At 37.9% G+C, this 72,089-nt stretch overlaps 2 protein-coding genes across 2 annotated transcripts; both read right to left on the reverse strand.

Annotated features, from left to right (window-relative positions):
• Positions 1–4,393: 4,393 nt before the first annotated feature.
• On the reverse strand, positions 4,394–48,241 carry LOC139712589 (ras-related protein Rab-22A-like). The gene is made up of 6 exons (XM_071624398.1): positions 47,941–48,241; positions 20,351–20,430; positions 16,232–16,313; positions 13,806–13,877; positions 6,703–6,919; positions 4,394–5,092 (listed from the first exon to the last, which is right to left on the reverse strand). The coding sequence occupies exons 1-6, from the start codon at positions 47,974–47,976 to the stop codon at positions 4,995–4,997; spliced, it is 585 nt and encodes a 194-aa protein (XP_071480499.1). The 5' UTR covers positions 47,977–48,241; the 3' UTR covers positions 4,394–4,994.
• Positions 48,242–54,227: 5,986 nt separating this feature from the next.
• LOC139712591 (ras-related protein Rab-22A-like) lies at positions 54,228–63,057 on the reverse strand. The gene is made up of 6 exons (XM_071624401.1): positions 62,940–63,057; positions 60,492–60,571; positions 59,782–59,863; positions 57,153–57,224; positions 56,144–56,363; positions 54,228–54,406 (listed from the first exon to the last, which is right to left on the reverse strand). Exons 1-6 carry the CDS (start codon positions 62,973–62,975, stop codon positions 54,288–54,290), a joined length of 609 nt encoding a protein of 202 aa, XP_071480502.1. The 5' UTR covers positions 62,976–63,057; the 3' UTR covers positions 54,228–54,287.
• Positions 63,058–72,089: the final 9,032 nt, after the last annotated feature.

Consider the following 72,089-nt stretch of genomic DNA (forward strand, 5'->3'; position numbering starts at 1 on the left):
AGTTGATTCCCTATTTGCCCAGACCTGCCTACAATGCGAGTCACTAGTTACACAGACATAACTCTGTAGCATGTCAAAGATCAGGATTTACTTTCCTGCATAGCGCCCTCTTTGTCAGTCTGGTCCAAGTTATCAAGTTTTAGTACACACATCATAAGGGCACCTGAACACATTGCCGATTGTGAGTTGTATGCCCTGTAATAGATATAGGTTTCCCATGTTGGTTAATGTCCTGTTAATACACATTTATAATAAAAATATATAAATCTTGTGAAATATATATTCAACAACTAACTTCAGAATGGAAGACATCATACAGAAGCAATGGCAAAATTCTAAAAAAGAATTCCACAATTACCTACGAAAGAGAAGTGAGAAAGTTAACACTCCTGTAAAGTATTGAATTAAATACTGTATATACACATCATATCAAACAAAGGCATTAACAAAGCCAGTATAGCCAACATGTCATCTACAGCAGAGCATCATAAACCTGACCATTCTAATTTTTTATAATGACTGAATTACAGGCAAATACACTGATTGACCATACATAATGTGCAGCTCATCCAATACACCCGCCATATTAACAGATTGTTAAAAGCTTTTAAGCCAGCAAAAGCTCATAATTTTGTAATTTTATTGAAGCGAGTTGCATTGACAAGGGCAAAGCAAACTCTGGAATACATGCATGATACACTTCATGCTCAAAATGGACTTTAGAGCACACTTCAAATTTTAAATTTAATCCTACATCATATCCTGAATGTGGTAAGGGGTGGAGGTATAATCATGTTGAAGAAAATAAAAGCAAAAATCAATTATGATGCAAAAAAACAACAACAACTAGCTGCCACTAGCTAAAAATCATCTCAATCAGTCAGGTTCCGCAGTTGCTATTGCGCCAACATTGCGCAAAACATCTCAATGATGATCTCTAAACACCATGTCCTCATACATATACATGGCCAACAAAAACAAGAAAATGTGATGCAAATAAACACAAAACACTACTATGTGTGGTACAAAATTTGATCAGTATAAAGAAAGCGACAACAACAATAACAAAATAAGTACACTACAACAAGTTTTGACCACACTTTCTTAAACAAAAGATTTTACAAAGGCACTGTCCAGTCAACAAATCAGCATATAATTCTTGAGAAAATAAACTGTACAGACTATTGACAGGAAATAATCTGATGTATGAACATGATCTATCAATGCTAATAGTACCACCTACATATACAGAGAAATTATAAAACAAATAATCCTTCATCGCCACGAACTTGATGGTCCAATCGGGTTTCAAACATAACTTAGAACATACTTTGCAAAATGGTTTAGTTGAATACAATTGTACACATCAAACACGACATATGAGCCATCCCTATCACACACCCTTACATGTTTATCACATCAAGTACTGTAAAAGTGGAAATTTTCGCGGTGTTCAAATTTTCGCGCATTTCACGCAACCAGAAACTAGCGCGAAAATAAAAGCACATGAATATTTTTGCTTGCCATATGTGCCTGTGCGTGATGTCTTGACTCCGCGGAATTAAAAACACGCGAAACTCTTCCGACCCGGCCAAGCGCGAAAAATTAGTTACGCGAAAATATCCACTTTTACAGTACCATTCCCCTCCCCCTACAATATGAAAAAAAAAGAAGAAAGAAATAAAAACAAACACCTGGGCCCCATTTCATCAAAGATGTGAGGATGGCAACTCTTGCTGGAATGGCAACTCCCCATACACATTGTAGTAACAGCCAGTCAGGTAGCTGGATTCTTGTCATTACCATGACAATTGCCATTCCAGCAAGAGTTGCTATCATAATAAAATTATCAACTTTTTATAAAATGGGGACCGGACCATCTCACAGCGTAACAGTGGCAGTATGCAGTGACCAGCAGAGCACTGTCGCACACCTCATTAAATACACTTCCATTAAATTTGAGGAAAGAAAACTGTATTGTTTCCCACTTGAATTGCAGCAAAGTATAACTGTATGAAAAATAAGAAAAAGGCTAGACAAACCCTCTGTTTCATATTTCTGAATGTCAATTGGTTATTCTTTTTATTTCATTGTTTGTCATGATTATTATACTGCTACAGTGTACATGTATAATAAAAAAATCCACTGTATTTACCCCAAACTATTATTCATGGAATGATGGTCTCTATGGGCTTCCTTCTTTTTTTCTTTTTTTTTCTTTTTTTTTTTTTTGGGGGGGGGGGAGTTTTTGTTTTTGTTTTTGTTTTTGCAAATTATAACCACAAACCCACAATACATGTAGTTTTCAGATATGAAGAGCAACATGACGGGATGAGAAAGAAAGCAACGAAAACAACAAAAAAGAAACAGACATCATAGAAAAAAAATGCAAAAACTTACGGCATCTCTCTAGAACAGACTTACAATAACGAAAAAGAAATTGTAGATTTTATTTCTTTAGAGGAAACAAAATTCAATGTGGACCTGAGTACAAGTCTACACTGAAGGTAAGGTGTTGATTACAAAAAGCTTAGAAGAAAACAAAAAATAATGAAGGAACGAGAACACAGTCTAAAATCAAGGGGAGGAAACTGGCAGTGAATTACTGCAGGGCAATCGTCCGATCATGCCAACCAGTCAACATCTCGAGGATAAGAAATGAAGAAATCATTGGGGGCAGGGGAGACTGGACATATCTTCCAAGGGTATTATCTACCTTCAGTCTTTCTGTGAAAACAGATGACAAGGCACAGCATGTGATGTCTCACTGTACAAGGTGTGCATCAGGCACTCAAATGAATACACACACAAATGGTCCCTGAACGTGAAGCAGGAACAATAAGTACATGTAAGTCCACACAATTTCATAAAAACGATGAAAAAAGATAATAATTTACGTGTACCAGCGGAACTGCCAAGGTCACAAGAATTGGATTTATCTAGAGAGAAAATTTAAAAGAGGTAATGCCTCTGGTGACACTTCATGGTTGAGGCATACAGTATGTACATTTGATAAAATACATGATTGTACCATAACAATCTGCTAGGTCAAGAACAACAGTGTTACAACAGCCTGATTCAGTCTAAGTTGTAGGTATGGCATCTTTTTATATTCTAAGTGGAAGATTTTGATTCTTCATTCAATTGACCCAACCACTGGGACTGAACACTCTTTTCACTAATACCACTCTGAGTATCAAACTGAAAAAGAAGATCTTAACAATAAGAACTGAATATACATTCATCCATATAATCTGCTTTCCTTCCTGTCCCTGAAAACAGTCCATAATAAAAATGTGATGGTAAATAAATTTAAACCGGAAAAATCTTACTTCTCCTATATTGCCTGCACCCCCCCCCCCCAAAAAAAAGACCTCCCCTTTTCTGTACCTTCCACTACAAAAAAAAATAATAATAATAAAAATAGTAATTATGTATCATAATATTCCACTCCTACCCTTTAATCAATGGCTCTGACAACAACAATGACGAAAGAAGATAGCTTGTTTTGTCAAACTTTTTTTTTTTTATGAGGCACACGATCATTAAAGAGCAATGTACAAGATAAAATACATACATGTTAGATAAATTGATATAAAGATCATCTGGTACTATGTACATGGCACTGCAGACGTTATCTACCAGGGACTACTATACACCACTCCACTCCGTTGGTCACCGCTATGTGTAAGCTGCACCTAGTGGCAGATTCATGTCCGAAATTGGATATATGAGCAGAAATTATGCATACACATGATAATATCATGTCATCTCCTGTTTGTGTAAGATTACACTTTTTCAAGGCGCTACGATAGTTTGGAACAACACTAGAATGTATGTCAGGTCCCATAAGTATCTGCAGGGAAGCTACATAATGCACCAGATTTCCAGTTAAGTTGAAATGTCTGTCTTTGTTTAACCCGTTGAGGACGGTTTGATTTTCCTACAACACGCATTTCCCATAGACACCTGCCTGAGTATATTCGGGACTCGTCCTCAACAGGTTAATAAACTGTTTTCTGTGGAATTTATACAAAATACACCCTCCCCTCAAATGCACTGGATAAAGTCATCCACATTACATTTTTTTTTCTTCTTTCTGCAATTATATTAGTGCACACACTTAAAGAAAAGAAAGGAGATTCATTTTTTTCTTTGGATGACATAGTCATGATTTTTTAGGTTCATTGTATCATGATTCCCTTCTGGCAATTTGGAAGATTACATGATTACGGTGGTGCGATTTATACTTAGAATATCGCCTTCAATCCCTGAATCCTGAAATACTTAGGATTTGACATTGTCAATACTGTTCATGTGCTGAATGACTCATATTGACAGCTAACCTCCATGCATTTGCGATGGGCATTTAAATTTCGTATTACCACCACATGTTCGAGCCATATAATTGATGCTGTCTCGCTCCACTGTGGTAGCATAAGCGTGATGGTTTGGCAGATATGCAGCCTTCTCTGAATCCCCAAGTACCGGTGGTTACTTCAGCCTGCAGTTTGCATCCATATCAGGGCGTGTCCACATTAATGAGTCTCTCTCTCTTTCTGTACCCTCAATCGTTTCTATCCATCCATGCACGAATTAACACGTCACAGGTATCAGCGAGATATCGCCAAGGAATTTGCTGTTTCACTTTTGATGATGAGGACCACAGGATATCTCGGCGTCCACTCCAACAGTGCTGCCATCTTGCTGGCTCTCGACCTATTTTGGAGCTCCGCCTACTGCACTGTCTCATCTAACAACCACTGCAGCCTCTATCCCCCCCACAAGAACTCTGATGTCTCGATGGGAAGGAATCACCATAGCTGTTCTTGGAGGATCTCCGCTAATCGCCACGCAGAGTTGCTGCGATGAAGGCAACATTACAACTTGGAAGCCATCACTGGTGCATAGGGGTGACCAAGAGAGCATTCTCTTTACGAGAGAAACAAAAATGAAAAGTTGATTGGACGATCTCTGGTGACCTTTGGCAGGGGTCAGCAACATCGACCTTTCTTTTTCCTTTCTTTCTGGTTTCTAAGGTTGATGGTGTCACCGTAGCTTGGTACAAGAACCTCTGGTGGAAGCTTTTTACCTGGAGAATGGTGAACAAGCACACAGAGATAATGAAAAGAATATAGCGACACAGTTCAGAGTTATCTCGCAAATGGATGGAGTTTTAGTGGCTGAAATAGAATGTGAACCTGAGATATATCATGATCAATACTCTGTTTAGAGTCCCCTGTACCCGGAGAACCTCTGGTGGAACCTCTGGAGGACATGCCAGACGTACGAGCAGTAAAACTGAGGTAACCCAGTGGGGGGTAAGAGAAATGCCATTCAGAGTTCCTGGTTGCCTAACATGACGTTGGCATTCGCTTCTATGGTAACCAAAGGTTGTGCATTTCTCTTCGAGAGAGAGAGGTGGGCAATTTCAGTGTGCACATTATTCCTGTCATGGACAACACCTATCATCACGTGCATTCCATGTTTACCCCATGATTGTTAAGAGCTCCCTTCTCGGCAGCAAACATGGCACAACCTCCAGAGGGTTACCTAACACTTGCACTAGGCCAACTAGCAGGACATTTACCTCAGACTCACTACTCATTCTTTGTGACATGTCCATGTAGAGTCCCAGATGTCTGAGGTAAACACAGTACAACCTCCAGAGGTTGTGCTGTGTTTCAAGGGACTATAAACAGGGTACTAGGTTGACAAGAGCTCAACTGGCTATGTGCTGTAGTTCACCTAATTTTTGAGATTATGTACATGTTTAAAGTTTATTCAAATTCAGTTCTATCACTGAAAACCCAAGTTTGATCACTGCTGCCATCTCAACTTTTGCTGCACAACTTCCTCATCTAAAATAAAAGTTGAAATAACAGCAGTAACTGTCTGTGGTCTGGTACAAAGTCTGTCAAGATATTGGGCTAGCAAAATTGATTTTAGTGTATCGAAAGGATGGAATAGACAGGATACAACCTTTGTTCTATTCCCTCTCTAGTATTTCTATCTTTCTCTCTGTTTTTTATTTTGTTTGTTTTTATTGTTTGTTTGTTTTTTCCTCTATTGCCTTCTTTCTCAGGGGCCAGAGGGTTCACATTGGCCTCCTTTACTTCCTGTATTAATGTGAGAAATATTATCAGCACCAAGAGGCATTTCACTTCCTGAAGGGAAAGCATGAGGAGCAGAAGGACATCTAGAAAGTCTAAATGAAGAGTCCTGCACATCAGCGTCCTTCTGCTGCTCACATGCGACACAAAACATATGCCACTGGGCAAAAAGGCACAGGCAATCATCGTTTCAGACAACACCACCATTGTTTGATCTAGAGCTGATCAATCTATATCAATAATAATGATGTACAGTTATACTTTTACTTTTATAATTATTACAGCCATTATAGATATATCATTATTATTCATTATAGTTATCATTACTATTTCATTATCATCATTATCATTTTGCTGTCATTGTTATTGCTATATTTTCAATATTGTAAACACTATCATTACCCATATAATCATCATGGTCATTTCTGAAGATAGGAAATGGCCATGCATCAGAATAGATCATTAAGTATTCTGTGTATGAAATCAGACTGACTTTACCAGAGGCAATCCTACTCTTGTGATGAGGGCTTGTAGCCTACTCTCACCATTCCAAAAAAGTTGAACTAGCATAGATGGCCTATACACTCACTGATTTCTATGAATAACTCCTTGATGTTTGCCGCCGTCTTGGCGCTGGTCTCTGTGAACACCGCCCCCACCTCCTCGGCGTACTCTGCGGCTATCCTCGTCGGGATCTCCCGCAAGTCATCCAGATCGCACTTGTTCCCTGCTATCGAGACGACGATATTCTCGGGCCCATGCTGGCGCAGTTCACGGATCCAATCCCGCACCTTGCTGAAGGAAGTCTGGAAGTATCAAGGAGAAACAACAAATTGGCATCTGTGGAAGCACTCTAGTGACTAAAATAATGACTCTTGCGACACTTCGTTGCATAGGCATAAAAACACCACTACCAACAATAATCTCCTTCACCCTTGGTATGCCTATGCACTGCAGTCATAGTTTGCCAAGATATACAAATTGGCATTCTATTAATTGCCTGAAAAGTTGGCTGTAAGGCAGAAGAAATCATCTGAGTAAAACAATGTAACAGCCTATATTAACACGTCAAGGACTGGCTGATTTTGCTATGACACACCCGCCCGAGTATACTCTGGAGTACTGTAAAAGTGGATATTTTCGCGTGACTAATATTTCGCGCTCGGCTGCAGAAGAAGAGTTTCACGTGCATTTAATTTCATGGAATCAAGACAGTACGTACTGAAACATATGACAAGCACAATTATTCGCATGCTCTTATTTTCACACTAGTTTCTGTTTGTGCAAAATGCGTGACAATTTCAACACAGCGATAATTTCCACTTTTACAATAGTCTTTGATATGTTAAAGATAATATAAAGTTTTGGTACCTCAAAAGTTTCCCTGAATTTCCTTGTCTTAGTTTGTGTTTCAGGTTAAAGTACCTTTCATATAACTAACACTGTGAGAATTACTCGCCCCAGAGTGCTCTCATGTCTTAGTAATCATGCAATAATGGTTTCGTATCAGAGCCGCTGCCGTACTGCGTCGATAATTGCATAACTGCGACCAGCAGCGTGCAGCTCCATACGCATAGCTAAATGGGGCTTCGCATTGTAGCTTACAGGATCATGACAGATTTAGTATCGCGGGTAAATATCAACTTAAAATCCACAAATTTCTTCAATTTGAAGACTTACCAGTAAGTTGAAGTATTGAAAACAGGCTTCGGGCAATGTTTGGTTTTGCCAATAGTCCCTTTCTGTTCGAATTGATGACTGAATGTGACTCGGTCGAGAGGACCTTGGGAGAGCTACACTGAATTGACGGCCAGCGCATGCGCACACAAACATCTTATCCGTTCACAGATTTGAAATTTGTTCGCATGTGATGTGTGCGTATGTGCTGGCCATAGTAATCAGTGTATGTAGCTCTCCCAAGGTCCTCTCGACCTAGTCACATTCAGTCATCAATTCGAACAAAAGGGGACTATTGGTAGAACCAAACGTTGCCCGAAGCCTGTTTTCAATACTTCAACTTAATTGGTAAGTCTTCAAATTGAAGAATTTTTTGGATCTTAAGTTGATATTTACCCGCGATACTAAATCTGTCATGATCCTGAATGCTACAATGCGAAGCCCCATTACGCTATGCGTATGGGGCTGCTGATCGCAGTTAATTGCATGATTACTAAGAAATGAGAGCACTTTGGGGCGAGTAAGTCTCACAGTGTTAGTTATATGAAAGGTACTTTAACCTGAAACACGGAAATTCAGGGAAACTTTTGAGATACCAAAACTTTTTATTATCTTTAACCCATTGAGGACGGCCTGATTTTGCTACAACACGCATTTCTCTAAGACACTTGCCTGAGTATACTCAGGACTCATCCTCAACGAGTTAAGGCTATTGTGGCATTTTTGACAGAGAATGGGAGGATTATTTGCTCCCCAGTCAAAGATATATGAAGCTCTGTAATAATGGTATTAAACCAATAGATGACTACACCAATGTACATGTATAAAATCAGAGAACAAAGTAAACTATTAAAGGGTTCAAAGGATTAGAAAAAATGAATTATTTCGTTGAGTATTAAAATGACACAGCAAGTTTACTTTAAACACAGTATGATGTACATAGTACCAGTAGACATTCAAGTGATACAGGGATAAAGCTGAGTCTAAAATCTATGCATTAGTTTGGAATCTACCAAATTTGTGTATAATTCTTTTTGTTTTATTCCTCCTGTAGACATAATTTCTGTTTCATAATTCATTTACTCGTTAATCATGCATTAATGATCTGTTACATTTTAATTTCTTGATAATGGCACCATTAAACTCTTCTAGAGATCAAAAATATTCTAACGCACAACACACTTCACCAGAACAATGATCCGCTACCAACTTCATCTCACTATGAGAAATATAATAAATATAAAGGGAAGCATCAATTCACCGGCCCAAACATAAAAAATAAATAAAAACATGAAAAACAATCACACTTTGAGCTGACAAACTCCAATGTCTTCCTTATTTAAACAACAGATGACTTTCATTTTACAAAACAAGACATCCTTCCACTGTGCTTCATCACCATGACACACTTCTCTGACTAGATTCCAGCGGCAAACTGTGATTGCGACACCCTTTCCTTCGTCGCACTTGTACTTGTGCCGTCTGTCTTGAGTGACAAGTTGTGCATGAAGACACAATCTTTTTCAACTCGTATGTTTTCGCTGGCAGGGGAAGGAAAGCTGGCACGGGCGAATCACCACAGACCAAGCACACAAAAACCAAATTACTGCCAAAACTATCGAGCGCAATTTGATACTTCCTTCCGGGCGAGTGTTACACGCTCAGCCCTTCATTACATGCCTGTCAGTCTATAAAGCCATGCCTCCGTATGGGTGATTTCCTAGCTTCTATGCGTGTAAGCTGATATTACTCAATCTGCAGTAGGTCAGGGTTTCTTGCTTTTTAAATACTAAATTTTCATTATTGTAATTGCATATTGCTGTTTAAACACTTCGCTTTCATTTATTAAATACGGAGCTTTAGATTTATGACACGGACGCTTAAGACGACGATTGTATTGGTGTTCTCCTCTCTCCCTTCGTCGTGTTGCAAATTACTGTAAACGTGGAAATTTTCGCGGTACATTAATTTTCGCGGATTTCGCGCTACGCTCGGCTAGCGCGAATTCAAAAACGCGCGAATATATCTTCACAATTTTCTACGCACATTTTGAACGGGATGAATTGTGTGCGCTTCATCGATGATACTGCTACGTAGCACAATGTACAGGCATGTTTACGCTACTAGTACTGTGCGAAGAGACGATACCCTAGATTGCTGTGTACTGTAGCATGCATGTGTGCACCGCACGCATCGATGCTACAGTCCCCCGTGACTACGGTACTAGAGTCACAGCTGTACTACGTATTTGAGTGCTTGTACTCGCAGTCGAGCCGCTCGCTACGTCGCTTGTCGTAGCAAGCTATGTAGCAGAGGCTTTGGATGAAAGCAGTTAATGTGTACTACAGTAAAGTAACCTGCTGCGGAGCGCGAATTTAAGAACCCGCGAATACGTTTTCGAGCCGCTCAGCGCGAAAAATTAATCGCGCGAAAATATTGACGTTTACAGTAGCTTTAGATTATGCGAGGACACAACCTTTCAAGAGTAAAATGGCACCCCCATATGATCAGTGCGTCAAATAGCTCTCTACGTTGTAAACTGAGTGGAGCCAAAAATAACCCAGAATGTGCAGTGAAAACTCAGACGACACAAGATTGATTTTGCGCATGCGCAGGACCGTTTGTTGTTTTCCTCTGAGCATTAGCATCGTAAAAAATCTATAAAAGCTCCGTAATATCTGGTGGCACAATTTATGATCATTTGTTTCTTTACCACCTATATTCATAATGGCTAATTGATACCGTGGCATCAAGGATTAATACCGACTTACATCAGCAGCTTCCAGTACATTTATAAATTCACTATATATCTATTGTTTTGTTTTACTTTACATCGTAACATGTTCTCTCTCTTTTGTGGTTTTTGTGGTTTTGTGGTTTTTCTTGTTTGTTTGTCTGTTGTTGGTTGACCGCCACTCTATTCATTATTATTATGGATGGATACCACTCGTCATGAAGCAGTCCACTTTTTTGGCTAACGGCCAAAACCCGAAAGTATGCGCTCAGCACAGACATACAGTACCTGGTCAATCTTTTTACATCTAAAAAAACAGAAAGAAAGAAATGCATTGTTTGCAAGGAGGCTGAAACTATAGCAGGATTCATAAGTACGTGAGTTAGTGGGATACAAATCTCAAGATTTGCATCGCAATAGAAATCTCAAGATTTTTGCCCGCGTGGACACAAAAATCCCACCAATTATCACGATGCAAATCCCAAGAAATCTTGCACTTATTTCTGAATTATCCCAATAATTTGCCCTGTGGTGATTGCGTGAACGCTGGACCAAATAATCTCCAGATTTTATATCCCATCATTCAAAGCACACATCACAACAGTGTGCACACCACACGACTGTGACATGCAAAGACAAAGGGCGAAGAGAAGTGCACACAGCAAAGCGCACTGAGCCAATTAGCGGGATATTTCTCTGTCGCTGTGAACTTCTGAAAAAAAATCTTGATATTTGGATCGCGATAGTATCCCACTAATTCTGTCCAAGTGAATGTGGCTATTTTGTCAAAACTCACAACAAATTTTGCCCCAATGATCCACTATTAATGAAGAAAGAAAAAAAAATATTCTGGGAATTAGTCTTCATCACTATTGATTTTTCATGAATAGCTGTGGAAATATCCTTTCTGTAAGAGGAAGCCATGCATATCATTTGTTGTACAACAAACAATGCATCTATTGTATGATATGTGTGCAGAACTTGTATATTCAGCAGAACGTCTCACTGAAATCTCTCATTCAATGTGAATCAAAAGCACCAAGTGTTTTGCTTTCTTTTCTTCATAATTTTGAGGGGCTTCCTGTAGAAAACTCTTTTAATTTGAAAGCTGTGAAGACAATGTATTAATGTTCTATGTAATCTAAAAACAGATAAGACAGGCATTCAATCAGTTTGGGGATTGAATTTCAGAGGCTTTTAACATTTTTTTTTTTTTTTTTTTTTTTTTGGGGGGGGGGGGGGGGGGGTAAGTATAAGTTCTAACTTTCCGAGCACTTCCTCTCTGTTCAACACACTTTCAAAATTTGACAGACCTTGGGTGACTCAGTGTATCAAACAATGACATGGACCTACTCTAGCCCTGTCTCACTGCCACCGGAAAGATTTACTATGTAGAGTGATTTTGACAATGTACAGAATTGCACGCAGGTATAATAGAACAATACAACATTATCACCACACACTCAATTACTGTATAAACATATCAAAACCTTGAAAGCGTACACTGGCTGTTTGAGATACAATACAACTTGTAACTCAATATTGGTACTTAAGGCTTTAAGATATATTCAAACAGAAAGAAAACTATATAAAGAACTGAACACGAATTGTAAATGACAGGAATATAGTAACAAACAGACCAACAGACATACACTTGTGAATAGACTCAAGAACATAGAGAAAGAGTTCAGACAGGGAGCTGTGTTTGTAAATCACTACTCATGAAAGAGGAGGAGTTATCTTGACTGACGATCACCTTTTGGCTGGTGCAGACTGCAGCCCCCTTGGCTATCATGTGATAATTTGGTCACGGTTGATTATAAATAGTAACGTTGAATCATGCAGCAGTAAGTATGTGTTATAGGATGCACATGTCTGGATTGTGTTCAACGTACACTTGGGGCTTCTCTTAACAAACCTGCACACATTCAACTTTGGAAAAAAAGCACTAAATTCATTTCTCCTATGGCTTTAAACTCTCTGCATCCCATTATATGAAAGAGGCCCCAGTGCACTACGATTCTCAGGTTGCAATGCCTCAATGAAGAAATTAAAACTTGCTCTTATTTTAAAAGATTTATTTTTTCATTTCTGTAATATTTACTTTGCACATATGATAGGACTAGCACCATACCTAACAAGCTCTTAATAAAGGTAGACATCAGCATGTACACGTGTAATACCTGCTATTTTAGTGCCCACTAATCACTTTCTTTTCATTGACAATTGTTTTCCTGAGATCATGATTTATTTGGGGCTGATGTAATCTTAAATTGTAGTACACTACGCAATGGGTTTATGCATGAACATTTGCGCCGTTGTACCTTCATAGCTGAAAAAAATGCTGTTATGAAAGGAATATGACACCCAAAAGGATGTCTTGATCCACTGTCTCAGCAAGTTCTTTCCCATGGAACTACACTGTAGACTTCTTGGGGAAGTGCTTTAAAACACGGTTGAAGTTGCTTCGTAGTTTACAGGTTCTACTTGCAAGGGAGGCTCTGAAAAATTATAACTGGATGCTTGAACGAGGCTAACAATATGGCATGCATTACATTCAGTTTCAGTGACCTTCCTCGGTTAATTTTTCAAGCACTTGGGTAGCAATTCCAGAACTCAAGGGATAGCTGCGAAAAGTGGGGGGGGGGGGGGTTGATTCAAATCCCCCCCCCCAGCCTTTTTAGGGTTAAAGGACAAGTTCACCTTCATAAACATAAGGATTGAGAGAATGTAGCAATATCAGTAGACCACATCATTGAAAGTTTGAGGGAAATCGGACAATCCGTTCAAAAATTATGAATTTTTGAAGTTTTTGTGCAGTAACCGCTGGATTAGAAGACTACTGCAGTCTGTGAATAACTTAGATGTCACATGCGTACAACAATATAAGGAAAATATAAAGAGAATTTCACAAAATGTCATGTTTTGAAAAAAGTACACATTCCCCCGACTCGTTACCGACAAATGTTATGGGTAATATTATTCCCCCTGCCTTTAGGAAGAGGCAAGTCAAGTGCTCTTTTATTGTGCGAAAAAAAAGAAAATATGTTGAATTTTCTTTACATTTTCTTTATATTGTTGTACGCATATGACTCACAAGCTGTAGCAGTCTCCTCATCCAGCGGTTCCAACACAAAAATTTTAAAAATTCATAACTTTTGCATCGATTGTCCAATTTTCCTCAAACTTTCACTGATGTGTAATACTAATATTGCTGCATTCTCTCAATCCTTATGTTTATGAAGGTGAACTTGTCCTTTAAGTCTTTTGATTTGTCTCACCTGACTTGTGATGTCATAGACAACAATGGCAGCAGCAGCCCCTCTGTAATACATTGGCGCCAGTCCTCGGTACTATCCAGTGAAGGTCAGTTGAAGTTCACAAGAATTGACGGAAATCAAAAATAAACATAAAACAAGATGAAAAATGAGAAACAAAATGTCACCAGTTTAAACTAGAAATGTCGCTACAGCGACTGGTTATACCCCCGTCAAACAACATTTCATAAGCATTGGTCAAAACAACATTTGATAAGCTTTGGTCAAAAAACTGAGGAAGTAGTTAAATCCGCAAGATCTTTCCTTGATCTTCTGCCATTAATATGCCGTTACCATGGCAACGTACTTTCGGGTACTGTCGAGAAATGCGTCTTGCACATCTACAACCAAAGGCACACGTCTGTACCAAGTTTCATGGAAATTGGGCAAAAACTGAGGAAGTAGTTTGCAACACAAAATTTTCCATCATTTTGGCTCATAATATGTGAGCTGTTACCATGGCAACATACTTTTTGTCACTGTCAAGAAATGTGTCATGCTGACCTATATCCTAAGACAAACATTCAATATGAATTCCACGAGAATTGGAAGAACACTGATGAAGCAGTTTTGCCATGAAGCATTTTGCCCTCTATTTTACCAATAACATGCCGTTACCATGGCAACGCACTTTTTGCCACTGCGGAAATATGTGTCTTGCACATTAACATATTCAGATGAACATCTGTACCTAATTTCATAAAAATTGATCAAAAACTGTGGGAGGAGTTCGCGACGCAAGATTTGTACCCATTTTTGCCCATAATATGCCGTTACCATGGCAACGTACTTTTGGGTACTGTCAAAAAATACGTCTTGCACATCTACAACCCAAGGCACACATCTGTGCCAAGTTTTATGGGAATCGGTTGAAAACTGAGGAAGTAGTTCGCGACGCAAGATTTGCAACGGACCGACCGCCCGACCGACCGCCCGACCGACCGCCCGACCGCCCGACCGCCCGACCGACCGCCCGACCGACCGTCCGCTGATTCCTATATACCCCCTTCAAACTTCGTTTGGCGGGGGTATAATGAGACCAGCACATGATTTCCTGCCTCTGCTAAATACAATGTAGACAGTATGTGAAAATCTAACTAATAATTTATGCAGGATTTTGTACCATATTAAAAGTAAGCACTAATGCCTTAAATGTAAACATCAATATTTTGTCAAAAAGAAAGCACTGTGGGAAACCCAAGTTTTCATCACAATTTTAAAGGCAATGAATTTGAAGTTTTGATTTCCAGGATCACTTTTGACTGTGCATCACTAAACAAACAAAAAGTCTAATGCCCTGATTTTACATTAGGACTCAAAACACATGAAATGGGTCAACCTGGTCAATGGTGAGATTTTCATTTTTTTCTAAGAGAGCAATTCTTCTTCTACTAAAGTTTGGGATCATAAACCTAATAGGAAATTGTGGTTTAAGCAGTTTTTTAGAACACATTTCTTAAAGAATACTGAGATTAGGTATGTCTTAGAGTTCCCGTTGCATTTGCTAAAAACCTTTTTTTAATACACACTCTTCACTTTCAACTCTAATCACTTTTGAAAAAATGATGCTACTGCTTTGCAAATTGGTATTAGTCATGGATAGAATGTGTTAAACAGAGCATGCTCAATTTCAGCTTAATCTGATAATCTCTTCACTGTTGTTGCTACGGAGTAATGTACATCCTGTGTTTTGTCCCATTCATTGGACAGTGCATTGCTTGGTGAGATTAAGCGCCTGAATAGACTCTATACATGTACTTCACAGTCTCTTTTCTCAGTATACACACTTGCAAAGGGTTTTTCCAGAGAAGATAATTAGATTTTGCTTGTCATTTCCATTCATTAGTGTCGAGATGCTCAAATAGCTGTGATTAACAGGAATGAAAAAATAACATGATATAATGCCCTATCTATCAAGATGTAAGATTCTACGAATGTATTAAAGTGGTACAGTTTCAAGAGGATGTCCATGCTGTATTTTGATGCAATGGTGATACACTTGGATTTAAACATAAACATTTGGAACTTTCCAATTACACTTGTAACATGACTCAAGTTTCAGTTACTGTTTCACGCACTGTTGAATGACACGTACAAGTAGATTAAGTAGTAGTTAAAATTCTAGTGGACAGCTTTGTGTAGTATTCATTGGATTTGGCCCATATCCAGGCAATTCCCCCCAGAGGGCAATCCCCCCCTTGGCTAAATACTGGTTAGTGGTAAGGTTAGAGTAAAGATAAGGGTTAGATTTAGGGTTAGGAGTTTGGGTTAGGATTAGGGTTAGGTTCAGGATTAGGATTAGGTTCAGGACTAGGATTAGGATAAGGGCCAGGGGAAGGGTCCGGGTTATTGCCCCAGGGGTAATTGCCCTAGACCCTATTTGGCCTTACCTTTTCCTGGCCGGCTGTGTCCCATATTTGAAATTTGTACATCTTCTCATCAACAGCTAACGTCTTGGACATAAAAGAAGCACTGTGAAGCAAAAATAACAAATAACAAGAATACACTGTATATTGTAAACAGACAAACTGACATGGTTTTGCCAGCAATTCAAGCCCTGGTTATAAATATACAGGGCAGCCAACCTCTGTGCATTAACTTGTACCATGCTGAATTCTGAAATGCCCAAAGACTCAATACACAGGCCACCAGGTTCCCACACGGAATGGATTATAAGTTTACAAACAAACTGTACTGATGCATAGTATGCATTTTGAATGCAATACCGTTAATCACCTCTACTACAAAATGGGGGAAAATGAGTATTAAAGGGAAGGTAAACCCAAAGAACAATGTGGATTGAGTGAAAGCAGCAACATTAGTAGAACACATCAGCGAAAGTTTGAGGAAAATCGGACAATCGATGCAAAAGTTATGAATTTTTAAAGTTTTGGTGTTGGAACCACTGGGTGAGGAGACTACTAGAGGATATGACGTATGAGTGGACAACAATACAAAGAAAATATAAAGGAAATTCAACAAAAATTCACTTTTCTAGAATCATGAAAGAGCAATGGACCAACCGCTTTCAGAAAGCAGGGGGAATAATTGCTACCCTTAACATATGTCGATATCAAGTTGATGGAATTTGTAATTTTCATGAAAAATGGATTTTTGCAGAATTTTCTTTATATTTTCTTGGTATTGTTGTCCACTCATACGTCATAACCTCTAGTAGTCTCCTCACCCAGCGGTTCCAACATCAAAACTTTAAAAATTCATAACTTTTGCATCGATTGTCCGATTTTCTTCAAACTTTCACTGATGTGTTCTACTAATGTTGCTGCTTTCACTCAATCCACATTTCTCTTGGGGTTTATCTTCCCTTTAACTTTCAGAGAAAATCATACTTTGCACAAAAAGAAATATAATTTCTCACTTTAATGACGAAGAGACATACAAATATCAGAAAAACATGCATTTGTACAAATGCATGTTAAAGAGAATGATATAGACCTGGATCAGTCTGCCTCAGTGACATGTACAGTGAAATGGAGCAGCATTAAGACAGCAGTGGGGACATTAGAAAAAATGACAGTGAAAAGAAATATTCAAAAGCTACCATGACTTATGGATACAGTTTTCCACTGAAAACAATCATATTTTTCATTTATAAATTCAACACATTTTCACAACTCTGTTTAGTATAAGCAAGAACAACTAAATATAAAGGAAATTAATGGTTGACAAGTTTCACCTTTTGAAAGTTTTCTCTTTTTAAACAAAATGCATTATCATTAATTTTACACCTCGAATGATTTGGTTTCAATAATGCCATACAGACTTCTAACACAAAGAGTGTATTGAGATATACTTTTATCACACAATGACTGGAAGATGATCTAACCTATTGAATGAACATCTAAGAGCCACCGACAGGAACTGCTGATATTGCCACTTGGTAAATATTGTCATTTAAAATTCAGTCATCCATGAAATATCTCACAAAGGATGATACATTCTATTGTTATCAAATACAATGCATATCTAATGAAGGTGAACTCATATAGCTGTAAAGATAAATACATGTATTATAACATTCCAGTTCTTAATAGGTTATGACCAGTTTCATGTCAAGAATGTACAGTTTGCAGCTTCATCAACACTTCGCACGACTGACACATAAGCATGGAATGGGTGATCTGTGGGTCATGTACAGTGTACTTTGTATTACTAATACTATGGACCCTTCTGGTAGGGTCCATGGTATTACTAATCACTTCAAGTCTAGAGGCTGACATATCAAACTGTAAAATGCAAATGGCACCCACACCACTGATGATTAAGTGTTAGCCATTACTCCCTGGAAACGCTGCCAATAAACAGGCACGGGTCAACTCCCGGACGGACATTGGACATTCATCGTAATGAGTCTAAGTCAGATGTACTACAAGTGTGGGGAGACACTTGTTAACAAGTTCTAGCATTAAAGCTGACAATATACATTATTGAAATTTAAAGCTTGTTCCCCCACCCCAACTCAATCCTACCCTTACCACTCTCTGACCCCGTTTACAGTGCGGGGCTGGGCCGAGCCGCGGCCGAGCCCAGCCTCAATTGCAAGGCCGGGCCCCGCAATTTTGTCCGTTTACACTGCCGGGCTCGGCCGCGCTTTTGATTGAAACCTTTCAATATTTTGTCGTAGTGGCGCTCTGCTTGTAAACAAATGCAATTTGGTATTGTCTGGTTTTCAGACCCTTTGCCAAATGAATTCCGTGGCGACGAAGTCGCCGTTCGGGCAAAGGCCTTTGCCGAAGGAAAGAATCCTTTGCAGGACAAAACCACCTTAAACAATACTAGTTTTCGACGTTGAGGGGGTTAATATCCTGAATAGCGAAAGATACAGGCAGAGGGTTTGGAAGCCAGACTAAAATTGGCCGCGCAATTGGCCGCGCATTTGGCCCAGTTTGCGTTTACACCAAGAAAAGGCCGGGCTCGGCCGCGGCTCGGCCGCGGCCGAGACCACCTCCAGAGCGAGGCCAAATGCGAGGCCAATTTTGGCCTCGCATTTGGCCTTTTGCGCGTTTACACTGAAGCGGGGCTGGGCACGGCCGCGGCCGAGCCGCGGCCGAGCCTCGCACTGTAAACGGGGTCTCTTTTTCTGTGACAACTCTTGTTCTATTTCATGCTCAAAAATCTTCTTCAAACAATGAATGTCCTTTCAATGAATTAAAATTACAAAGTATGCCCATTATTTGACAAAGTTTGCAAAATGGCGTTTAAGTCCAATCATCTTTTTACCATGCATCAGGTCTTAAGGTGAACATCAACAGCATACATTCTTGTAATACACACATTGCTTATTTATCAAATTCTTGCTCTTTTGAAAGAGCAATGAATTTATCTAAACTTGCTTCAGAGGGAAGCTCAATATCAGCAAACCTCAAATGGATGAATTAAATGTTAGATTATGTCAGATGCTGCATGCTGCTCACAGCGGAAGTCGTTGGATCGGCAAAGCTGTTTCACATGTCAAAGTAGCATGGCAATAAAAGAGGAGAGTTTATTGGCATGCGGTTCCTGCGAGAATTCCTGTAAATAATGTCGGGACCATTAATGCCACTGAGCTAATTTTACTATCTGAGTGTAATTCAGTAAAATCACTTCAAGAAATAAGTGTGTGTATGTGTGTGTGTGTGTATCTTATACATGGCATACACATGAGACAAGTAAAGAGCCATAAAATTCAAAAAGCTAACTTTACATTCTGTGTCATGAAGTGCAACTTTACAGACTATTACATTTGGTACTGTGCTCAAGTCGGCTTTTATGAACAGAATGAAATTAGACAGCCACCATATTAACGGTGTCATAAAAAAAAAAAGAAGCTTAGTTATGGGGTGTTAGAGTAACATTATGATTTTACGAAGCACTGGGATTGGTCGCAGGTATAGGAAAACTTTAGAGGAGGTGACATCACAATCTATTGTACCAGCTCTCCCGCTGGTTTTCTACGCAAAAGTTTAATCATCATGTTTATGGTGAAGAATTTTACAACTATGACTTGTTCTCGTATTGGTCATTATAGTGAGGTTATCCTGGAAGACTTTAAAATAATTTGATACAAGGGATGAACCATTCTTATTGATTTCATATCAACAAAGGAAATTAAATGGAGCTTTATTTTAACAGGCCAATATGGGTGACTTGTGAGGTGATAACATCATCATGGTTGCCAATTTGCATAGTAGGTACAGTAGTTGTGACTGATATCACCATTTTGCAAGAAACAGATGAAACAGGAGAAAATTCCATGACTTTCCCTACTGCAGGTCCCATTTTAAAGGAAATCTCTTCCATACTGTTCATATCTGCATTTACTCTCTCTATCAAAGTCATCTTGAAAATGACGAAGAACTTTGCACTCTGAGTGCTGCATAGGGAAAATAGTTGGCACAATGCACCAAGTTCTTCCTCTAAGTTTAGGCATCGATCAATCTCCATCTTTCAACCACAAAGACACTGAAGGTTGGATATCTCTGTGCTGACTTCAAGTTGTTGGCACTTACCCAATTGTTGGCGGAATAGATTCATAGTAGGTATCGCTGACAAATCTCTGGACTATACTGGACTTGCCAACACCGGAGTCCTGTCGGTTAGAAAGACATAATTATATCATAAAATCTGCTTATAACAACAGACAAGAACAAAACAAAAAAGGAAAAACTACATCAAGAAAAGTCCCAACTTATAAACTGGAGACTCCCACTGTCTGGAGCATGATACGGATATTGAATATCAAATACAGTTGAAGTAAATACACACAAATTTGAGGAGACATCAATGTGTCTCCTCTTTGGACTGTGCCATAAATTGGTCATCAAGTGAAATAAAATGCATTTTATGATAAGAACTAGATATATCGCTACGGCTACTGATATGCCTCCGCCATAATGCATGGTTCTCCTAATAGGTCTATAGTACAATGTCTTGACAAAGTGTGATGACAGTTTCACACAATTGGCAAAATATTAAAATGACAGGTTTGACACAAATGTGCTGAATGTTCACTTTCCTAGAACTAGGTTCAATTGGATGAATGATTAAAATGTCAGAGTGCAGGTATTTGGGGAACTGATGATTTTTACTTGACTTTTGACCCTTTTATAAGTTTATGCATTGAGTAATTTTCAAGGTATTGAGATAAAGTATAATTTCAGTATCAAATGGGAAAATAGCATTATCTAAACCTGGCCTTTGACCTTTGACCTCACAGTTCCAAAGAGAATCACTGTTAGGTTGAACATGCATAAATATGTAAGTTTCATGATGATACCTTGAGTTACTTTCGAGATATGGAGGAAAAAGTTTTAGCACTTTCACTTGATCTTTTACCTTTTGACCTTTGACCTTTTGGCAAGAAACTTCCCCAAAAATATATATTGGGTAATACATGCCATACATCAAGTTTAAAAAAAAAACCTTCAGGCATACTGCATTTTAAGGAAAGTAGTGATATTTTGAGGAGTTGACCTTGACCTTTGACCCCCTGACCTTTGACCCATGACCCCCAACTTCCCTAGATAATCACTGCCCATCGGTACAAGCATATATACTAAGTTCCATGAAGATACCTCGAACCATTTGCGAGATATGGAGAAAAACATGAAATTTCAAAAAAAAAATTTCACAAAATAAACCTGTGACCTTTGACCTTTGACCCTGTGACCCTAAAAACCACACAAAGTATCATCCCCCAAGGATATACCCTCATACCAAGTTTGATGTAAAACCACCACACGGTTCTTGAGATATCGACAAAAACAAAACGGGACGGACGGACGTACGGACGTACGGACGGACGGACGGACGGACGGACGGACGGACGGACGGACGACCCGAAAACATAATGCCTCCGGCCACTTCGTTGCGGAGGCATAAAAATACTGTTTGTGGGCAACATCATCATACTTTTAGCTTTGAATGTAAATTCTCAGATTGTGTGCAGCACATATAATTGTGGGAGTATTTGGCCATAAAACTTTTAAATCATTCTGCAATAGTCTGAGGATGACGTTACACAAATGCAAGATTTCATTCCAAATGGAATTTAAAAACCAATAACAACAAATTAATTGTATATCTGTGTACATATGAATAGTTGGAAGAAGGCTTATATCTAGCACTTTTGTGCCAATCTATCCTTTTCTTTATGAAAATAGATCATACAATGTATGAGACCATATCAGCGGCATATTCCATCACTAAAAATGCAAAAATTAGAGTCCCTTGAAACGCATAATGCAATCCTCAGTAGCACAATTACAAGTAATACTCCCTGATAATTTATGGGCTTCAGTTTTCAAGTTAATGTATGAACATTAAAAGGTCCATCAAACTGTTTGGAGCACTTAAAATTACAGATACTCACTTGAGCATTAAATCAGAATGAAATGGCTCGTAAAAAGAAGCAAGTTATTGTCACATTATGCACATTCAAGAACTGGAAAAGGGTTGTATTACACATTAACTGCATTGCTAATAACCAAACAGAGATTTGAACAAGTTGTGATCGAAATCTTTCACTTTTTTTACGCATGAATTGATATATAACTACAACAGGAAATTCATTATATCATACCACTGTAATGATGTCCATATGAAACATTATCATCCTACAGAAGATGCAGATGCTTGTCGATACAGTGGCTTTGAGAAAAGAAAAACATCTAGTAGGAAATATGATTTGGACGACTACATTAAAAATAGCTACAATGTACAGGTTGTAGGCCCTACAGCCCATTTTAATAACAGTAATCAGAAAACTGTATCTTACAACATACTGTATAATAATTTCCATTGACTAGCTGTTAAAGGGCACATAAAGTACATGATAAATTATGGAAATCTTTTCCATGTTAGAGTACTTTTATGTTGTAACATGTCACACCTCTAATTTCTTTGCTGAAATTGTAGCAGAAATCTACCCTAAATTTCCATTGTAACGGGAAACAAAAAAAAAGAAAGAAAAGAGACACATACAATTGTATCCCATGGGGCAAAATTGTTGTATTGCTATAACATAGTATTTTTTTTTTTTTTGAGGGGGAGGGGTTGAAATTACATAATTATTGACTAAACACATGATATTTTCATATTTTTCTGAACAAACTGATGGGAGAGTTAACATTTGATAACACAATCACTTTGGCTAAATTGCATGGTACAAGAGGTTGCAGCCAATAATATTATTCCATAAAATGCACAATGTCAAACTTTCCCAATTTTTGTCACTTTAGGTCTAAATCTTAAAGGAATTTCTATCATCTGTTAAATGTTATTTTGCTCTGTTAGGTACGCATTAATGTAAAGACCACCACACATTACAACTTCCAGTCGCACGATAGCTGTCTTTGGATCCGAAATAAATCACAGAAGTCTCAGAATAAACACACTTGTTTATTTCAGATCCAAAGTCAGTCAGTCGTGTGACTGAAGGTCGTATAGCGTGCAGCAGACTTTAGTCAACTTGACTAAGGTGTTGAATTGCTCTGTAACACCTAAAGATTGTGTGCTTCACCTCTACAGTCTATGATTGTCACACGCATAAACTAAATGACACAATGGTTTCAGTTTTGCATACAACACAGTAGCATCATCTGCAGCTGTACTTCACAAGAACCCCACAGACATAGTACTGTGTGTAATGTCATTTGGATGTTGGTAACAAAATATATGTTGTGTTGAATATGAAATGCAGAGTACAATATAAACACACATACACTTTGTACATGTACATACATCACTTGTATGCTGTACACTTTTAAGTAACATGTTGAAGATAAGTTTCATGTTGAAGCTTTGCAAGTGTACTTTTGGTACCATGCGCACTTTTTTAAACTGTGAAAGAGATCTGAAGTCATTCAATAGGCACTTCTTATTTCATAAGTTTTGCACTTCACATATTGTACACATAAAGCTACCATAAATAAAGGCACTGCACTCATATTGAACTGATATGATAAAGAAAAAAAAAGAAGCTGCCCATCCACTTTCATTCCATTCAGCATACTGTGAAATTAGAAAAATTCACGGCATGAAACTTTCACAAATTGGAACCAATGGCCTGTTTCCCAACGTGAAACGTTTGCAAATTGTCACCGGCATTCAATGCACGGTGTAGACAAAAACCTCTCACGTGCATAATGTCACTTTCTAGAATCCTGGCTCCTTGTAATACTTGTGAAAATTTCACGCACACAAAAATCTCTGGCTATACAGTACATTTCACAGGTTGTGATACATCATTTTGAACAAGCACAGAAAGCTGCAAAGACAGAGATTAGGTCTACAGGTACATACGTACTTGTTCTGTACATGTATCTTGTAAACAATGCTATTGATGATTACATTATTGGTATAAGTTGCATGCACAGCTAACATAAAGATAAGAGCAGCAACAATAATATTGATCATAATTGTCAACATTAAAGGACAAGTTCACCTTCATTAACATAAGGATTGAGAGAATGCAGCAATATTAGTAGAACACATCAGTGAAAGTTTGAGGAAAATTGGACAATTGAAAGATGCAAAAGTTATGAATTTTTAACATTTTTGTGTTGGAACCGCGGGATGAGGAGACTACTAAGGCTCGTGATGTCATATGAGTACAACACTATAAAAAAAAATATAAAGAAAATTCAACATATTTTCACTTTTTTCGCATAATAAAAGAGCACTCGACTTGCCTCTTTCTAAAGGCAATGGGAATAATATTACCCATAACATATGCCAGTAACGTGTCAAGGGAATGAGTACTTTTTTCAAAAGATCAAATTTTTTGAAATTCTCTTTATATTTTCCTTATATTGTTGTATGCATGTGACATCATACACTGCAGTAGTCTTCTCATCCAGCGGTGACTGCACAAAAACTTCAAAAATTCAAAACTTTTGAACAGTTTGTCCGATTTTCCTCAAACTTTCAATGATGTGTTCTACTAATATTGCTACATTCTCTCAATCCTTATGTTAATGAAGGTGAACTTGTCCTTTAAAGACATAATTTACCATTTGAAGATGAAAAAAAAAAAACAGCATTAGTGCATCAAAATAGTTCTGAAATGAGAGTTAAGGATAGAAACAACCACTGTCAAAATTTGAATCTGTATAATCAATGTTAAGTATTGTTGAATATACAAAATGTGAACAATAGGTATAATAAGAATGTTTCCAGACTAAACCGTCTACAGTAATGGTTTATTGAGAAAAAATAGTAATATCTCCTTATATTTTAGGCTTTATAGCCAAAATTTTTTATGGTAGAATGTTTTGTGATACAACAGACCTACACACATGCATCAAATGTGATATCTTGATTTTCTTTTTTTTAATCACTGCTCCCAAAGGTAAACAGGACCTTTAATATCTAATTTAGAGAGCAGCCAAAACAATTGGCACTACATGTATTCTGCATCTGTACTTGTACAGTTTTATGTACACTGTAGGTTGCGGTTCAATGAGCTGTCTGTGCATTGGTTGGTTTACAAAGTACACTACTTGAGTTCACAAAGTGTTTCTGGACCTACTTGTACAGTGTACATGTTAGTTTGCAATTTGGGTCATTACTATTAAACTAGTACTAACCATGAGCACATAAGTATGCAGAGTATTTGTAAGCATTTGGGTTAGAACTGTAAAGCCAGAAACGTTTGCAGCATGAAACTTCCGCGTACTGGAGGCGACAGCCTTTTTTGCGGCATGATACTTTTGTGAATTGTCACTCAAGTGACTGGCATTCAACGCACTGTGTAGAAAAAACAAACAAACAAACTTTTGCGAATCTTGGCTCCTTGTGAAATTCTCAAAAGTTTCATGAATGTGAAAATTTCTGATTTGACAGTATAATCCCCTCCTACTGCATGTACTGTGTACATAAACTCGATATCATAAGTGTCTTACACTGTACATTATGGTGTACACCTACATGTACGATGTACAATGACATACTTTAATATCCTCATGTGTTACAGATTCTAAGAGCACAACTCTAGATCAGTCCACGATGACTTTGCAATTTATGAAGTACTGTAATGTGTATCCCTAACACAAATAGAAGTTTAACTGTGATTCAACTGCAGACATCATAGACAGCTACACAGTGTACAATGATAACTTTGTAGCCACAGCTCAAGACCTGTTCATGACCTTTCAAACTTGGTTTAGACTTTGTCATTGATCCTGCAAAGAGATCTTTATACAGGAAGCATTCTTTCCTGTATATAATAAATACAAGGCAGGTTTGCACCAGACCCTGGGCGACTCGATCTCATGGCTATAAACGTCAGAAGTATTATGTCCTGAAAGGACAGTCTCATATGGACAAACGTCACAATAGAAATGCATGAATTACAGAAATAGGTTCTTGTCGGAATAAATAAATATGGTGGAGTGATTCCACGGACATTCTTTGAAGGAACATCACTGCAGAAATAAGTTTCATGTCAGAATATTGGGGGAGTGAATCAGGATTCTATCATGCAACATAAAGAAGTACAACCAGTACATGTGTAACAAAGACAAGCTTGCACAAAGGAGGAAGCTAAAAGTATGTAAATACTACCTTGAATACATACTCCATAAAATTTTGAGCCAAATCACACCCACACTATGGAAGTTACACTGTACATCATGCAGTATGATTAACAAGTCATTCATACTACATATGTACATGATGTCATATGTACCGGTATAGGCATCCTCAAACAGCCACTTTGATTTAATATTGCTAATTTTTATGTATACTTGGTATGCATGTACAGCATATTATTCCACATATTTTGGACATGACATGTGGAATATTTTTGGTTTCATGCTTCTAAAAATAAACAAAACAAATAAACATTAAGAAGGATCATGTGCAGACATGGTGTGTAGCATTAGATGTACATGTACAACTTGGTTATGAAATTTAGATGTTGTAAGCAGAGCATAATAAATATAAAGTAGTACTGAAAGGAGGAAACGCTAGCAATCATAGTTCTCTTGTCAAATTGAGCGGAGTTGACTCAATAGGGTAATTAAGGGGCTTCCTTATTTTGTAGTTGAGGTTTGACTTCCTGCATGCTTTGCTGTGATTTGAGGCACCACTTATCTGCTCTCCCTAGCAACCGTTGCTAGTCTGTGGTGGCCAATCTACAATTTGCATCTTCAGGCACTGACCGAATATGTAAAGCCCTAAGGCAATGTTTCCGACTCCGTTCCACGCGTCCGTGTAACACCGCAACACTCCTTGAACATTTAGGCGCATGGTTTGTGCAAAGCCCTCTGGCAAAGAGACTCATACAAACAGACTTCGACTTCAGGATCATCTTGTAATGATAATACAGGTTGAAAAACATCTAAAGCTATCTCTCAATATCAGCTAGCAACCACAAAAAGTAAAGTGAGAATGTTCATACAGATATGAACTCACCGCATCTTCTTTAAATAACAACACAGATTGTGAATAACAAAGTGTATTGAACAAAATTCATCGTCAACACTATAATTGTATTTGTATCGATTTTCACACAAGTTGAATATGAAGTGTTCTGTATGAGCTGATTTTTTTGCGAGAGTTTATTAATTTTCACAAATTTCACAAATCATTGCTGAACCGCGAATTTAAAGGGGTGGTATAATTTGGGTTGATATGGGGATAAATTTGGGGCTAATTCTGGTTCTACAGTGTACTGTACGGTCATAAGCTTTTCATTGTTCAGTTGTTTCATTTTTGTTTGTTTGTTTGTTTGTTTGTTTGTTTTTTACTTAAGTTTCTATGGTTGGAGGAAGCAGATGGTTTGCTGCTATGCTAGGCTAATATTCTCTATCTGGTACCACCAGAATTCAAAGCATATTGCATAGAATTTGAAGAATATCATCATTATTATCTGATATCCACACAAACAGCATATGACAGTCACATACAGGTGTAATAACAAAACCTCAGTGTTCGTGTAGGCCTACATGTGCACACTTGCATGGGTACATGGATGTTCTTTACAGTGAAAAGAGCAGACAAAACTGCTTCTCAAATACACTTTGTATTAATTAAATGTGTCATCACTTGTAATATGAGGTCAAAGTGTGTGAGATCCTTGTCTGCTCTGATTTGTTTGTTATGTACAGTCTTGCATCGAAGGGGGTGTACAAGTGAGCACAGCATCTTTGCTTTTGGGTGTGTTTTATGTACACAGATTTGCATTAATGTGCACTGCATGTTTCTTCCATGTCCACCAACAGGTATGTATATAATGGTCAATTTCAAAGCAAAGACGGCTTAAGTACATGTTGTAGTCATTCATTCCTGTTTTTTTATTGCAAAATACATGCACACTGTAAGACCTACATTAGGAGCAGTACACAAAAAGAAAATGAAGAGAATAGTATCATGTACACAAACTGAATGCCCTTTTACATGCAATCATACTACTACAAGCTTATCAGGTTTGTAATTCAAAATATATGTTCTACAGTAATTAATATCAATCACTAACACTAACAGTATGCACTCACTGCAAGATGAGTGTACTCCCATGCACCTCAATTTCTTTCGCTATAAATGACAGTAATAATGATATGGATGATAATGATAATTACAATCACAATCCTGATCGTGATCATAATCACAATCATACTCATGAGGGTCCACAAGCAGACTTACTGAACAGTATACATTAGTATTTTGAAGAAAAATAATCACTAAATCACAAATGTACTGTAACATGAAAAAAAGTTTACATCACCAGTCACCATCAAACATACTTGTATACAGACTGTAAAATTTGTATTTTGCGAACATCTTGAATGCTGAATGCCTGTGATCGAGGCAGTGGCATAAAATTCAAGCCTACATTACGTTGTACCATGTGCTCTAGCTGGAATGCATTAACCCATTGAGGATGGCCTGATTTTGCTTGAACACGCATTTCCCACACCTGCCTTATGTAGTATACTCGGGACTCATCTTCAACGAGTTAAAGATCTACAACTATTTGTGGAATCTGCAAATTGGCAACACACCAACACTTTTACTAGTAGTAGGGCACTAAAGTAAGCTGGAGATTACAGCATTACTTCCACTTTCCCTCTTCAACTTCCCCATCCACCTCCACAGCACAACTGCCCACACTTTCCGCGAAACCTTCACCCCTGTACTTCCACCAGGAAGTCTCTTCAAGTTTCCGACACTCCCATAATAGCTTTTCCTCCACAATGACATTTGCGAGCCAACACATGAATCACACACACTACTCAGCGGATACAGTAAGTGCTACAAATAAAATTTACAAACTGCATAAAAAGATTTAAAGGACAAGTTCACCTTCATAAACATAAGGATTGAGAAAATGCAACAATATTAGTAGAACACATCAGTGAAAGTTTGAGGAAAATTGGACAATCGATGCAAAAGTTATGAATTTTTAAAATTTTTGTGTTGGAACCGCTGGATGAGGAGACTACTACAGCTTGTGAGTCATATGCGTACAACAGTATAAAGAAAATGTAAAAGAAAATTCAACATATTTTCACTTTTTTCGCATAATAAAAGAGCTTTTGACTTGCCTCTTTCTAAAGGCAGGGGGAATAATATTACCCATAACATTTGTCGGTAACGAGTCAGGAAAATGTGTACTTTTTTCAAAAGATGGCATTTTGTGAAATTCTCTTTATATTTTCCTTATATTGTTGTACGCATGTGACATCTAAGTTATTCATACACTGGAGTAGTCTTCTCATCCAGCGGTTACTGCACAAAAACTTCAAAAATTCATAACTTTTGAACGGATTGTCTGATTTTCCTCAAACTTTCAATGATGTGTTCTACTAATATTGCTACATTCTCTCAATCCTTATGTTTATGAAGGTGAACTTGTCCTTTAAGACTCAATAAATATGAGCCAGCAGCAATTGTGTAGATCATAAAATATTACACACACTCTCAGACTTCAGTTGATATTGTGACAACTTGCAAGGGCACTACTTGGTAAAGGACTTTGTTTTTGCTATCATTACTATTAGTACACAACACAAATCATATAATATCCCATAGCACTGCTATTTTCACAATCTCTGAAATTCCTACCGACTCCATAAAAGGACAATATTTGTGCAATATTTTGCCTGCTTGACACTCCTTACAGGGGAATTCCCGGCCATTTTTAAGTCAGTCTGAAAAAGACAGAATAAAATATGACAAGTACAGAAGTGAACATTAATTTGGTCAAAATCAAACTAATAGTAAAGAAGTTCTAATTCCAATAATTTGCTAATTATTGTTTAACAGTTCTTGGACAGATGATATAAATTCGCACATGATGTAATCACCTCACAATTTTCCATTGATCACATACAAAAAATGACAGAAATTTAATTTTTCTGTTTAATACAAGTGTAAAACATAATGATATTCCTAATTGAATAACTTCAAAATAATGATCAGTCAGTTATATCAGGATTTGAGACTGGGGCATAATGGCACTTGAATGAAAAAATGGAAATTTCAATAATTTATACATGTACAAACAACCTATGGCAAGTTGTGAGGGGATGGCATTATCAATGTTTGCATATTTGTACTGACTGATCAAGAACTGTTTCGGGGAGAAAATAGCAAAACTTCAAAATTTCATAACTTCTTTACTTTTATCATCCGATTTTAGATCAAATTTTCACTGTTGTACAACAAATCTTGTATACTCCTTTTTTTTTCTGATGAACTTTCCACAGCACAAGATTCCCCTTTACTGATACAAACATCACTCATTTTAATCAATGTAATCATTGTAGCACAAGCCAAATGTAGAACATTCATACAGACCTGCTTGAAGTGCTTGCTCAATAATCGTGAATATCCATGAAATTAAAATCGCATGAAATTCATCTCACCCAGCCAAGCGCATAAAATTGATCAGGCATAAATTTCCGCCCAAACAGTATACAAACATCTCTCTCAGCCAGGTAAAAAGCCACTGCAGAAAAATGGCTGTTACTTTTACAATAGTTTTCCCTCATTAAGCTCCTGATGCATTTTTTTTCTTTCTTTTTTTATTGCCAAGGAACATCAATGAATATTGTCCCTTGCTGGGAGAATGTTATTTCAGTGATCTAGAGTGGGATGTCAATTTCGTTGAACTTTCTGGGACTTAAAGTGCGGAGTTTCAGAGGAAGGCTAGCAGAAATAACACCAAAAACTTAATAATGTAAAAGAATAATTGATCAAATAATACTGCACACTGGCTTGATAATGAATTCTAATGGTCAGGTGAAAACTTTTAAAGTTATGAAGAAGCATTATGATTTCAGCGAGTTCCAGAACCATTATCTCGTACTTGCCTATCAAGTGAATGTTCTTCAATGATGCCAATGATTAAACTTACTTCTGGGTCAAATCTGAACATCAATTTTTCATTTAACATTTGAAAGCGTACTTAGCCAAAAACTGGATAACAACATGAAAAACAGATAGGGTGATACTTGTACATATATGCCAGTATTCATACTGATAATGTTTGGGGTAAAAGTATCTTGACAAAGTAAAAAAAAAAAAATACTCTCTATTCAAGACCCAAAGCACTATACTACATGCATTAAGAAAGTACCCTGGTAGTTTGATTAATTGACTAGGGAATCTATAATGTATTGATTTTACACAAAAGCATTCACATTTCCTTGGATATGAATTTCAAGAATCGTAACAATATTGCAGTTTTAATTTGTCATTTGGCCACAAATAGCCTCGCACTCCCAGTGATACAGCAATTTTTGAAACACATCTCCCTTGAGGACTGGAGTCCTCTCACATCTCACATCCTGTACAGGGAACTGCTTGCATCAAGGCTTCTTGTGGAATCATTAATCATTACTCTTATTATATTGTACAAGCAACTATGACAAACACTGTAACATACCCACTTGTGCATTTAAAGACCTTGTATGAATGAAGGCACAATGTAATGTACAGCATTTAAACAATCAGAGTGCAGTAACTCCTAGCTGGTTTTAGTCTTAGGAGGCCCTCACATTGAAGCGAAGTATTTGTGGTGAAATAAGTCTAGGATTGGCCACAAATAGCCTCGGACTCCCAACACACAAAGACCTGCGATGTCTCTAGGCCCCATCATAGTAGCTTATAAATAGGCTACTCCGATGCGACGGCAGATAAAGAGAACCGCAAAACGCCTTTGTCTCTGGTCAATCCTGCTCTTCAAATATGAATATACGGCTTGTGATAAATGATCATGCTTCCCTTGTGACTGGCAAGTTGATGTTTTACGTCACACTTCATTACAAGTCATCTGTGACGTCCTCCTCTTGCTAATTGCATCTCTTTTTGCAGGGTACTATTTTGTTGTTCTTCTTCTTTCATGACTCATCCACGAGGCCGAGCTGCCCACGCTGGGGGGCTGCTCACAGAGCCAGCTAAGAATCATCAGCCGACGTTATGATGTCAAACGGGGAACTGCCGCTCATTTGTTGGGGGAAATCGTCCGCCGGGCAAGCTACACCCCCACAATATTTGGCGTTTTAATTGAGCCCACGGTCTCTCTCCCTCATTTGTCTACGACGAGGACCTTGTAAAAGTTGTACCCTTTGTGCGGGCTGGACAAAGAGGCTTATGGGGATCAAGCGAGAGCTAATTTCGAGATGGCAATGTGTCACACTCTCTGTACGTCACTAGACCCTGCCGAGGATTTGGGACTAATTTGAAAATTGTCTTCAATCTATTTTAAAGTGTGGGACTTCCATTCTGGCAGGTGTGATGACAACTATACGTATGAACATAAGATTTTTAAAGTTCACAACTTGCACCGTGAGTTCATTTTCTCCACGTGGGTGAACAAAGACATGCTTGCTGCGATGTCACTGAACTAACTTGTGTAACTACTTTGTACAGCATGATTGAAGAGCTTACAACGCAATGTACAGTGCACATGATGCACTGTTCTTTTAAACTTCCTCTTTGAATGCAAGTGCAATCTTTATGGTATCTTACTTGGAAAAGTAAAATGTATTAACTTAAATGACAGATAACAGGGTCTGTGGAACGTTTTTAGGGTGCATGACAATGGGGTGTCAAGGGTCAATGTATAATGTACCACATACAGTGTTGCACACACACACACACACACAAAGCAGAAATTGAAAACCCTTTTAGGTGTTCTACATTCAACTGTCATCATGCAGGAAAACAATGACATATAAGTGGGGGGGGGGGGGGCAAAAAACCCCAACAAAACAACAAAGTAGTAAACTTGCTTAAAACTTTAAATAAGTGGATCCTCACATATTTCTGCAAGTCATCACTTGGGACACAAAGTGTAGGGCTTTGTTCAGTCACTGCAGCAATGCATTTTTTTTTCTTTTTGCCAAAACTCTGCAACAATGGGGTAAAGATGGTTTTGTGCCGGACCTAGATTTCATCCTGGGGAAACGAGGAAATTAAGTTGTTGAAAGAGACTGTGAGGTCTCAAGTTGTGGCATTCATGGTTTGCAATGTAATAAAGCCTTTTCCTCTGACCCAAGTGTCACTTCTATGTCCCCTAAACTTACCGCAAAGACTGACCGCTTTAACCATAGCCCAGTATCACAGCTGTGAGGTCCATCTCTACACTCTTGACACTAAACAACTTGGAAAGATCATTGTACAAATTTGCATCTTGTACACGAGTGTATCCTAGTCTTTGCTATCCCGAGCTGTCTTTGACCCGGCTTGGATCATGAAAGTTAAAGTCCAGGAAGCTAAATGACAAGAGGGGAAGAGATATTATCAATGAAATATCAAATGCAGTACAATGTAGATGCCAAATATTTCACAGGCATATTAATATTGCTTGTCAGAAATCAGAAGTTTTCAGACAATTTTACAGCTGGTTCATTTCACACGCAGACAAACCTATCAACAGAACACAGTAACATTGTGGTCGGGAAAGACCACAAAGGAGAGAAAAAGGTCATAATTCTGTTGAATCAGGAGCTAACAGAGTGATTTCCAACTGAAATCATGAAATGGGCCCACCACTGTACATACTCATAACGTTAGGTGTTCCAATTGTAAAATATTTCTCCTCCCCACTACTACCTGTAAATTCAAGTAAAAGTGTTCACATGTTTTCTGACCGCCGCTGTACATGCCTAAAATGTACTAGTAATGCCATCCAAGGAATGAAAGCAAATGTTGTACTGCTTGCATGCTCTCAGCATTATACATACTATTAAATGTAGGTGTACAAAGTGCATACTGTTCTTGCATGTGCACATTATGTCCCTAATTCACGAAGGTGGTACAAATGAAACCATGGTTTAAACCATGGACAAAAACCATGGAGCGCCAAGTGTCGCATGGAATATTTCGTTACGAAATCAGTCATTTCGTCGATGAAATGATTATTTTGTAGCAAAATGACAACATTTTGTAACTAAATGAACATTTCGTCCACGAAATGACAATTTCGTTAAAAAAATGGTTATTTTGTCGACGAAATGACCAATTTCGTAACGAAATATTCCGTGCGACACTTGGCGCTCCATAGTGTTTGTCCATGGTTTAAACCATGGTTTCATTTGTACCACCTTCGTGAATTCGGGCCTATGTGTACATCGATATCTACATAGTAGGCTAGGCATCTGCTACAGCTGCTGCCTGCCCACAATGCATGTATTGTACCTGGGAGGTGAGCTCACCTCCCTGATTGTACACACTATACATCCATCACAAGGCTCTTATCGGTAGATTTGAATATTTTTGATCCCACAAATTTCACCGAACCCCCCCCCCCACCAAAAAAAAAACCCAAACAAACAAACACAAAACTGTTGAATGTTCAGCATCTTTGTACAAAATGTTTACATCTGCAACTGAAACAGTACTTATACAATGTACACTGTACAATTGTAGATGAGATGCAGTCTCCAAGCCATCATTAATTACACTTTACTATACAGTGCAACCGCATTTTAACGAACGCGATTATCACGAAATTCCAGTTCTAACAAAATAAAAATTCAGGCCCCAACATTATCCTCTCTTTGTTTTTTATTGTTCATTTGTTCGTTTATGATGAAATTTCAATATACAATGTATAACAAAAGAAAACTGCCAGTCCCGAGTCCACTGTACTGTACATACTTTGTAGAAGCAAGCTGTAAATATGATTGTTAGAGATCTAATGCCAACGTCTCTCCCACTATGGGGAGAGTTTCTGGCAAAGGCCCTCTCATTATACAATAGATCATTGTAAATTACCACGTAACTATAAGAAAAGGGAGAAATTGGGTAGGAGGAAGTCTACCAATCAGCAGAGATCTCTTTAAAGAAGCCCTTCGATGTTTCACACTAATAGCCCATTAACAAATCTGGCAGTAAGTCCAATCGATCAATGTCCATTTTGCCCATCCTAGGTCCAATTATGGAACTCATCAAGGTCTATCATTTCCCAAATCAGGGTAAACAGGGTCACTGGCATAAATCAAGACATTGTTCAATCCTAGCACCATTGTGATATTGTTTGCCCAATGGGTTGAATGTTGTCATGACTTTGTATTGTATCACTTTTCCCAATTGTGTATCATATAAAGGGAAGCTCTTCAGCTCTATTGGAATGCACTTTGCCCATTCTACTCCCCAAAATGTACAAAGGCATTTACAAATTCAACAATTGTATACATGTGAAAAACTCCCTCAAAATCAATCTATTGATCAAACATGCAAAACAGACACATTTAGTCTACCAAATGCACATATTTAATAAGTTTCAATCAAAAACCACATAAGCCACAAGGGACATGTTAGAGAGTCACAAAAAACATGCATTCTGTGAATCAAATGTTATACAGTGTATTATCCCTTTCCACTATTAAAAGGCAGAAGTCTGTTTTGTATAATGGTACCAATTTTTGCAATGCTCTTGATCCCAGATTAAGATTGTTAATATCAAAATGCTTATACATTCAAATGATTTCTCTCATTTATTTTCCTTTAGATAAGTCAATATTGTGTATTGATCAAATTGTTTTGTTTTCTTTGCCTCTCTCTTTTTTGTCAGTATTTCCTGTAATTCACTACTATAATGCCACATATTGTGCGTACACTATTTTTGATACTGAATGCATTTTGCCTGTGTTTTGTTTTCAATCTTAGAACATCACTTATGTCAAGCCTTTCTTCATAATTTGACTGGCACATTATGTACAATTTACAGGTTTCTATTACAATGTCATTATCTACCAGGTATACTTGCTAATAACTCAAACATACAGCATGTAATTGAATTAAAATTGAACCCTACAACATTTTGCGATTATCTTTATGAAAACAGCTCCCTGTCAATAAAAAAAATTGTACAAAATAAAACAAACAAATGAAAAAAAAACATTAGATTTTGGCAGTCAATCTCTGGCCACTGCTCGTGGGAAATTTTCATGTTGAGAATGTACACATGTAATTCACCTTGGCATACTATAGGGCTTTTTACACTTGTAAATTTTTGCTTAGCCCCGGACTATCGGTGGGGCTAAGGGGGGGCCTTAGCCCCACCGTTGGTACGGGACTATCCTTAGCCCACTTTCTGTTTACACTCGTTTTTGCCAAAGTGGGCTAGCCCCACCGATAGTACGGTACTATCTGGCCCTGCAAAATAGCAGGGGTTAGCACCGCAATTGCGGTGCCAAGCAAGTGAGTGTAAACAGAACGAAAAAATAATCCTGGGCTAAGCGACGGAGACGAAGTCCGACCCTCACTGACCAATCAGAAACGAGGCAATCAAGTGCTGCCGGTGCGTGCGTGTACGTGTACAGTACACAGCGTAATTATGAATATTCATGTGGTTTGGAAAGTCCGGGGCTAAGAAATACGAGTGTAAAAAGGTCAGTTTTCTCCTTAGCCCCGGACAAGAGATAGTACGGGACTAATTGGCGAGTGTAAAAAGCTGAAAAAATTGGTACGGGACTAACGATAGTCCTGGGTCAGAGAAAGTCCGGGGTTAAGAAACACAAGTGTAAAAAGCCCTTATGAGTACCGGTAACCACAGAAGGGGAGCTAAACTTGTGTGTGTAGAAATATACCATGATACAGCCGCTGTGGTGAAACCAATACACTTCCAAGGTAAGTTTTAAAGACCCAGTAGTGCGGGTAGCCCAATGAATCAATCTTCGGCTGCGTTTACACGTGTACAACTTGAGAGAGAGAATCATGTTTCAAAATGTGTTTGGAATGGTGTTTGCCAAACATGGTTTGAAACGCGATTCTTGGGGTGCCACGTTTATCTAGTACCGGTACCCATCATCAAACTGCAATTCAAGTGTTGTCACTGCGCAGGCTGCTTTGTGTAGTTCAACCCGAGAAGCAGCTCTGGTCAACTGAGGCCTGTGTTGTAACCTGTGGGGTGTACATACTGCACATGGAAGGTGACCTTGGCAGCTCGAAGAAATGCGTTTCAAAAGAGCAATGCGTTTATCTACTCTCAGAAAGACAATTATGGTCTCAAAAGCGTTTCAAATCACCCTTTGAATGACACTTCAAATTGGCGTTTTGAAACGTGTTTGAAAACACAGTTCCATTTATCTACATTGTATCATCCAAAAATGCCTCAAACGCGTTTAGGATCTTGATTCTGCCTTGACCGCAGAAATTTTGTAGATATTTAAATGCACCCTTCATTTGATGCCCACTGGAGTACATTCGAAAACCACGAGTATTCACGTCAGTACAAAATTTGTGCATCGAAGCATGCGCTTATCAGTGACCATCGACTCCAGTCAATATTCTTCAGCTGTGTGTGTGTGTGTACATACATGTACTCTAAATAAATAAAGCTGTACACATTCGTTACAGGGATTCTCTAATTCAAATACTGGCATACTTTGTATGCGTGCTGGGCCAGCCTTTGCACTTGATGGTATTGCCACAATACTGTGCAGGGGTCTTTAATACAGTACTCTCCGCATAATCGGGAAGGCTCAGGCAGAGCATTTCTTACCCGATTAAGCGGAGTACCCGATTAACAGAAGAACACGTCTCATTCACAATTGACACACACAATGTGTATGTACACACATGCATTGTATGCTTAACACGCGTGCTTGCAATGCACATTTTACATGCATACTGTATACGCTATATATTTCGCGGGGGTTTTATTTTCGCGAATTTCGCGAGTCGGGAGCTATTCGCGAAATTAACAACACGCGAAAATATTACCTTCCAAAATGAATCCCTTGCCTTGATGATACAAACATTTCAGTACTAGTATACCATGTCACGGCTTACCGAACAGACCATACTGGCTAAGCTTGTTTACGCACGTCCACGTCTACTTACGAATACTGTAGAGAGCCAATCCGTTATCGCAAGGGGACCACTCGTCAGAAATCTAGCACGATGGACTTAACCACTTCAAAAATGTTGAATTCTAACTTACTAGTTCGCAGAGTTTGACAAGTCTTTTTCATGCAGTGTATAACTAGTATCATTCTTATTTGCTAGTAAGTTGAGAATTCACACTTTCTTTGCCACTTCATATTTTCTCCCCAATCGCGAATTTAACCACTCGCGAAAATGTGTGACAGCGGCAATTCGCGAAAATTTATGTACGCGAAAATTATAGCGTATACAGTATTACATGTACCTTACACTTGCTCAGTCACGAGCAATATTATGGGCAAATATGTCTGCAGAAAACTTTGTCGTTTGACTATAGACTCCTCGCTAACACGCAGGCGTTTTCCGAAATGAACACATCTCTTTGCGTGCACTAGTCATGTAGAACCTCGGGTTACTTTTCGATAAAGTGACTGGGGAAAAGAAAAAATATGGAGCTGGTGAATGGCCTGTTGCAAACTTCTCGTATTGTGAATGTTGTTGCAGAGCAAGGGAGGAGCGCAAGTGTGTTCAACCCCTGTCTGTCTATGCAGTTGTGAGTGCCAGCTACATGTGTAATGTTCGTTTACATACTAGGTGGCAAGGCGCAGTACTGGTACATGTGTGTTCATGTTTAATCACTCCGCAAATGATCGGTCTTCTTTGCAAAACAAGCAGAGAATGCGATAAGCCGTGGAAAATTTGACATTCATGATTTCTTAAAAGTTTTTATCTGCAATAAAATGTGGGTAGAAGTTAGATAAGAAGAGAATTATTTACCCATTTATGCGGAGAGGTACATGTAACCCGATTACCAGGTAATTTTAATGTGCATTGGAACTGATTTTGACATTACTACCCAATTAAACGGAGTAACCGTTTAAGCGATACCCGATTACGCGGAGAGTACTGTATCAACAAGAGCATGAGAGTGGACCATTAGTGAGAGAGTGTGATAAACTGGTTGGCCATTCATCCAATCATAGAGCTTACATTTTGGCTTTTGAACAAGGTGAAGTGACATACACAACATACGAGCCATTATTAATGGCTGTGCCTACTGTACAGTAGTACATATTGTAGGTACTTGGATGACAGTGACACTGGGCTGGCCATATGAACTGGTTTTAAATGTAATGAAGCACTCTGGTATTAAGTGCAAGGAGGCATTACTGATACTGTGTTGGGGGATCAAGAGCATCTGATGTCTGCAGCGATGCAAGAAACAGGAGAGTGAAAGTTGAGTGCTTGATCGCTGGGTTTTCCATTACAGAAGTGTAACTCTCACTTCATGATGAACACCATCATATACATGTAGTTACGTACTTAAAGGGATACACTATACAGTGCGTATCAAAAAAAAAGGTAATCCAAATTTTGAGGACTACATGTACCATTTCATAATTGTCAGCTTTGGAGAGCGCAAAGTTAATTGTGTGGAAAGAAGAACTCTTCTTCTTTCCATTGATACCTAATTATGTTAACAAATGTCGTGCATGACTGAGCACATGGACTTTAAAGACAACAATGACAAATTGCACTTTTTCCAAGTTCGAGTGTTATCATGAAGGAACAATGCATGTCTCACTGAATGGATGTGATCTGTCAATGAAAGTGGTAACATTTATAACAGGCTCTCTTGACTGCAGGTTTGTGTTTAGGGTTTCTTCTCACCCTCTATGGTCTGTAACCTTCGACATGGCCACTGTTGTTGATAACTTGGTCACTCCCACAAAGGCTAAACCATTATCCATTTTCTCTCTTCATATTCAAGACATTGTTTGGCGCTGCAAGCTACATTGTACATGTATGTGTTGAATATGGACAGTGAAAAATGGACTGTGTGGGTTGGCCTCAGTAGGAGTGACCACGTTATCGGACAGGTGGTCATGTTAAAGGTTATGAACCATAAAATGTCTAAACCTTATACACAAACCCTAAACACAAACCTGCATTCGTACCGGCTGGCCTATTATTTTGGCCACTTTCATTGACAGATCTCATCCATGCAGAGGGACATGCATTGTTCCTTCACAATTACATGCAAACTTGGAAAAAGTGCAATTTTTCATTGTTGTCTTTGAAGTTCATGTGCTCAGTCATGCATGACACTTAGGCCAAAAAAAAAAATTGTTGTATTGGCGTAACCCGCCCGACCCAAAAAATTCTGCCGACCCCATGTTTTTTTAATTATTTTTTTGCTATCGATATCAAATATCTTGTTGATTGCGATCGCGATCGCACAAACCCGGAAGTGGAAACGGCTCTGGGGATATTATATCGGATGTACGAGGGAGAGATCTAGCGCCTCGCATAAGCCTCGCTTGATCAGTACGTCATCTGTTTCCAACACGGACGCGTACTCTAACAAGATTTATTCAGTGTATACTTAGCATTCAGACTGCGATGTATTGTGCACAGTTTTGCCATAGGTTTCTTGTGTGGAGAACTTACACGAATCTGTATATGTGGGACTGTAATAGAGATCGCCGTGTGCGATGAAAAGATCGTACATATGGGTCAATTTGCATCTATCTCATCTAAGTCAAAATAGTAAAATATGAAGTGAAAACATTCAGGATAGGGATTTCAACATCTTTAAATTCTGTGAAGGAGTATAATTCCAGTATTATATCGGCCTCATAAATGATTTGTAGAATAGATGAACACAGCACATTGTTCGGTGCAGCAGTTGTAACTGTTTACTTAGCTGAGCACGAGTTTTACACGTAAAATGCAGGTAGAAAAAAAAAAAAAAATCCGCCCGACCGACCCTATTTGAAAATCTCATGTTACGCCAATACAACCTTTTTTTTTTTTTTTGCCTTATCAGCATAATTAGGTATCAATGGAAAGATGAAGAATTTTTCTTTCCTAACAACCAAGACTGCACTCTCCAGAGCAGACAGTTATGAAATGTTAGCCCTCCAAAGTTGGATTACCTTCTTTTTTCTTTTCTTTTTTTGATACGCTCTGTACAGTGAAGATAGTTGTAAACTTCCAAAGAGTAATGGTATCTATAAACAGAACAGTGAAAGATGAAACTCTTGCAATTTTAAAAAAAAAAGTTTTCCTGCATTTAAGTATCATGTGCACCAGGAAACGAATTACAATCCTTTTCCTAGAGTGTACATTTGTACACAATAAACTCATTGACATGAAATTCATCTGACACCAAGTACTCAAAATGTGAATTCTGAATGCTTGTTTACATGGTCCTATAATACATATTGATCCCTTTATGTAAGATGTGACGATTTGCAACTACAGTAGGTGTACATGTACAGTGTACAAGTACAAACATCTATTGAATGAATTCAAAGCAAACATTTGACTTTACTTCATATTTACACACAATGTAATCTTGTCAAACATGTAAACATTTAAGAAAAATGAAAAAGTTAAACCTCTTCGACATTTGGAATAAAGAACATGCAGCACCAATACACTCCATGCTACAAAGAACATGACACTGCATATGGCATGGCTATTAAAGCATGTTGGAATGACAATGACTACAGCAGTTGATGGATCATGTCAGTATCTGGAGTAATAATGTTGTTGGCACCATCCAGTGGGGTGATATAATTTATATAAAGAACACTCAATGTCATTTCAAATTCATGCAACATAAAGAAATATCTACAGTGTATGAGGGTTTATCTGGCAGATAATTGTACTCAACTTTCAAAGTTACTTTCTCTCTCCACACTTACACTGTAATTCAAAAGAAATTCCTGCTAAATTCAATGATACATTATCTGTCTCACAAATTTCCTTTTTCATGATCAAACATATTTCTTTCTTAGATATCTGCTGTTGTCTTTTTTTTTTAATCTACAGGGAATAATTTTTCAGGTATCGCATCGCAATTTGCTATGCATTCTTACACCACTGCTACACAAACTAACTTTTGTGTAGCAGTTTTCTTACATAGAAGTGTACAGGATATCATTGCAGATATTTTTCATGAGCTGAAATTGCTATTAAATCAAATTTGAGTTTGAAAATTATTCCCTGATCTAAAATATTGTTCCCAACTACCAAGGTAACAAGCCACAGTCTCAGACAGTATTGCATGTAAGATGTGGGATTTCTGCCAACTCTATCAGCTCTCATCATGGACATAATATGTACAAATCTGTAGGTCCATGCTCTAATGCGCGTCATCCACTCTTACCAAGAACAAAATACCACATAAATGAGTAGTGGCTAGGAAATCTTCCCCCGAGAATAATTTTGTGTCGCCCACTCTCCTTCCTTCTTCACTTCATAGAATGTACTTTCTGAAGTGCAGACTTCATGCGTGACATAGATCTGCTTTCATTGCTGATAGACTGGCAGTGTTTTGACTTTGCTCTTTAATATAACACTCCTTCCTGGCTACAACACTTTTTCTCTGCTAAAACACTATACTTCTCTGCTACAACAGTACACTCCTCTGCCATTAACATTTCTCCTGTGCTACAACACTCCTCTGCTACAATACTCCTTCTATGCTACAATATTATACTCCTTCCCTGCTGCCTGTTACAACACTCTTTTTCTGCTACAGCATTTCTCTGCTACAACACTCCTTCTCTGCTACAACACTCTTCCCTGCTGAATGCTACAACATTTCTTCTCTGCTACAACACTCTTCTGCTATTACTACCTAATATTCCTTCCCTGCTACAAACTATGGTCCTTTTCTGCTCTTTCTCGGCATCTAGAAAAAATTCTTCAGTGACGGCTCCAGGCTTCACAGATTTAAAATAGTATTGATCATTGTTTCTCAACTGCAAATTCTGCGTTGCACACATACACACACACATACACACACAAATAACGTAAACAAAGTCATCCATCCACAATCTATGTGAAATACAATGTGGTTGTAAGTTTTGTTTTATATACAGCATGTTCGGAGTAACTGTAAAAATCTGACAGCAACACTACTGTACAATGTAGTTTGCTAGAAAATGGCACAGCAAGAATGAGCACTTCTGGGTTGGATGGCATGTGGACAGTAAGTTGCTATGGAAACCTACAGTACCAAGAGAAGCTTTTGTTTTTGTTTTTTTCAATGTGTGTTCATTAAAGTGCACCAATACCCTCAGCATTATGTTTGCTATTATTATAGCATGTGTACTTGAGATATGCCCTCTGCAAAATATCAGAATTTTTTGTCACTCCAATTTCTATAGTATTTTGGGGTTTAAATGTAAATTTCAAGGAGTATACAAAAACAAAAACAACATGAAATAGACTGGTCAATCATCCGATCCTTTCAATCGAACAATCGTGCCATCAATATTTTTTTTCCAAATACGTCTTGAACGATTATATGCAATGCCTGCGCACAATCTGCAAATTGATCGATATGGAATTTACGGTTTTACACTGTACTGCCTAAGGTAAGTATTGCCGTGCTGTGTTTGTTCTCCTGATGATGTCCACACAAGATTTGCTAAAACAGGGCTTAGGCATAATTCTGTAACAGCCAAATTCTGGGCTGTTCAAAGGAGGAATTATCTGCAATGAATTAAGTGAAGGGATGGTTAGCTCAACTACTCAGATAATCAAATAATGGGAACTAAATGTGCAATTTCTGACATGTATAAAAGTATTCCCCTATTTATAACACCTTTAAAGGAACATAGTCCCGGTAGTGTAGAGGGCGCTGTTGATGATACTGCCAATCACCGTTAGCACTAATACGAAGATTGCCGAAGTTCAGCTGTCATCAAGAGTAAAGCGCGTAGGTGTTGCTAGGTAACGTTGCCTTCGTTGTCTTCTCTGCGCATCATGCAGTCTGCAGTAATGCCAGGGTACGTGCATGTGCTTACATGTAACTTATTATGACATCACAAAAGAAGTTTGCTAAAGCCGTCATCCCCCTCAGCCGAATCATGAGCCGAACTGTGATCGGACAACTGACTACAGTGGATCGGACTTCTTCAGACTCGGGGAAATGGGCCAAAGCGTAAGCGCTAAAGAGGAGTCGATAGCATAGGTCTCTATAGGAAACTTGCGCCGTGCGCCCGCGTACGCATTTGACTAAACCACAAGAATCATGTGCCTTTAAACGCTTCCTTCATTGTCCGATCCCCCCACCCCCCCCCCAAAAAAAAAAAAAAGAAAGGAAGAGAGAGAAGGTGTGGTTTTTCTTATCTATTTTTTTTTTGGGGGGGGGGGGGGGCAAGCCTGTCTTCATGTCCATTATCCCATTTGGAACACCACTGGATTGTGTTTTTCTTGTATTTAGGAACTGTGGTCTTATAGTCACAGCGAAGAATCTGTCCATTCCATTTCTTAAGAGAAATCTTAATTTGCAATGTCAATTGGTCCTTGGGGTAGTGATTAATTGCCACTTCTTTGCTTCATGTATACTTACTGTAGAACACAAACCTGTTTAATATAACTACAGCTAATACCTTTAAAACAAAACAAAACAAAACAATGACTTTAAATAGTGCTTTTATGTTATAGCTGTCTACCCCTGTCTTTTATTCTTCTCTTTGGTACAGTTATATTCTTCTCCAGTACCTTAGTGCACTGTGTAGGATGCCATTAGTAGCTTTAATCGTCACTACAACTTAGTGTAAGGGGGACAAGAACATGTGGTTGAGGGAGGAAAGCAGAGCAGGATGTTAAAATTAAACAGAGATACATGCACTCTGACTTGTTTGCAGTGGTATGCTACACCATGCCAATACACATAGCTTGCGAGCCACTGTTGTACACTCATGTCATACTAGCTGTTGTCCAATTATCATCAAGATTGCACAGAATGCAATTTCACCCCTCCCCCCCCCCACCCAAAAAATAAAATAAATAAATAAATAATAAATAATAACAATAAAGATGTATCTAGGCAAAGTTCACTATTCATAGGAACTTAAGTTTGGAAAAGAGTAACCTGGCAATAAAAATGCACTTCAACAAAGTAAATTAAAATCCACAGAATGTACATTGGAATACAGGATTTTGTCCCACATATCCACATTCATGTCAACAGCTTGGAACCATTTCTAATGATTTTCAACAAGTTTTGAAGTTCTGCGAAAATGGCTAGTCCCAATAGATGGAGTAATTTTGTGAATAACATGGGAACAAGTTTTCTTTGTTTTGTTTGTGGCATGTCACTTATGAAGAACAATTCACAGCTTCTTTTGAGATTGTTAGGATTTTGCTGTCAAAATTTATCTAGAACTTATTGTGGCTGAAAGTTGAGTAACCAATCTTCCTCCCACTTTTCTTTAAGTAATAACCTGGCACCAAACCTATTCATGTCAACTTGTTGACTAGTTTTAAGCACTACAAGTCTCCATCATTCTTAATTGGCAATTACATGAATTCCTTGAGTTTATCTCAATGTCTTCACTACAAAATGCGTACTCCTTTCAGTTGTACGGGGGGGGGGGGGGGGGGGGGGGGGGATGGTTGAAAATGTCTGAACTCTTGTGTCACAATGCATATCCATACACGTGTACAACTTGTTAACACCAAAATGCACCATCAATTTTGCCCACATTTCTAGAATATTTTTGACAGATGTCTTAAATTTAGTGTACATTGCATAAGTCACAGCAGGCAGGTAGGAGTGTTTTGTCTAGTGTTGGCTCTAACTTCTGTTCTAATGGAACTCACTTTCTTCAACTTGAGATACATACAAGTTTAAATTTGACAGTAATAAAGTAGCACTAAAAGTAGACTGACTGTCTAGAGACTAGAGTGCTTCATAGTCTTAATCAAGGCATCAAAGTGGCTGAATCAGTAATCATTTTTGACAAGACGTCATGATTGATAGATGTGGCCACAAAATGTACATGTTGTACTGCACGATTGCCTCATTGAACCCAGTGGAATGTGTTGTAGATCTAGAACTGTATGTAAATTTTTTTTTTTTTTAATAGGAGAGTTTTGTTCAAAATTGCCATGTGATAATCACACTTTGACCAGGACAAAGTAAAGAATGTACAGTGTGTGTGTGTGTGTGTGTGTGTGTGTGTGTGTGTATGGGGGGGGGGGAGGGGGTTCTACTGTATACATTGTATAGTGTGAAATCAAACATACAATTACATAATGTATGTTGCAGTAAAAGAATTAGGGTCTATACATCGTATTACATGTACATGTAACGATGTATGTTCATGGCACTAAAGACCAGTTCTAGAGTCTCTTGTCAAAAGGACATTAAGATGATGAGGACGAGTCCCGAGTATACACGGGCAGGTATCTATGGGAAATGCGTGTTGTAGCAAAATCAGTCAGTTCTCAATGCTTGACAATGGGTCCATGTTTGCAGTAAACTGTGGGAAACAAGACTTTCTTTAATGTGCCCCGTACTATACTTATTTTGTCATACCACTCTACACTACCCTTGCTAGCTTTCAATATGTACTGATGTATGCTGCCCCACCACTTGCCAAATATGTGTGTGTGCGTGCATCCAGGGGGGGGGGGGGGGGGGGGGGTGGAGAGACAAGGTAAAATATTTTTCCAAAGTACTGTGGAAGTGGATATATTTTCGCACAACTAATTTTTCGCGCTTGGCTGGTTAAGAAGAGTTTCGCGTGTTTTTAATTCTGCGCAATCAAGACATTAACTAGTGGAACGTTATGCCAAGCAAAACTATTCGTGTGCTTTATTTTGGGGGCTAGCTTCGGGTTGCGCGAAATGCACAAAAATTTCAATATCGTGAAAATTTCCACTTTTACAGTAAGTACATCATACATATGATGTAGCTTCATATCATATTATAATTCATGCTTACATGTATGCTACTGTCAATGTAATATTTAGCTTTCCCCAAAAGAATTTTATTGAAAAACTTTGCCTCATTTACAGTTTGGTATCAAAATGTATCCAGAGATGCCAAGTTCAAAAAATGTTTATGCGTGAGATTTTCATGACTCGGCATTTTCAGCGCGGGCGCATGCGCGCCAGCAAGGGAGCAAAGCGACTGAGCAGGATGAAGGTGTGGGGGGAAGGGTGTGGGAGGGGGTCCCCCCCCCCCTCCCAGAGTAGGGAGCTCCTTCAATTTTTAGCTCTTAATGGTGCGATCTAGTGCATACCTAAGTGACTATTTTTTACTTACTTTGAACGACAAAAGGAAAATATACCTTCAATTGCAACTATCACTTTAATCCTTTGAGCTATGCTCCCGCTGCGTGAGAAAAATGAGTGAGATGGACCCTAAATAAAATGCGCGAGTCTCATGTAGAATGCGTGAGACTTGGTAGCTCTGGGTATCATTGACATAGAAACTGCATTATCTGCCCACCAGGCCTAGATCTATGTCCTGTAAAATTATTTTTGATAGAACTTGACTGAATTGATATGGGATGTAAAATCTATGTTATCACATCTTTACATGGTTCCTGGGCCTTGCTCACCCTCCCAACACCACTGCATTGGCTACACTTTGTCTTTGAGTTTGCTAGTGCTCGTACAAATGTAGCGTAATAAATATCTCGAAAATGAAATGTCATATTACTCATAACACTGTGGAGTGGTGAACTGCTCATTCATCCCCTCCAAACCAAGCCGCTAGCCGGTCGGTAAGATCATGCCACAAAGGCAATAAGGGCTCGGCACTAGCAGCGCTGCGACGACGTCTGCGTCATCCTGGACGGACGTCGACGGGACCCAAGGTGGTACAAGCTACACGCCTACTTGCGGATCGGCCAACTTTTCAGTCACAGCAAGGTGCACTGCTGGTTAGAATCATAGTGTCAAGATTACATAATCAATCAAGTTGAACAATGCTACTTACCCCAAGAAGACACAACTTTATTTCACGCATAGCCATAGTTGTTGTTGGATTTCCTTAGACCATCCTACGTTACAGTATACAGCGATCATTTCACAGAAACTTCGACTTGTTGCAGAAGAGAAACTCCATACTAATGCTAAGCAATGATTGCCACTGAAACTTAGCCTAGCTATATAGCCTGCACACCACACGGCAATGCGAAAGCAGCGATTCGAATACGCTGAGCAGCTATCTCTAAAGTGTGTAAACTCTGAGCCGCCGAGCGTACAGACGAGAATAGGCAAAGGAAAGTTTCGACACATCCGCTGGCTTGCAAGGCTAATCTGGGAATACTAGGTAGCTGGGAAGTTGAAGGCTAAGCACAGTCCCACTAACTTGTTGGATCCATTCCGACTGCATGAGTAATGATGCATACATACGTCATCGTATCACCCTTTGTTGCAGTCTTGACTCACTAACGTGCAGGGAAAGTAGGCCTAGTTTGATGTCATCAGCTGACAGCGACCATTTCTGACAGTTCAGTGATCTTTCGTTCTGCCATCTCCATTCGGACTTTCCCACTGATTTTAGTATCTTTAGGCGCAGGCAGTTAATCATTCAAGTTTAGACCATGGTTTAAAAAGAAAGCGAATATGATGCAATGATCGCGACTTATATGTTTGTTGTTCTTCTATATATTTCAATAGACCAAGTTATCCCTCTAAAACTTCCCATACTACTCCACACCGAGTTCATATGATCTTTTATTGATATAGAAAATAACACTCAGACGATCAGAATAACAGAGGTTTCTCTTCATCTTAATCTGACCCAAAAGAAAATTATGGAATGTCAAAAACTCGTGGATATATATATATTATATATATAGTATATATATAATTACTGGTAGACTCGGTGATGACGTCTTTACCTAACAAAACTCCCAATTAAACTCTATACACAAATCAGTGTTCTCTAAATTTCTTTTGTATCTGACAGATAAAGAATTTACATGATTCGTCCAATAATTGTTCATACGCGCGGCAGTCTTGTCATAACTCAAAAGCAACGTTAACTTTAAGGAGACAGTAATTGCAGATGTGAAAACCATCCATCAAATGCGTAATATTGATATTCTGCAAACCAACGGAAAAAGGTTTCTTTTCTTTTTCAATTTGTGTGTATAAGGCGAAAACAATGATGAGTTCAAAATTCCATTGCTCTCTTATTTTGTGCCAAACGCTGATGAAATCTCTTTAATCTGTTCAGCTGGTTCACTCCATTTATCATTGCCAGTTTCAACATGGCGTGGCATTATACTTATAGAAAGGTAGTGTGATTTAAATTACAACTGTTGACGCAAGGGGTAACACACGATTCGGTTTTGTTTCTTTCAAAGTTATAGCAATGCTAATTTTTATCAACAGGAAAACTTTCATAACACTTTGATATGAATGTTTATATCCGGCATATTAACAGATGTTTGCGCGCAAAATGAACGGTGAACCACTTATAAATGCAGCTCTTTACGAAGCAAATATTACTGTGTCACTAACTACCCGTCATTTTTTTTTTTGTTATAGCATGTCAATCACACATTAAAAAGATTAATCGATTGGGATTGTTATATATATATATATATATATATATATATATATATATATATAATATATATATATATATATATTATATATATATATATATATATATATATATATATATATATATATATATCACCTTTCAGCTATAGGGACGTTTACTCAAATATTTTTTACAGGTTCATCAGTGAATGCAGAGACCACAATGGTGAAATTTTAGGAAAACCGAAGATTCGTTCAAAAGTTGTGAATCGAAAGTTCTATTAAAACAGTTCATACTGTCATCGCTGCATGGATAAGAATTAAGTTACTTATATGCAAACATTATAAACTGTCATACATTATGTTAACAGTAGGGGTGGGAGGGAAAATATAACGAGAATTGTATGTATTATAATAAACATCTCTTTTTTTGTAGCACGATGAAAGAGCTCAGAACTCACTTCCTATAAGAGGAGGGGGACATGTGTATTTTTCAGCCCCTCAAAAAAATGAAATTTTGTGGAACTCTCTTGATATATTCTTTGTATCGTTCCCATACTATGACGACTGTTTATAGCCTTCCCATCATGCGATTATACGGTAACCCATGCCTTAAACCAAAACTTTTAACATTGTGCATAAATTTTATAGCCATCTAGATTTTGAACGGACTGTCTGAGTTTAATACCTATCACAACACTTCACCAATGAGTTCTTCTTAAATCTGTTGCATTCACTGAATCCACGTGTATAATTTATTGGGGTAAATCCCTCCTTGATTTCGTGGAATGTCTATTTTCGAATTGTATACTTCCTTTTAGATGTCCTGCTTGCTAGCTAGCTGTTGATATCGAGTGCGATGGCATACAATATAATGTAATAGATATGAAGAGCCTTCTATTGGCAGGAAGGACTTACACCTTATAGCAAGGAAATACCACACAACTTCGCACAGTGGAATATCTCAAGATTAGTTTCGCATATTTTTATGTACTTCTAGTTCCTCTAAAATTGAAATAACGATATTTTATGTTTACAAATTTGTAAACTATATTTTCCGAAGCCGGAGGGATAGTGAGGAAATTATGACATTTTGTTGTTTGGCCATTTAAATTTGTTTGATCGTTTGTGTGTTTATAATATGTCTGTTATACTGTTCATTTGTAAAATTGCCTTGTTGTTTCACCCATATGCATCGCAATGTCTGTGAAAGCAAAGGCTGGGGTATCGATATGTTCCATTGAGTTTCACCATTAACAGGTCATAATGAATAGAAAAAAATATATACAAGTATATAAACAATTATGACTATTACGTATCAACTTCTTTTGTTTAGGGACTACAGTAGCCCATACAGTCCATTTTCCTGATAAAACGAAGCCAGAATTTGTGGGTTGCTATTGTTTTTGTGGTTTATTTGTGTTTTGGTGCCTTGCGAGGTTTTCAAGAAAAATCAGAGAAATGTTTCCTGAGTTATGCCTGGTCAAACGGAAATAGAAATACGTGAGAGAGTTTATGAACAGTAGCACTGCGACAGGATTATACAGAGTGGTACATCGCAGATTACTTCGGGATATCTCAGAATACAATCTGTAAGATCGGCAAACATGAACGGGAGGAGGGGAATGTGCGGCCACGGAAACCGCCAGGACAATCAAGATTTAAGGGATGGTATAGTTTTTGGTTGAGATAGGTGATACAAATTGTAACTTTTGGCGAAATAATTAGAAACCACTTCATGAAATACCAAAAAGCAGCATTCTACAATATTCTAAGAGGAATTCAAAGTTTATTTGATGAACATCGGTTTTGAAATGGCGGAGATGCCCAAAAATGAAGTAAAATAAAGTGGTCCTAATAAAAGGTGGGTCCCGTCACCTTTTATTACTATCTTTGTTTTTGTTTTTGGTGGGTTTTTTTTTTTGATATCTCAGCCATATCAAAGCCGATTTTCATCAAATATAGCTCTGAATTCCTCTTGAGAATTGAATTATTATGTTCTTTCATATTTCATAAGAGTTTTCATAAGAGGTTTCTCTTAGCCTTGCAAAATAGCTGTAAACCTGAAGCCCCATCTCATTAAAACTATGGTATACTACATGTATTCATTTTATCACGAGACGTGAATCTCATGCAGCAGAATCGGGAATATACCTACGAGTCGTCTTCAATAGTCGCTTTCAGGAAGGAGACATACATGGAATCAATGACGCAAATTTTTACTGTTGAACTCGTAAGATTTTACTCCTTTTTATCAGACTGTATGATTTATATTTGGACTGGATTTGTCGATTACAGATTACCCGCTATGAGAGAACCTTTGTGGTGACTGTAGCTATATCCATGAGAAGACTCAAGATGGTGGCGGCTATATAATAATAATAGTAAGTGGTGATAAGCGCCGACAGAAATTATGGCGGAAAACGCCATCGGTGTGCTGGACGGAAAGGTCAACGCCATCGTGTATAGGAATTGGCGCAACTCTGCCCTCTACATAATATAGCATGCAAGAAGAGTGTGTAGGCCCAATTTCCGACTTAAGGACTACGACGTTAAATATACCGTATACAGTATCAAGTATAGTGGTTAATATGCACCATATATTGGAATTGTTGATTTAGATTGAAATGGTATACAAGTGTGAAAATTTGTTAACCAAAAAAAAAAATCATCTTTACAACCCTTCTCATAAATATAATCAATATATTACATACATATTGAGAAATGCAGACTAGCTTTGAAATAATCATTATAATTATCATTTTCATTTGATTTTATTGTTATTGTCCACATTCAGAATTCGTCGTATTATTAATTTGTTCATTCATTTAAGCAATTACGCATTTATACATTCACTCCAAAGAGCAAGACGAGGGTATCGATACCGAGAAATGTTTTGCTTATATGTTTAGATGTACGGTGAGAAAAAAAAATAAACTGTACAACCGGCTTCATTACGTGGCATTTATAGGGAATAAGCAGAATAGCTCTATCATTACTAGTAGTATTATTATTATCATTATTATCATTATTATTATTATCATTCAATCGAATTTATTTGAAATGTTCTGCATTGAATGTGTATTACAAATGATATTCAATCAATCGCTTTTCCTATAAGGCATATTATATATAGTATGTTGGAGAACAGATATTCAGCTGAATTCAAATATATTTGTGTTAAAAAAGAAGAGAAATAATCAATGAATGAAACGGGAATAACACGTCTATAGACCCGCAGACAGCTTTTTCAAATTATTATCATAATACAGTGGAAAACACACACACACACACACACACACACACACACACAACGGTTAATGCGCACACCCATCGATGTATTTAGGCTGAAATGCATGTACACAATCGCACACACACAAACACGCACACACACACAAATTTTCACTCACATTAAGAAGCACACACAAAACAAACAAAACAAATACACTACAAAACAAAGCAAACACACACACACACACACACACACACACACACACACACATTCTCATACATTACACCACCGCCACAGCCACAACTATAAACACCACCACCGCCGCGCCGTCGCCACAGGCACCGCGAACACCGTGGGTTATCTTATACACAACAAAGACAAACAAAAAAACACATTAATACATGTACCACGGAAAGATATAAACACACCCCTATTATAGAATACAACAATTTACACGAGATTTTGAAATTATTTCGCGCGTTAACCAGATAGCTGTAAAAGCATCTATCTCACAACGAAAATGTTGTCCAGTTTGTAAATGCCCTGAATCGATATAATTATCAATAAAAACAAGTTTCATCGCTCTCTTCATGAAGGTTTCTCTGATTTCGTAGGCTTGATGTCAGTAGACGGACAAACATAACGCATGAGAATAAACAAACAAAGCACCTACGAAGTAAAAACAACTTATAGTAATAATAGTAATGCATCCTATGCCCCATTTAATAAAAGGTGCTAACGAGTAACTCTTGCTGGACAATGCTGGAATGAAAACTTCTCATGCCCATGCCCGTGCCCATAGCAACAGCTAATCAGGAAGCTGAATTTTTGTCGTTACTATGACAATTGCCATTCCAACAAGAGTTGCTATCATACCAACTTTTTTTATGAAAAGAGGCCCTGATTGAGCACAGATCGAAGGCGACTGCGCGATCCACGTCCAACGTTGCACGAAGTGAAATACTTGCAAGCTTTGGATCTGCGATTGAATGCTAAAGACGACGCAGCCTCCTTGGTTGGACAATGGAAACATGCTGTCCCGCGCACGAGCAGAACAGCATTTTTTTTTTTAAACTACATGTAGCGTCGTCTTAGCGCTCGCGTCGTAGATCTAAAGCTCGCTATTGGCATAAGAACATGCTAGTCACTGAGAGCAGTCTTTGTACTGTGACTATGTTTTTCCACCATACAAAGTGTTTTCCAAGGTGTCTTGCCAATGTTGTCACTTCACCATCAAGACCATTGCCGGTTATCCACAATGTAGCAAGCGGCCCAGTGAGTGGAGAAGGGCACAGTGGGAAGACTTGGTCCACTCCATGTTTTAGGAGAGCACTCGGAATCATTCGAAGCCAGATCTCAAGTTCAGTCCTTAATCTGCCAGGAACCTTGGACAGTGCGTACAACGTACTAGCATAATTAATATGGCGCATTCCGTGCCAATCGGATGCTGACAAGTCTTAAATTACACTATATATTGTAATCTCACTCTGTTTTGATTTCCTGACAGTGATCCTTATGGAAGCTAGAGCATAACATAAAGGAAGTTTTTGTTTCTGTCAAATAATGCTGCAGTTACGCTGGCCGAAAGGCCAACATAGTGTTGTCGGATCGGTCGGGTTCAGCAGTCGCGTTGTCTCCTTATTCGTTGTGACCAAATCGGATGGTAGGTGGCGTCCTATCAAAACGAGCCAAAAAATAAGAATAATTACGATTTGGAGGAAACCGGATTCGTGTGTATGACAACGAAGGTAGATTTGTCATAATTATAACAAACAAAAAATAAAAATTCTATCAACTTTGCATTCTAAAGCTATGATGTCTTTCTCTTCAAAATTCAAGCCACAACAAGGCAAAGCCAAAAGAAAAAAAAAAATGAAACAAGGCAAATACTGCAAATAGAAGTCTTACCCCCCAAAAAAATGCGACACACAATCAAAAGTATGAATACCAGGTGTGCTTTCTTTCTGGTTATCAGTGGATTCTTAGTTGATCAAATATCTGAAAATACCAAAGAACTGTTAGTACGCACCGTGGATGGATGGAGACATGCCCTTTGTGTAGTGATTGGTACAGCCATATACGCTGGTGTTAATTTCTATCCCAACATAATCATTATTGAATACTAGACCCTTTCCTATATACAATTGTATTCAGTTTTCAGTTGTTAAACACATTCAATGATTGTGAAGAGGTTACGATTGATCTATTATAAGCAATAGCAAAGCTACTTTGAATGCTTCACATTATTGCGGGGTGCTTCACATTATTGCGGGGCAATTCAGATTACTGTTCAGAATGGTAAATAATGGTTGGTGTGATTCGATGGCCAGGTGTCACATAAAAGTTTGCATTGCACTGAACTGATGGCCAGGCTTTCAGTTGTCAGTCACTCCCGAAGGACTACACAGTATGTCCCCCCCCCCCCCCCAAAAAAAAAAAAAAGAAGATACAATCGGATTTCCGCATTGATAACTTTCAAAATGATTAAACAATCTGAATGCTATTTCAAGGAATGAAACTTTAACTTCTTACCTATACATTTTTCAGAAAACCCATTCAAATTGGTTAAGTGCTCACAGAGAAATGTGAATCGTTGTAAAGCATGTCATGGGTCCGTTTTTCCAAGTTCAGCACTTGGATGCTCTTGGAACTGTGAACACGATGGATAAAACTTGAAAGGAAGGGATTTCTGACATCCTCTACAAAGATCCCCTTTTTTTCTCTTTGACCACTGAAGCAAATCGGGTGGGGTTTTCTGTATGAAGATGTAGGTAATAAGTTATAGTTTCATACCTTGATACATGTATTGTATTTGGATTGATTCACTATTTTTAAACTAAGGAGTCGTTTTAGAAAGTCCGATTGTAATTTGTCTCTTTTTTTGGGGGGGGGGGACATACGGTATAGGCAGTAAGGATAGAGTGAGGAAAGAAGCAAGGTTACTCGAAGCAGGGACCTTTGAATCTGTAGTCTCATTCACTGAGTCACTACAGCTCTTATAGGAAGAACCTATCTTATCTATTTTTATAGATAAATGAATGAATAACAAACAAACTAAATAAATACATACATACATACATACATACATAAATAGATATATAAATGAATATATAAATAAGTAATTAAACAAATATATAAATAAATGAATAAATAAGGTACATAGATACATACATGAATACAAACATACAACAATAAATTCTCATAACAGATGGATAACATAGACCTACACTTAGAAGCGTTTTTAGAAATGAAGATATTCGCAAACAACAACAACAAAAAGACCATCATGATATTGGAACAAGTGAGAATGAGCAGCTACTATTATAATTATCAAGCAAAGAGCTATTGTCATGTTCTTGGAAGGACATTACGTCATTCATTGAGACTCAATGGAAGAGATAAACGGAGGTACCTATTTCTACCAGAATTTCTCGCACGTTTTCCCCCGTCTTCGCGCTGCACTCGAAGTAGGGGATTCCCTTCTCCGTGGCGTAACTCGTTAGGAATCTGAAGGGAATTTCCCGCAATTCATCACCGCAGTCGCACTTGTTTCCCGCGAGGACAATGATGATGTTTGGCGGTCCGTGCTTACGCAGTTCTGATATCCAATACGGAATGCAGTCAAAGGATGCCTAGGGAAGGGGGGTGGGGGGGGGGGGGGGGGGGGGAGTGGAGAGCAAAATATACGAACAAGAAGGATAGACCTTGCCTGGATTTGCGTGATAACGTAAATGCGGTTTCATGGCCAAGTGTGCCAACCGGGTGCTCTTTATCTTGTGTCGGCACAAAATACAAATACAAACAGAACAGAAAAAATATAAAGACAGTGACAGGTGTCAATAGATTTTATCAAATCATGCTATATGGCAAGCAGATTATATTTTCCCCTCGGATTCCTCTGGTTGTTATTATGTAATCATGCAATGAACATTAGGGGAAATTTTCTAATGTCTTCTATATGCGTCAATAACATGGAACAAAATGCCATAGACAATGAAACAATCACACAGTGCGATGCAAAGAGGCTGTATTCCCCATTAGTTAACACATTTTATATTGGTGTCTTATACCCATGAATACTTCGTCATTAATGGACCTTGTTCAAACCCTACACCAAGAATGTATAGTAATAGATTTGATATAAACACATACACACACACACACACATACAAACACACAAATCGACAGCAAGTTTTTTACAGCTTTCTCATCAGTCTTTGTTGTTTTATCGTTTTCACCACAATGCCACTTCCGTTTCTGTCGGTATCCATTTTACTTGGTTTGGTACCTTGTAAGCTCAGCTACAACTTATAAGTATGATATCTTGAATGCACAACAACCATAACAACACTTATCAGTTACTGAGTACATTGTTAGATATTCTGATAATATTGCAACTTCTTCTCCGAATTCACTTTTACCTTAGCTGAGATATCGTAGATCAAAAGTGCTGCCGCGGCGTCGCGGTAGTAAAGCGGAGCCAGTGTCCGGAACTATGACAAATGAAAATGAAAGTATAAAGCAGAGTGAAAAATACTTGCATGATATCAGCGCTTTCTATTCCTGCTGGGTATAATACAAACATTATCATTCTGGATATTCTTGCTTGAGATATACTGTCAATGGAGGAAACTGATTTAGCTTCGTCATCTTAATATGCACAATTATTTTCGTAGAAGAAAATTCTGTCAAGTTTAGTCAGTCAAGTGGATTCAGTGTGACGTGAAATGACAATCCATATTCAAATTGACTCGTATATGAAAAATAAGCTAAACAAACGAAGATAATGGTACATCAGGGTTTTCTCAAAATAGGAAGTGATGTTATGTGACTTAAGAGTTTCAATGCATCGTGAAACAATGAGATTTTGCACAACCACAACCTCATTCTGCAAATAAAATGAGGAGTGACGAAGTCACCACCATGTCAACATTTTTGTGAACATTTTGACAATGCGTTTAAGGGAAAAGATGACAATGAAAATTCAAACACTATAAGGCCACCCAAAATAATTATGTGGTATTCAAACAGGCCACGTCTGCCTCTGTCATAAACAGCTTGTATGTTTAACTTCTGAGAGAATCGTCAACAATGTTGGTTATATTATTGCTGCATCACGAAAGGAAGATATTTAAAATTTACATATTGACAGTTTGGATCTTTTGAGCACGGCCCCTGCTCATTGGGACCACCTGAATCATTTATACTACATAGTATCGTTTGTCATAATTATCATTTAATGACTTCGTGTTTTCTTAACTCTTTTGGTCAGTTGTTGATGTGTAAATGCAATGAATGATAATAAATAATTAACTGACAATTATGTTTGTGCACTGTATAATGAGTACTATGATTGTATGATTGTATTTTGAAAACTATATTTTTATGTATAATCATGTATATGTAATCAATTTATATCTCAAAGTGTGTGTGAATGTCATGCATGCATGTAGATATCCCTATTTTCATAAAGGCCAACAGAAAGAACTTCCTATCTGGACAATAACTGAAATCTGAATCTGAATCTGAATGTATAATAATTCCATCCTTGGTGCCCCCCTCACCATGCTCACTTTGCTACCCCATCTAATGTTAATCCTCCACTGCTCCTCGTCATGAACAGCTTAAAAATTCTTTACCTCTACGAGTATTCCAGTGCACGACGTCTTGGTTGTTACTGCGAAATTAACTCATTATTTTCAGGTCTTTTCGACCACGCCCCTTGGTTCCCATAAGAACCAGTTGAGACATACGTACAATTTAATGTGTTGTGTCCACCATCCACTGCATGCCCCGAATGGTCCTTTACTATTTCCTCTACTTCTTCTACACACAGCCCCTCTGTCTTCGGTAATCAACTCTCATGAAGATATTTTACATGTTATGTATGCCGACGATACTCAAATTTACATATATACAACCAAATACCCAAGTCGAAGCACTCAGCAAACTTAGTAGATGTGTTGATGATATTAAGCAATGGTCTCACGATAATGATTTGAAAATTGAATTGTGTTAAATCGGAATTTTTATATTTTCATTCTCAGTTCAGGCGGGGTAGCTCTCTCACAGAATTTTCCCTTGAAGATATAGTACTATCCCCATCTCTCAGTCCGTCAGAGATCTCGGAGTCATTGTAGCTAAGCATCTGAACTTTCAACAACATATTAAGAATTCATGTCGTTCTGCTGCTTGGGGCATTTGTAAAATTGGTAAAATCCGTAAGTTATTGGATCAGTCTTCCACTGAACGTCTCATTCACGCATTTTGTTTCTTCTCATCTTGACTACTGCAATTCCCTTCTTGTTGGTCTCCCTGCTTCAAGTACTGAACCACTTCAAAGAATTCAAAATACAGCTGCTAGGCTTGTTACCCTTACAAAAAGATCTGACCACATTACTCAAGTTCTCCAATCCCTCCACTGGCTCCCCATTCATGAACGTATCACTTTTAAAATCCTCCTTATTGTTTACAAGATATGCAATAATCTTGCCCCATCTTATCTCAAAGACTTAATTTCCTTCCGCTCTTCCACTTCAACCCGCTCTCTCCGTTCTTCCTCCACTCTCCAATTATCACGTGGTCCCCGCACCTGTACCCGTTATGGTGATAGGGCTTTTTCTGTTATTTCCCCACTTCTTTGGAATAAACCCCCTTTTTATATTCGTAATGCTGAAAATGTTGATAGGTTTAAGTCATTGTTGAAAACTTATCTGTTTACACAACCTTAATTCTGTTGTTGTTGCTGTCGTTGTATCATAATATTATGTACATAATGCTGTATATTACTTTTACGTTATACTTTTTCTCCCCCCCCCCCCATTGATGCGCTTAGAAACATCAGTATTAAGCGCTATATAAATGTTATTCATTATCATTAACAACAAGGACTGATGGGTTTTAAAGAAGAAGACCAAAGTGTAAAAAGTTGACGCGGACCATGAATGAAAACCAATTGTAGTATTAGCGTATACTATAAGTCGATTTCCTGAATCTGTTGTGCTTAAAAACACAGCCTTCGCTCTCTTTCCCTCATTCAAGAAAGCTTACCTTTTCTTTCCCAGCTGTGTCCCAGATGTAGAATTTGTACTGGCGGTCCCCATCCACGATGTGTTTGGTTGTGAAGGTGGCGCTGTATCAATTCAGAGTAACAGAAATAACAATTGTTGTTGAGAGATATTCTCGTATATTGTAATCATTTACAATGTCAATCAGGTATAGTACGGCTATTGTATCATATCGAAACAGATACTTGGCAAAACAAAACTGCAGGGTTGTATGGGCTTATCTTCCACAACTCAAAGGTTACTTATTACCATTACTAGAGTGCATGATTACTAGTATGATATTAGTGTACATTGTTTAGTGAGACGAGACAGTAGTATTTCCTTTCAGAGAGAAAGCTGGGTAAAGCCTCTCGTACGACTTACGTGTGGATACATTCCGAAACTGATGCCCAGACACAAAACGCAGCATCACGAGTGTCAATTGAATAGTGCGACAGTGGGAATCATTTTAGATGGCATTGCAGAGGACAGAATACATTTTTTTTCCACCATTGATTGACGAGTTTTCTTCGTCATGGTATTTAATAAACTGACCTCCCACAGTCTTGTATTATACAACATTACTTTTACACACAGTAACCATATACTTCCTCTAAATCTAAAGATCTTAGGGTTTATCTAGGTTTGGTGATGATGAAAATTCTGTTGTGACCTTGCAATACGGCAATACTTCCATATTCACACGCGTCATACCCGATAGTGGCCTGATATGAGTCCAAGAATGTATCGCTCTGAGTCCGTCCTGCGATGCTTGACTTACCCACACCCATCTCCTGCAAAGACGAGAAAGATAATATATAGTTTTTGTGTCGCAAAGAAGCATTATAATGATCCCCTCTACTTGTTGCTAAGCAACATAAAGACGGATCTCCAAACACCAATCGCCATCAGCATCAGTATGCCAACGCAAACCCGTCAACGTACCAAACTCGCCCGTCTCAATAGAACAGTCATTTCATTTCCAAACTTTAGTGAAACATAACTTTTGCTATCGTGACAGCATGCTTGTGTTGAGTAAAAGCATTATATTAATGTTCTACACAAATAGGGCCTACTGTTCGGTGATTGGTCATAATGCAATCATGTCTCGCCGTGCATATCGTCAGGTAATATAATTCCAGAATTTGACTGGCAGCCGATGGGGCGAGAATGAAAAACGATATGTATTTATGTATGGAAATTTGTAACACAGAATGTATTCTGTGCAATGAAATTGTTGGAAACTGTAGGAAATAACATGTTTAAAGTACCATAATGATGTGTTTATGTTATAATGTTTGATGATATTGCATGCTGAAAATAAGGATTTGTAAAGCAATGTCACATAAATAAATCAAATCAAATCAAACAATATAACAAAACAAAGTATTGCCTTGTCTATCGTTGTAATTTAACGCTTGAAAGTATCGTGGGAGGTATATTTTCCCCTTGAGATAATGGGGAATACAATCGTTGTAAATCCCACAGTCATTACTGTTACGACCTCTAAACAGCAATATCTGTGCAATAGGGTTTTTAAAGAGAGTTCAGAATGAAAGGGTGGGTCGCCCTGTTCGAGGTGGCATTCAGAGCTTAAAGAGGAAATCTACCCCAAAAATAAAGTTCAACAGAAAGAGAAAAATATTCCCTACAGAACAATACCCTCACAATTTTTCGTGTATATATGTTATATATGAAATTTGGAGAATTGTTATTTGTAGCTAATGCAAGTAAAAACTTGTTTCCATACCAAGATATCATAGTTAACATTATTGTTCTTTTTTTATTTTGGGTGGTTTTGAGACAAGTCTTATATTTACACAGCTGAAATGTGCTATGTTATATATTTGACATGTTTGTATTCTAAAATCATAGTAAGTATTGTTTATAGTATCAACATCATATATCAATGAGCGAATGTACAATGGTATATAGATGAATTTGATATGAATATACTTTATTGGTATAACAAATTGGTGCTGTCGTTGTTTTGTTTCCAGTGTTCCACGTCTTACAAGCTTGGCTTTTTAATGGAACACTGTTTTCCATCGTTATGATTACTTACTTCTTTTTTTTTTGTTGCCATGACAGAGTGCATTGTTTCTGTCTTTTTATGACATCATTCGTGCATATACTATTTATATTGTATTTGAAAAAAAAACACAACCCTGCCCTTATCAGACAAATGAAAGACAAAATAATCGACAACTTGTACCGCTTTGAATCATGTTCTCTTTTTCTTTTCTTTTTATGATGGAAATAAACGAACTATTGAATTGAATTGGATTGAATTGAATTGAAAATATGAGATTTTTGTCATTTCTGTATTTGAAATGAATAAGAAATTGTGACTGCATGACATCCTCAACTTGCTGATTTGAATACGAGGGAGTATTCATAAGGACTGGTCAAGAAATGTTTTCCGAAAAAATGTGAAATTTCAAAATGTCATATCATCATCTTCCTTATTTCTTATACGATTTTTGTCATTTTTGTATCATTTTCTTTTGAAGTTTATTTATTTTTGGGGTGGATTTCTTCTTTAAAGAGAAGAATGGAAGTTTGTGGTGTTGACAATACAGAATGTACTATAGTACTGCTACTACCAACTATATACTACTAATTACGATGACATTGGTAATAAAGACAACAATGAAAACAATTATGATATTAGTGATGATGATAATGATAATAATGATAATAATAGTTATATTATAATGGAAAATGATTTAGTAGATTGGTAGATGAATGAATTGATAAATGAATAAATAAATATACAAGTAATAATGTCTTTCAAGAATTTCATAAAGTAGAAACTTTAAACCAGCATAGGGTATAAGCCGAATTGGCAAGAGACAAACTTTGTCGACAGTCCAGCCGTCTCAATAATGTCTCATTTTGGATGCATATACTACAGCCTTTTTAAGTTAGTTTTCACGTATATAGGTTCCATCAATATCTCTTGCTTTCAGTTTGGTTTGTTACTATGATGATCACGTTACTATTACCGTCATTATTGCAAGTTTGTATATTATTATATATTTCTTTCCTCGTTAACACCACGTCGTAAATTGTATTAAGTTTAACACATTGTATGCAAATATTTAGATTAGTTCAAAAATGTAATGAGAAACAATGAAGTAGAATTGAAATTAAACTCACCCCAAGAAGGACCACCTTGGCGCCTTTAGCAGTCATTTTGCTGCTACTGAGCTAGAATCTACATTGATGCTGACTACGAAGTGATTAACTCCGAGAGACTCAACGCACCCAGAATTCGTCGCGCAGTCTTGGATTTTTTTTCAAGAGCCAGTCGAGAGCAGCAATGATTTTATTCTACAACATTTTGGTTGGTGTGACTGGAACTCTATAGTCAGTAAAGGTTTGTCCTTATGAAGGATTGGATTTGAGAGGAGTGAAAAATGGAATAAACACTTTGGTGCGCTCAACTGACCTGCGCAAATAAGGCTATAATATAATATACGTTCGGTTGTCGTCTGCGTGACTTCAATACAAGCCGAATCATTCCTTTGTAACAGTCATGACCACGCTCTTCGCTCATATCAAACATGCAACCTCTCGAAATTAAACTTCGGACTCTACAAGCTCTGGGTAATTACTGAAATATGATTTGGCCGAACCACTCTCGCTTTTGATCAGAGTGTTAATGATGTAGGGTATATCATCATGCCTCGATCACGAGTCGAAACATTTTGGAAAGTTTGGATTGATCAGTATTATTCACTATCTAAAAGAAGAATGAGCCAAATAAACAAATATGACCGCTGCGGTTACAAAAATCATGGGAACACATTGTTTACTGCATCACGAAGAGGACATTTGGCAGGAAGAAATTTAGCGCAACACAGGACAGGTGCAGGACAAAGCAGGAAACTTCACTGAAATTAGATGGAATTGATATAACATCTTTTATGATTGGGGGAAAAAAAGAAAATACTCGGTATACAAGCACATGATGCTGGCAGAAAGCCAAACAAAAACAAAACCAAACAAAAAGGATCTGATCATCGGCCGGCATTCTCTCTGAAGGCTGATTGGTTACGATTTTTGCCGAACTCATGGTTTCAACAGACCAAGAATGACATGTAAACATTATTCGACAACAGTATTATTTCACTTTCGAAATACTAACCTTCGGAATAACGAACTGTAACCGCAGCGTCAGAGGTCAAGTAAAAATTCTGATATCCCCAGATACTTGCCCTCTAAAACAATTTAGCTGTCCAAATGAAACCTTGTTCAATAAATAAACTATTGAATTGAATCGAATTGAATGCATAACACTAAACGCATTTGGGGTTGTGCCATCAAACTTTCAGACATGTCATTTCTAGTTTTTACCAACCATGTGAAATTGTCGTCTCTCACTGTCAAGATGTATAACAGCCCTATAGGAAGAATAATGCAACATGGCTGAGGCATACCAGTCGCTAAAGCGATCTTCTAGTCGTTGGATGCTCGTTAATGGTAAAACCGTCTAAAACCTACTTGGCCGCGGTTTGTGGCCAAGTAGGTCACATGCAACTTAAAGTACATCCAATTCTTGCCGATCCATAGAGCGTGTGCATCATAATTAGTGTAGGGCCAATACTCACACTTCGACCTATCATGGTGAGATATCAGTTTCCCCGCTCAAACGGAAACACGAGACGAGTAACTTCAGACTGCCAACGCGGAGCACTTTGAGTATCATTGGCCAGAACCGAGTAGCAACGCCATCGGGTGAACAAAAGCGTCAACTCTCAGCATAATGCACGCAATCATCGTATAGGTTTATCAAGGCTAGACAGTAACATTCTATTTCATTTTCGGTGACCCGACCATGACATTTGATGCCCTCTCCCCCCCCCCCCCCCCCCCAAAAAAAAAAAAAAAGAAAAAAAAAAGAAAGAAAGAGAGAAAGTGCATTGTAATAAACCTTTAAAATGATGAAAATATACCATGATAATTATTTACAAATTAGCAGGTATGACAGAGTGCTCTAGAATACAACCATACTGTGACTACGCTCACCAAGTTTATAACATTTAATCGTTGGATTGAAGCATAGACCTAATTTTCCGTGACACCACATTCATTAGAAAAGTCAGTCTACATAAGCAAATTTTGCTTTAAAATCACCAAAGTTCGTGCTTTCAAGCTGGAAAGGCAAAATAAGAATGAAGAAACATTTTGAAAGAGAGAAAAGGCGTTCTACTTCTCTGTTCAAAAGTTAGCAAGCTGGCAATTCAGCAATGACTATATTTTTTCACTTATGAAGGAGATAAAAAAAGATTAAGGTATACGTAAAGATGTGTGCGTAAAGTGATATGATGATGACGATGATGACGAGGTATGCATGTGTGTGTGTTGTTGTTGCTGTTGTTGTTTTACCATTGCTGCGAAGAATTGGCAACTCCGTGCTTACGCCAAAATGCATCTCCGCGTCAAAAATTGGGAGGAAGAACATAATTATCTTGTTTATCACATCAAAATCAATGATGATGAGGATAACGATAAAAATAGTAGTAGTAGTAGTAGTAGTAGTAGTAGTAGTAATAATAATAATAATAATAATAATAATTTATTATTATCATTATCATTATTATTATTTTTTTATTATTACATTCACATAAACACACCTTTCCTACCTATATGTCACTGTGCATACAGCTACACTGCTTGCAATATGCAAGTGGTGCTTATAATACATGTTAAAATAATGTCACAGTAAAGTTTGTCATTACACATACTTTTACAGTCAGTATCATTTGATAGTGGCAGCACAAATGGTAATACATGTAGTAGCAATACTCGTCATTGTCGTCATTGTTGTAGTAGTAGTCGTCATCATGTCGCCATCATCATCATCGTGGTTTAATGTCTAACTACCTGCTAAAATACTTAATTTCTAGATGTAGGCCCTACATGTACATGTACCTACACAAGTCATTCCTAACTTTAGATTTTGTTGACAAGGAAATGAACTGCATGTGCACTTTAACTCGCGTTCTCTTCACGTATCAGATTAGACATCACACAATGAAACTAAACACAAGAAAAATCTCATAGCTGTAAAAAGATGCTTTTATTATCATCAGTATTACCATCAGATACCATATCATCTCAGTAATTCCCCTTTTTTCGTTCCCAATCAACAAAGTGATTTACTGACACTGCCATGCCAGTGTTGTTTTGCTTTGTTTGCTTTAAACAGTGTCTTGCTAAAACACTGCGACACAGTTCAAGAATGGTACGACAGACATCACAATTTCTGGAGAGCTGGGCAAGCAAATTGTCTCCTACTTATTTTTCTCCCAACAATTAGAAGTTAAGAGGTTTGATTCATTATTTGTGCCTTAATAAAGTCCAATATCTATTAAAGTCGAAGCAAATTAGGCATTTTCTTTATAACCTGACCTCCTATAAAGAATATTTCCTACAGACAAAAACAGAAGAAAACAAGGAGGCAACATGGACACCCTAGAAGGTGATGTTTGTTTGTTTGTTTCCTCCACAGAAACTTGTCTTTTTTTTTGTGGAATCTTTGCAATCTTTTATTGTTCTTGGTGAAATAAAGTGGTTGCTCTCCTGTTGACATGTCATATCATGTCATGACTAGTTTATTTCTATTGCTTGAAGACACAAATATAAAATTCATAAGGATTCAATTATTGTTTCTCCAATATCTGTCACTATAAAGAGAGAGACACTTGTACTGAGAAATTTCACAGAACAGCAGCTGTACTCAGAGGCTACAAGGTCTGCAAATGGAGTTGACTTTACACCAGAAAGAACATCATTTTCACAGCAACAACGGGTAAAGAAATGAGATTAAGGCTGCTAATGGACATGTTTGGCACAAAGCTAGTACAGCCTAACTTACACTCACAAGAAGGTATTCTAACCATGCAGAAGCACTGTCATACTTGCAGAACGCGGAGTACATGTACACTGTATTCTTTTCATTTTCTATACTGTGAAAATTCCTGCATTTCCTCCATATGATAAAAGTACACGCATCATATTAAAAAATGATTCTATGTAAAAAGAAAAAAGATATAGCATGATACTAAGTCAATAAGTAGATCATTGAATGTAAATTAATGCATTGTACACTAGGTATAGCACAGTTATTTACAAGAACAAAATACTGATATTAGCCTGTACTGTCATTAGAATGAATGAAAAAATGAATGGATTTCAAACACCACAATAGAGGCTATTCTAGAACTGCACTACATATACAAAAAAAAAAAAAAAAAAAATGTAGAAGGCAATGATGGATACTTACATAAAGATCTACTACATTGTTTATGCACCTGGAAACTACGAATACAGTATGACAAATTACTTTTTAACATCCACACTACAAATTATGTACACAGCTATCATACACTATACACATCTTCATACTCTACTTCTTTCTACATTTAGTTTTATTGAACATATCTTGGAAGATCTTGTAAGTTCATTTTATTACTATTCAGAAGTTACCAACGAAAAGTTCTGTATTTATCTCTGTCTTAAGCTTCCTACATCAACGTACTCAGTATCACATTCAGTGCATTAATCAGTCTTTGGCACAATGACCTAAGGGGCCATGCTCAAGACCGAACGTACACGTATCACAATACACATGAGTATCACCAAAGAGAGCTTCAGCAATTCTATGCTGTTACTACTTGCTACAGCATCATCTCCACTGACAAGGATTCATTTTATAGGGATGGTATGGTTTTGGCTGAGATGGGGCTTCAGGTTTCCAACTTTTTTTGTGAGACACGTAATGAGAAACTGAATATGAAATGGCATGTTGTTCGAAGTTGGGAAATCAGGTTTGACTGACTGAGATAATCCAAAACAAAGGGATGCTCAGGAAAGTTGGGACCATCCGATTTTCATCAAACAAACTTTGAATTTCTCTTAGAACTGTATGCTCCTTAACATTTCATAAAGTGGTTTCTTGGTGTCTCGCAAAAAGTTAAAAGCTCAATCCTCAGCACAACCATATCCAGGGCTCGACACTAACGGTGGCCCAGTGGCCCGGGGCCACCAAAAATGAAAGTCGGGCCACCAAATTTTTAAAAAGGGCAAATTTGGTGGCCCGCCTCGGGCCACCAAAATTTTTTGAAAAGTATGTCAATAAATTCATAACTTTTTGCGCCGGAAATTAGCAGTTAAATTTGTTTAAAGGATGAATGAAAAGGACTGAATGAGTGCCTGAGAGTGAGTGTTGCAAGTTTGTTGAAGTTTATTTATGAGTAGATATGTCTAACTTCTAATTCTTATTATCATAAAACTTAAATATTTGACTCATTTAAAAAAAAAAAAAGACTTTTAATGTATTTTACTGTTTTTTTTCGGGACACCAAATTTTTCTCTTGGGCCACCAAAAATTTGAAATTCAGGATTTTGGTGGCCCCATCGGGCCACCAAACAAAAAAGTTAGTGTCGAGCCATGCCATATCTATACTATCCCTTTAAAAATTTATGTTCAAGCTGAGGCAAAGAGTCACTAAATCAGGATCTGTCAAATGTACTGGCCTGCAATCCCCATCCTGCACACGCTAATGCTGACAGGACCAAAATTTGTCGCGTTGTATCAGATTTCAGCAACTACACCAAACATCACGTACAATTCCATGATTTTTAGGACACTTAGTATATAACGACAACATATTTCGTCGACTATACTTTCAAAACTAAATGTCCAATGCATCACATGATAATTCAGACATGCTCCTGATGTAAAAAAAAATAATAATAACAAGGAAAAGTAGAAATTACGCAGTGCGTAAAATATGTCCCCGCCGGAAGTAGCATTTAGTAGCAAAATGTACAATATCGGTCAAAAATCAAGGTCAAAGGTCAAAGAAGTCAAAGGTCAAAATTCTGTGTAGAAGTTTTGAAGCCCTCACCTAGTGCCATCACAAAAAGCAAACGGAATCGAAATCGGGGTAGAAATGGCGAAGGAGTAGCATTTTGTAGCCAATGTACAATATAGATCAAAAATCAAGGTCAAAGGTCAAAGAAGTCAAAGGTCAAAATTCTGTGTAGAAGTTTTGAAGCCCTCACCTAGTGCCATCACATAAAGCAAACGGAATCGAAATCGGGTTAGAAATGGCGAAGGAGTAGCATTTTGTAGCCAATGTACAATATAGGTCAAAAATCAAGGTCAAAGGTCAAAGGAGTCAAAGGTCAAAATTCTGTGTAGAAGTTTTGAAGCCCTTACCTAGTGCCATCACATAAAGCAAACGGAATCGAAATCGGGTTAGAAATGGCGAAGGAGTAGCATTTTGTATCCAATGTACAATATAGGTCAAAAATCAAGGTCAAAGGTCAAAGAAGTCAAAGGTCAAAATTCTGTGTAGAAGTTTTGAAGCCCTCACCTAGTGCCATCACATAAAGCAAACGGAATCGAAATCGGGTTAGAAATGGCGAAGGAGTAGCATTTTGTAGCCAATGTACAATATAGGTCAAAAATCAAGGTCAAAGGTCAAAGAAGTCAAAGGTCAAAATTCTGTGTAGAAGTTTTGAAGCCCTCACCTAGTGCCATCACATAAAGCAAACGGAATCGAAATCGGGTTAGAAATGGCGAAGGAGTAGCATTTTGTAGCCAATGTACAATATAGGTCAAAAATCAAGGTCAAAGGTCAAAGAAGTCAAAGGTCAAAATTCTGTGTAGAAGTTTTGAAGCCCTCACCTAGTGCCATCACATAAAGCAAACGGAATCGAAATCGGGTTAGAAATGGCGAAGGAGTAGCATTTTGTAGCCAATGTACAATATAGGTCAAAAATCAAGGTCAAAGGTCAAAGAAGTCAAAGGTCAAAATTCTGTGTAGAAGTTTTGAAGCCCTCACCTAGTGCCATCACATAAAGCAAACGGAATCGAAATCGGGTTAGAAATGGCGAAGGAGTAGCATTTTGTAGCCAATGTACAATATAGGTCAAAAAATCAAGGTCAAAGGTCAAAGAAGTCAAAGGTCAAAATTCTGTGTAGAAGTTTTGAAGCCCTCACCTAGTGCCATCACATAAAGCAAACGGAATCGAAATCGGGTTAGAAATGGCGAAGGAGTAGCATTTTGAAGCAAAATGTACAATATAGGTCAAAGGTCAAGGTCAAAGGTCACAACTGAAATTCTGTGTAGAAGTTTCAAAGCTCCCATGTAGTGCTATCATATAAAGCAAACAGAATTAAAATTGGCTCATAAATGACAGAGAAGTAGCAAATTGAACATTTTGATCACACACGGACGCACAGACAGACAGACGGACGGACAGACACACGGACACACACACGTACGGAGCCCGTTTCATAGTCCCCTGCTCGAACTCGTTCGGCGGGGACAATAATACTTATTGCTCAGTCCAATAGAAGAAGATATTCACACAGTGTTTCTATGATTTATAGCTACACTTTCAAAAATAATAGAAGTCATACGTTTCATCACAGGACTTTGAAAATTAAGACAACAGGCCTCAAAGAAAATTCTTAATGAGATGATTAACCAGATGATTCTTGTGTCAGTTTTTATTTAGGGTAGGATATTTCATGTGTATGTCTACACTATTCTAATAATAATACAAATACTAAATCAACCTAAAAATCTAAAAGATTAGAAACACAGCAATCCTTGTGACTCATATCAATGTGCATTAAAAAAAGAAATACCATCTAATAGCGATTGAAAGTCAATACTGCTTATTACAACACACAACACCGCACTGTGAGTAAATTTAAAGACAAACAGCCACAAAACCATTAAACAACACAAGTGTAAATGGTACCCATTGCGGTGGTGGTGGTGTAATGGTGGAAACGGTCCATGCACGACGTTTGCCGGTCACATTTTCGGAGAAGCTGTCCACACCTAGATCTCCAGCTGCCAAGCATGGCCTACTCACACTGGAATGGCAGTTGAGAATTTCACATACTCTAAAATAGTCCATGGGCCAGGCCAGATATTGGTACCATCTGAGGTGGCAAAACCTTTTTGGTGTCATTTTGTTTGTCGGGCATAGATATGCTTATCAAGCTATGATAGCATTTCCAAATGAGTAGCTTAGTCATAGTAAATGAATTTTTAACCAATTTGGTCTCGTTGTTATATCCCTATACATCTGAATCGAAACTAACCGCCATACAAAGAAGAGCACTGTCTTCTGTATGTTCCATAGAGCTGTAAAATGCAGCTCTATGGTATGTTCACAGGTGTTCTGTTGTAAACGCTGTGCGCTTAGTCTTTATTCAAGGCAGCGAAGGGAATATCCAAAGTTTATGATGTCCACAGCGCTTAGTCTTTATTCTAGACGGCAAAGGGAATATCCAAAGCGTATGATACAGTGTATATCCTTTTATCTAAAAACAACAACAACAACAAAAGCAATTCCTAGTGAATTTTACCATATTTTTCAATCATTTATCATTTTCCAGTGAAAACGCTACGGTGAAAACGCTGATACCACGCCAATGTGGCTTTATTTCCCTCCAGCAATATAAGATAATGCAAAAACAATGTACCGGTAGACTACGATACATTATAATGAATTATATTGTAAATGAACAGAGTGATTTTTGTTTAAAAATGATGTATTTGTTGATAGGGTAGTATAAAAACAGTATAGATAATCCCTTTTATGAGGAACTTTAGATATGATAACGGTACACTGGTCTAGATAAAGAACTAAGCGCACCGCGTGACAGCTGTGGACATCACAACCCTTTCTATATTCCCTTCGCTGCCTTGAATAAAGACTAAGCGCACCGCGTTTACAACAGAACACCTGTGGACATACAGAAGGCAGTGCTCTTCTTTGTATAGCGGTTTAGTTTCGATTCAGAAGTACAGGGATATAAATACGAGACCAAATTGGTTAAAAATTCATTTATCATGACTAAGCTACCCATTTGGAAATGCTATCATAGCTTGATAAGCATATCTATGCCCGACAAACAAAATGACACCAAAAAGGTTGTGCCACCTCAGATGGTACCAACAACCCATTTTTCGGGTCTTGGCCCATGGACTAAAAGTGGAAATTTTCGCAAGAGTAACTTTTCGTGCCCAGCCAAGTAAGACAAATTTTTGAATTATGCATGTTTTTAATTCCCAAGAATCAGGGCATTAATTACTGGAACATATGACATGCAAAATGCATTTGCAAGCTATTATTTTCGAGCTGGTTCCTGGTTGCACGAAAATGTCCACACCCCGAAAATTTCCCCTTATACAGTATTTACCAAAGAGTGGGACTGATCACAACTACCTGTGCAAATCAGGTCTAATTATGATGTCATCAATTTCTCAT

The sequence above is a fragment of the Diadema antillarum genome, unplaced genomic scaffold (genome assembly GCF_040938485.1).
Source record: "Diadema antillarum isolate AM-2024a unplaced genomic scaffold, OU_Dant_1.0 seq00001823_RagTag, whole genome shotgun sequence".
Taxonomy (NCBI): domain Eukaryota; kingdom Metazoa; phylum Echinodermata; class Echinoidea; order Diadematoida; family Diadematidae; genus Diadema; species Diadema antillarum.

Excerpts from the sequence above, each read along its gene's own strand:
- LOC139712589 (XM_071624398.1), bottom strand. The coding sequence starts at position 47,976 with ATGGCTATGCGTGAAATAAAGTTGTGTCTTCTTGGG. Across the intron at positions 20,431-47,940 it reads TAAAGTTGTGTCTTCTTGGG|GACTCCGGTGTTGGCAAGTC; the intron begins GTAAGTAGCATT and ends TCTAACCGACAG. Across the intron at positions 13,878-16,231 it reads ACACAGCCGGCCAGGAAAAG|TACCGAGGACTGGCGCCAAT; the intron begins GTAAGGCCAAAT and ends TTCACTGGATAG.
- LOC139712591 (XM_071624401.1), bottom strand. The coding sequence starts at position 62,975 with ATGACTGCTAAAGGCGCCAAGGTGGTCCTTCTTGGG. Across the intron at positions 56,364-57,152 it reads TCTACGATATCTCAGCTAAG|GCATCCTTTGACTGCATTCC; the intron begins GTAAAAGTGAAT and ends CCCCTTCCCTAG. Across the intron at positions 54,407-56,143 it reads AGAAATTCTGGTAGAAATAG|GACGCCACCTACCATCCGAT; the intron begins GTACCTCCGTTT and ends TCGTTTTGATAG.